Source organism: Panthera tigris, chromosome F2, assembly GCF_018350195.1.
Source record: "Panthera tigris isolate Pti1 chromosome F2, P.tigris_Pti1_mat1.1, whole genome shotgun sequence".
NCBI classification, from domain to species: domain Eukaryota; kingdom Metazoa; phylum Chordata; class Mammalia; order Carnivora; family Felidae; genus Panthera; species Panthera tigris.
Window position 1 is genome coordinate 39,694,723 of NC_056676.1, and position 72,089 is coordinate 39,766,811.

Genomic DNA, 72,089 nt, shown 5'->3' on the forward strand with positions numbered 1-72,089 from the left:
ATTTCTTGATTTCCCAACACAAATATGTTTAATATTTGGCCAAGAAGCATAGGCAACAGAGAAAGAATGTATGTTTTTCCCTGGAAACCTACATTTTGAAGCAGATGATACTTCTATGCATGTAACTGATAGAGTATTAACTACAACAAGGAGAAGATTTGAGTAAAGAATTCAGGTAAGTCTTCCTGGAAGAGATTGCATAAGAGTAAATTTTGGAAAGATAGATACAATTCAGATGGAAAAAAAAAAAAAAGGAAATTAGCCAGAGTTTTGGGACAGAGCTGGAAATAAAGTACTTGTGGGTAAAAGAGAAGCCTCCCCCCGTTCTGGACTCATTCTTGAAAATAAATATAATTTTTCATTTTAGAGTAGTGACTCTGGAAGTATGTTTTTAAAGATGTATACTGAGATCAGATGCACTGAGTCTGTTCTCCACCTTCCACATTTCTTTTCTTTGCTGCCCACACTCACATGGGTCCCATTCCATCCTAGCTGTTTTTGGCAGGCTAGACATGCATATTGGTGCCTAGATTAGCTCTAGTTCCAGATTATTGACACGGGTTCCTTTGCTTGTGATATTTGGTTTTGTTGTTGTTGTTGACTTCCAGTTATGGTCCCTGCTTGATTTCTAGATATTTAACGAAGAAGATGCTGAATTCTGTAGCCATGCACATCATAGAAATTCTACAAAATCTATTTCAAAAGAAAGATGTTGAGGATTTATTAATGAAAGGGGAGAAAGAAACATAAAGGTGAGAAAGGAATATTGAGTTAGTATTAACTAAGAGCAGTAATCATTTTGTTCACATTTTATTTTGTTCACACTAATTCATTTTTAATTTTCTTTGAAATGATAAATAGGCATTTTCCCCTCACTTATTCTTTTGTATGTGAATCTGTCTTAATGTGATTAATATTTTGCCTAAAAAGAAGCTGAAGACATAAGTAATTATAAAAAACCATACACAGTAAGAGTGCTTGTCCTCACCATATCCCACTATTCTTTAGATTTTCACTTATGAAAATGTTCACGTCATATAAAATGGAGACATTTTCTTTAAAAAATATTTACTATCTATAGCTTCCCGAAAATGTTGAAGCTTCCCAGAATGGTCAGCTGGAAGCCTTAATTTCTTATTCCGTATGTATTTTATAGTAGCCCATTAATTCTTTTTTTTATCCCATTAATTTTTTGAAACGCTTCCTGATGAATAAATGTGTACTAGACATTGTCCTCCTCAGGTGTCCAAGCCTATAGCAAATAGTATTCACTGTGTTCAATGCACATACCTGATACTGGGCATGTGTAGATGTTAGTTACTCTAGTAGCTTTCTGTAAGTTCCTAGACCATTTCAAAGCTACTAGAGTAACTAACATCTACACATGCCCAGTATCAGGTATGTGCATTGAACACAGTGAATACTTTTTTTAAAAAAAAGTTTTTGGTGTTTATTTATTTTTGAGAGAGAGAGAGCGTGAGCAGGGGAGGAGCAGAGAGAGAGGGAGGCACAGAATCCGAAGCAGGCTCCAGTCTCTGAGCTGTCAACACAGAGTCCGACGCGGGGCTTGAACTCACAAACCGTGAGATCATGACCTGAGCCATCCAGGCGCCCCCCCCCCCTTTATTTTTCAAAGCCCATTTTCTCTTCAAAAGCTTTTTCTGAGTTTCCCTTAACTGCCTATTCAAAGAATCATCTTTGCAAATATTAAATGCATGGTAAATATTTCAGTAATTTATTGAATAATCTGAATACAAGTAGGCATCATTTTTCTCCGGTTTGGTCATACTAATGAAAATATTTTTCTCTATGGCTGGTTATTTTGGATACTCTGTCTCATTATAATAATACAACTTTTTTTTTTTAAATCAAAGCATTAGTACAAGTCATAAAAGGACTTTTTCTTCAAAATTGCTTCTAAGTTTATGCATGAAGTTTTAAGGAGCCACTTAAAACCTGAAGATTACATCATGATAATCACCAAGGAGACCAGTGCCTGGGTGTCATTTGACGAAGGAAATAGAAAGGCTTATTTAGTTTGGAATATCATGATATAAAAGAAAAATAATATTAATATGTGATTATTCACATTATCTTTTTCCTCTCTTAAACTCTAAGAAGAACTCTATCTTTGCCAGGTTAATTTCTAAGGCTTTACTGTGTAGAATTGGGGTAATGCATGAGAGGGAGAATAAAGAAACCTGATCTGATTGATTCATACTGGAAAGGACAGGGAGTTATTTATAGATAAGACCGTGGGCCGGGAGGTGGGGGGAATGGTAACAAGACAAGCAATATCCAGCATATGCTATGCTTGAGGGAGAGTTTAGGGGAGTTTCAGGAATAAGAGGGAAAGTTATCTGGCTAGCTGCCATGATATGATTTCAAAAGATTCAGAAGATAATGTTGAAGAAGGGATTAATTTTTTTTTTCTGTTTGTTATTAAGGAAACTCTCTCTCTTTTTTTTTTAGAGTGACGGCTATTTTACCTTTAAAATTCTTTTAGATGTCAAAATTATTTTTGAATGTGACAGTAGATGTGGCAGTTTGTAGGAGTTCCATTTAGGCTGTTGTGTTGGGGTTAATGGAGATATATCAAAGTGGAAATGTCTTAAAGACATTGAGAGATATATGACTTGAGTTTAGATCAGGGAAGGCTTGGAGAGATTTATAAATCATTAGCATGGCTGTGGCAGCTGACACGGGGGAAGGAAAGAACTCTTTGAGGAATGTAGCATTGAGGTGAAAGGCACCGGGGCCACAGCCTAAAGAAACATAGTTATCTAAACCAAGACCTGGAGCATACAGATGTCGATATTAGATATTCAGGAATGAAATGGTAAGAAGCACTGTCATTGGGTGGGTAGAAATTTAAACAAAATAGGGTTAATAGGAGCAACCAACAAATGGAATCTTACCACAACAGTCTGATCATTTGGAGTCTGATGTCAAAGACACAAAGGATATTAGCAGGGAAGCAGAAAAAAAAACGTAGGTGAGAACTGTTGTCTCCAAAGCAGTGCGTGGTGCTGACAGAAAGTGGCTACCAGCTATTTATTTTAATGGGGTCTCTCTGGCAGAACTTGTGTCAGATTTTGTATGGGAGGTCTGTAAGTGGCAAGTTATCAGGATGGGGGTAAGGGAAAAGGCAGCCATGTCAGGATTGGGCATATCAGAAGGGCATCATAGGAATGGCAGATTAAGGGCCTCTGAAAATCCACTTCTCCATAAAAGCAGTGGGAACATGGATAAAAATTGCCAGAGTCAATTTTTTAACAACTCTGGAAATTAGTCAAAGACTTGCAACAATTCAAGGATCTGAGGAGAGCAGGTAGTGTTGTGCCCTGTTCAGTTCAGGAATTCCCTCAGTTTCTTTCTGGAAGCACCACCGTTTCTCAGGGTACAGAATAAATAAGATATTTATAAGTTGGAAGCAATCAACTTTTTACAAATAATTTCATTTTAGTGTTTCCTCCTAACTCAATCTTATTCTGAGGTTTCAGATGGCTATACCAAATTATCCTTGAAGATCTATTTAAACCTGACTATTGCTATGACTATTACAATTCCAGAATGGCATTAGATATTAATATAACACTATTATTTTCCTCAAAATGTATAAAGCGCTTTATATCTTTATCAATTGTTGTTACATGCAGTATCTCATAATCATCATGAAAGTTCTGTGAGGAAGGTAACATGGTTCCCATTTTATGGATGAACAAAATAAGGTTCAAAGGGATATTGTAATTACCTAAGGCCACCAAAAGAGTGAACGAGGAGGATCACTCACTTTCTTCTCCGTCTCCTCCTTTTCGTTCTTCTTTTAATTTTTTTTTTTAACATTTATTTATTTTTGAGACAGAGAGAGACAGAGCATGAACAGGGGAGGGGCAGAGAGAGAGGGAGAAACAGAATCCGAAACAGGCTCCAGGCTCTGAGCTGTCAGCACAGAGCCCGACTCAGGGCTGGAACTCATGGACCGTGAGATCGTGACCTGAGCCGAAGTCGGACGCCTAACCGACCGAGCCACCCAGGCGCCCCATTGTCCTTCTTTTAAAATATTTTTAGGGTAAAGTTTAAGAAGGGTACAGTATAACCACCACTCAAGTCAAGAAATACAACATTACCAGAGTCCCAGAGCCCCTTGGTGTCACCTCTCAATTGTTATCCCTTCACTCTCCCCAAAAAGTAACTACTATCTTTACAGCTATGACAGTGCCTCCTTCACTTTCCATTTTACCACCCAAGCATTCATCTCTGAAAACTATGAATGTTTGTACTTTATATAAATAGAATCTGCATCGTGTGTGTATAAACACACATATACACCATGTATATAAACACATACATATATATATAGTGAGAGTCTGACATTTTTCACTCAAACTATGCTTTATCCAAGTTTAGGTGCAGCTAAACTTTGTACATTTTCCTTGTTGTATGCTATATGGTGGTAGGTATAGTATATGAAGATATCACAATTTATGTATGCATTTCATTACTGATGGATACTTGGATTGTTTCTAGTTTTCATCTATTTCCAATAATGCTGCTATGAACACACTTGAATGTGTGTCACATTTCTACTGAACATATACCTAGAAATGGCACATCTTGATTTGGTAGAAAATGCCAATCCATATGTATACCTCTTCTGTGAAGTGCTTGTCCATTTTTCTATTTGGTTGTCTTTTTCTTATTGATTTATAAGAGTTTTTTAAAAAAAGTTTCGGTTATAAGCTCTTGGTTATGTATGATAAGTATCTTATTCCATAATTCCCTTTTTACTCTTCTAATGGTGACAAACAGAAATTCTTAGTTTTATTAATCTTTTCCTTTGTGCTAAGTGTGTTCTATATACTATTTAAGAAATACTTCTCCATCCTTAGATAGAGGCCACTTAGATATTATTTTAATTATCTCCTAGAAGTATTACTTTTTAGTCTTTCACAGTTAGATCTAAAATCCATCTAGAAATTTTATTTTGTTGCCTACATGTGAAGTATGGATTCCAACAAATTCCCAAATGTCTCAGGACATATTAAAATACTGCAGTGCTACCTTTAAAAAACAAACAAACAAACAAACAAACAAAAACTCAGGTGTTTTAGTTCTGTGACTAAATCAGACTTTTAAAATATTTTTGCCCAGCATTTCAAGTAATCTTATTGGAAAGGTTGCTCTGAATTACCCAGCCATCTCTTACTAGAATCAGAAATCAGCCATCCTTGGACTTTTCATCTTTTTACATCTGTCTCCTTTTAGACATAATGCCTGCCATTCTGGACCTTTCATATGACCAAAGAGATATGGCACATGCCTCTTAAGCAGTTACAGAACAATGTAAGACAATTACTTATTAAATACAAACTTGAGTGGTATAGACATTAAGTGCTTTGGAAACCAAGAAAAGGTAAAGTACTCTGTGATAGATTTACATTACAGAGAGGACTACAGAAAAATGCACAAGAGGGAAAAAGCCTCTAAGTGATGATGGCCAGATGAAAGTGAATATAAAACTAAGGCCAATAAGAGAAATGAACATGGCTGGCTACTGGACTCAGGAAGATCCTGACAATCTAGGAGGGTCATCCAGAGATTTTGCCATGTCCAGGGGAAACAGATAAATATTTTTTGGAGTTGAAATCCCATAGTAATGAAAATCTTAAAGTTTGGGGCTCTATCTTGAGAACAATGGCAGGCAATAAGAGGTTTGAACCACTGATTAACATAGTAAAGTAATTATAGAGGTCTTCCTGATGGAGTTGAGATGGAAGAAATGAGGGGAAAAAAATGGGCAGGAAAGACTTTCCTTATCACAGGTTAGAGCCCCAGGCCTAGGGGAAGACCATGTCTAATAGTGGCACCAAGCGACAGCAAAAAACAATGTCAGATAAATGAAAACACATGTCCACACAAAAACTTGTACATGAATATTTGTAGAAGAGAGCCAAAAAGTAGAAACAGACCAAATGTCTATCACCTGATAAATGGGTAAACAAAATGTGGTATACCCATATAATGAAATGTTATTCCTAATCTTCTCTAGATCTCTTACTGTTCAAGGAAGGATAAGAAAAGTCTCAAAGGTGTGATATTTCCCAAGAATTTGAGAAGAGGTTTTGATCCAGAACTAATTTCGTAAATAAAGAAATGTCATTAACAGTGCCCAAATTGTCATAATTTGTCTCATTTTCAACTCATGGAATGGGAACAAGAATGCACAAATTAAAAGCAGAGTATAAGAATGAAGACTTCAAAAAGGCTACAAAATTCAAATGGGCTTAAATAAAAAAGGAAATTATTGGTTCAAGTAAGGTTTTGGGCTTCAGGCACAGCCTCATCAAGGAGCTCAAATCATGTCAAGATTCAGTCTCTTTCTACGTCTCTTGACTCTGTGTCCTTTGTTCTCTTTATTAACTTCATTCTTACTCAGGCTCTTCGTACATATTGTTCTGTGGCAATTCTACGTTTGCTTCCTGAATAATCTCAATGGAAAAGAAGGCTTCTCTCCTCCAAAAGTTCCAGTAAAAAGGCCAAGAAGTATTCTTATTAGCCTGGCATGATGACAGACTCTCTGATTGGCAGGTCTGGGTCACATGCCTGCCTCTGAAGCTGAGTGGTGGAGTCAACCACATGTGAACCAAACTCACTGAGAGTAGAAGCGGGGTAGAGTTGCCAGATTTAACAAATGAAAATACAAGATGCCAGGTTAAATTTGAATTTCAGGCAAATGATGAATATTGTGTCGGTGTAAGTATATCCTATGCAATATTTTGTACATAATTTACTTTAACATGTTATTTGTTGTTTCTTAGAAATTTGTTGATTCTCAGATTTCACTGGAAGTCCTGTATTATAACTGGCAATCCTAAAGTGGGTACTTCTATAAAGGAAAATTAGAATGCTATTACAGAAAGGGGAATTGGTGCTCAGTAGGGAAAATTGAAATATCTGTGAAGAGTAGGCTAGAGAAGAGGCCAGTATATCTCTTTGTCCTTCTGAAGCTACCACCCAAAGTATTAAGAAACCTCTTCAGTACAGTCAAGGGATAAACTAATGTCATGCTGAAAATATGCCAAATTTGCAATCCTAATTAAAGCATTTGGAGAGAGACCATGACTCATTCCAAAATAAGCCAAAGAAATTCATTCACCTACAAAGTCACTTTCTTCTTTCACGAACGCGAAAATAAAGGACTTTGTTTTCATAAACCTGAATGTCTGAGGAAGTTTCAGTGAAAATAAGTGCATCAGTCCCTACATACCCATTTAACTAAAGAAATCAGTGACATACAAAGAATCATGAGTAAATGTAAATGTCACCACCCAAAGCTCCCTCAAGCAGAAGTCGGAGGAGAATTTGATCATTATGATCTCTTGAATCCAGATCTCATCCCTGATCTACAAACCTTAAAATTTCATTGAGGCCATTTACATAATACACTCTACAAAATTAAATTCCAAGTCCACATCATGACTGGAAAAATACAGGTTTCCGAGTTTTACGACTATAGCACACTTGCATAAGGTGTTCCATAACAAAGGCTCTTTGCAGAGGGACAAAATATGCCAAGTGAAATAAACTAAAATAAGTGCCCATATGTGCGCATATATAAAAAATTCATATAGAGAAATATTTATTCTTACTTATTTCCTATAGGAATATAAATGTGATTTTAAGGGGAGGTAATTTTACAAATTATAAATCTTCCATTTTGCTAATTCAAAAAAAAAAAAAAAAAAGGCATTTTTAACCAGGCTTCAGACCCGTCACCTGAGCCACCCCTGGACCCTCCCTCAGCATCCACTTACACCTACTCAAACTTCCGTGTGCCTTCCAGGAATGAACGGGAATGGCTAAGAGGAGCGAGGCGGATGGATGCCCCACGTGATACCAAGGCATCTATTTTCCATCCCTAAAAGAACAACGACGCTATTTGTGGTTGCCAGTTGCCCATATATCATCCTCTCCCTCTTCTCTTTCTTTTCCTTCTCACACCTGTGTTTGTGAACCAACCTTAAAATCTTTTGCAAAAGCAAAGCAGAGCAGCTGGGGGTTGTTTGTTTCACATACCTTCTGGCTAGTGCCACTCCACAAATGTCCAATTCGCACTTCCATCTTGCCAGTCTACAGGGAATTTTCTGCTTTTCGTTGCTTTATTCGGGGACATTTTTTTTGCTGTGTGTGGGTGTATGTGGTGGGAAGAGGGGTAAGCTGGGTGGGGAGCAATGTGCTCTTTGGTTGCTGGGTTTAGCTATCGCCATTTGTGATAGGGCAACAACTTTTCGGAGTTCACGGAACCACGCCAGCCTTTCTAACAAGAGAATAGACCGGTAGGTATTGGAAACAGTCGTTTGCTACAAGGGAAACAGCCAACATCTTATTTGCATCCATGCATAGCAACAATGCAATTAAGGCAAACTTCTTAGAGAATTAGATTGAGATGGTAATTAAAGAATTGTGCAGTGCATTTTAATGTGATCATAGAGAAGTAAATTATTTGGTATTGCTATATTCTCCCACTTTAGAATAAAATGCCCTGGGACCTTTAAATGAAAATTCCCTCAAATTTCACTGGTACTGGGGAACTGATTAAAGCAGAAACTACTTGCTTAAGATTTCAGTAGCTCTAAAGTTCACTACATTAAATTCCCCACAATGGAGAGCCTTCTTACAGCTCCGGAATGCAAGATACACACTGAGGCTTTTGCCGATGCGTTGGAATTGTAGCGTAGGCCCCCAAAACTGAGGAAATCAGGCAGAAGTGCTTCTGTATTCGAAATAGAAGTAGCAGGGAGCCCCATCATATATTTACTAACTCACGTTAAATTATCAGTGCCGGTCATTCCCATTACCCACCTCCATTTTAAAAAAAAGAATGAAAAGAGCCCCTGTGCTTGAGCATTATGGACCTCACAGCCAAGGCATTTCCCTTTTATCTTGGCCAGAGGAGAAAGGGTTAAGGAGAACTGCCTCAGGAAGAGCTACATGAGGCAACACGGGGAACCGCGCCTGGCTAGACCCTGTAGTTGCCACCATGAGCCAGGAATAAGTATTGTGAGTGACACGTGTCCCTAGAGGACAGAGACTGGTGTTTGCGTTCTACCTGGTGAGCTCACACACAAGGCCTGAGATTGCCTGAAGCTACGCATGGAAGCAAGGGCTGCTCTGGGGAGAATCCTGTGCTTGTGCCAGTTGGCTTGATGGAGTGTGTCTGTCACATTGGCTCAAGCCCTCATGATTGGACCCTGCCCAAAAGGGAGGCCAGTAGAGATTAGCAGATGCCAACAGTAAGAGGCTGAGAAGTGGGGGACTCCAAAGGTCAGCCAGAGTGTGTGCCATTCACATCAGGGAATTATATGAGGAGGTCCCTGTGTGTTTTAAGGGTATCAGGATCTGTTTTAAATAGGTATGGTAAGGCACACAGACACAGACAGGACTGTTATGAAGAAAGATGTTTATTAGACTCACAGATCCCTGGAAACAGGAAGCATGCCATATAGGGAGACACATAGGTTAGCACCAGGGTCGGTCAGAAGGCAGAGTGAGCGAGGGGCAAATGTGAGCAAGAGCCTTTATTGGTTTATTGGTTACCGTGGGAAAGAACGTGTCAAGCAGGGTGAGCAGCTTTATGATTGACTAGTTTGAATAATTTCAGCAGTTTGTGGGGCATAGGAGTTGTCCTTAGTTGATTGGTACCTGGTCCTGGAGCAATAAAAGAGGGGGCAGGATTGTGGGCTCTAGACTGGTTAGTTTGTACTTAAAGGTGTGCTTCTGAGTAAGTCGTTTTCTGTTTCAAGAAACTGGCTGATCGTTCCAGGGTCAACAAAGGCCCAAGTGTCAAAGTCTCCAGATAACAGAAAATAAAAGATAGAGCACCACCGCAGATGCCCGTGTCTGAGCTTCAAGAAGAAGCTACTATTATGATGCCACCCTGTTGGGAAGCTTGATGGTGAGCCCGTGTTAATCAGAAAGAACTGCGGCAGTACCAGGAGCATAAACCTTTGTCCTTCTCCCCAGATGGAAGAAAAACAACTGGAGTGAGATACGTGGCCAACCACTCTTAAGGGCTATGGGGAAATCTGCTCTAGAAGCTGCATTTGGAACAGTAATTTTCAAAATCACTGAGGTTGTTTTTTGTTTGTTTGTTTTAATTTTTTTTTAAGATTTGTTTATTTTTGACAGACAGAGCATGAGCAGGGGAGGGGCAGAGAGAGAGGGAGACACAGAATCGGAAGCAGGCTCCAGGCTCTGAGCTGTCAGCAGAGCGGATGCGGGGCTCCAACTCATGGACCGTGAGATCATGACCTGAGCCAAAGTCGGAAGCTTAACTGACTGAGCCACCCAGGCGCCCCTGTTTGTTTGTTTTTTAAATCAGAGGTGTTCTCACAACTTTCCAGCCTTTACATATTTGTTTATTTGAAGTTATCCCAGTTTCCCAATATTGTTTTCTTTTCATTTTAGTTTTCTTCATCTCTTATATAACATATGTCTTGCAATAATTTTTCCCTTTCAATAATGATAAAGGATGGCTCTTTTTTCATAGGCCCTTATGTATTTGACTATCTTTCTGTAGTCTTCACACACAAAATTTTGCTTCAGTTTTGAATTTGAATTAGAACTCTTAATATGTCTCCTTTTTCTTTTCTTTTCTTTTCTTTCTTTTTTTTTTTTTTTTTTTTTGGTGGAATTTGGTTCTGGAGAGATGAAAAGCTGGAGGTTGGTCCTAATGTTTATTATCTCTTAGATAATGTGCTTTTCTTATTTGATTCATGTAGAGCTTTTTAAAAATATCCTTTTAATTAAAAAGAAATTCCTCATCTATGTCTTAAAGTGAGTCAACCTTTATTGATTTTGGACTGAAACATGATGACACGTTTAGACCAGCTGGCTTGGATTTCTTTTGTCAGGAAAATGTCTTTTGTTTGTCACTCTTATTTCATTTTCTCTGGTTTTTAATCAGGAAACTTCTGGTGTTTTTAAGTTGACCCTTTTTCTGTTTTCCATATTCACCTTTCCATGTTGTAATTTTTAGTCTTCATTGGTTAGCAGTATGTTCAGATGCAAACAACAAAACAGCAAACTGTGGATTAAACAAGCAGGATGGTTTGTTTTATATCACAAGAGGGTCAGAGTTAGGCAGGACACGGCTAGTGCAGTGGTTTAAACAATGATTAAAACAATATCAGTATATTAGGCTCATTCTGTCCCTGTGTTCCTCCAGCCTTAGCATGTGGGCTTATTGCCTCTTAGTTTTAAAATGGTTGCTGCAATGGCAGTCATCATAACTGTGTTCCAAAAAGGAAACGGAGGCAAGAACAAAAAGGCAAAGAAGGCTTTCTCCCAGTGACATTCTGTCTTTTTATTTGGATGGAGATAGTCCAGGACTAACTCTTTGCCTATTGGCCAGACCTGGTCACATGCCTCCCTTGCTGGTAAGTGGCTGGGAAAGGGGTGTGGATGGGGTTGGCTAGCCCCCAGGAGTACCTGCTTCAAGTGTCTTCATGCTCTCTCTCTTTGTCATGGCAGAGGCGTTCAAATTGGTCCTTTATGTAGTTAAGCCATTTTTCCAGAACTAATTCTATTATTTTATGTTTCCGATGCAGATTTTAATTCTGTGATTTTTGTTTTTGGTTTCCATGATTTTTAATTCTCATTTTATTACTATCACTTTTTTGGCATTTTAAGCATCTGCTTTATTTCCCTCTGTATGTCAACCTAACTTTTACAACCTTATTCTGCCCTCTCTTTATGATTTTTGTTGTTATTTTTCTATGCAGACCATCATTTTGCCTCTCTTACTGAAAACAATAAGTTTATTTTTTTTTAATTTCCTGTAATAAGCATTTATAGTGGTGTAATTTCCTTTGAGTCTTTCATACAATACTCTATTTTTCTTATGCCAAGGACTTTTTCCCCCAAAGGCCCCATTTGTATATTTTTTTAATTTACTCTTGCTTAAGAATGAACTAAATATATAAAACCCACATATACCTCTTATTTTCCTTTGCCCCTGCTCCTAATGTCCACTTCAATGCTTGCAGATTCCTAGTCTTGTTCTCAGATTTCATGTTATGGATGAATTGGTGAATTAATGATTGATGAATTCATGATTGATTTCCCCATCCCCCAATCCAATTTCCACTATCCAATAGCATTTATCTATTGGTCTGAGGAAAACTGCCCCACAGTTTTCAAATGTGAGAATTTATGTTCAGCACAATTATAGCAAAGTGTGACACACGGTTAGATCTCATTATATATAATATCACCACCACCATCATCACCATCATCACTATTAGAGGAAAGACTCATGTTAATCATCATCACATTTTACAAATGTAAAATCCAACACTGAGATAAACCATCTCACAAGAGCATAGAACAAAGGAACTAGAATCCATAACCAGCAAAGAAATTGAATCAATAATCAAAAACCTCCCAACAAGCAAGAGTCCAAGGCCAGATGGCTTCCCGGAGGAATTTACCAAACATTTAGATAAGGGTTAACATCTATTCTTTTGAAGCTGTTTCAAAAAATAGAAATGGAAGAAAAACTTCCAAACTCATTCTACGAGGCCAGCATTATCTTGATTCTAAAACCTGACAGAGACTTCACTAAAAAGGAGAACAACAGACCAATTTCCCTGATGAACATGGATGCAAAAATTCACAACAAGATACTAGCAAACCAGATCCAACAATACATTAAAGAATTATTCCCCATGATCAAGTGCGATTTATTCCTGGGATGCAGGGCTGGTTCAATGTCTGCAAATCAATGTGACACATCACATCAATAAAAGAAAGGATAAGAACCACATGATCCTCTCAATAGAGGCAGAGAAAGCATTTGGCAAAATACAGCATGTTTTCTTGATAAAAACTCTCAAGAAAGTAGGGATAGAAGGATCATACTTCAAAATCATAGGCCATATGTGAAAGATCCACCACTAATATTATCCTCAATGGGGAAAAACTGAGTTTTCCCCCTAAGGTCAGGAATACAATAAGGACGTCCACTCTCACCACTGTTATTCAACATAGTATTGGACATCTTAGCCTCAACAATCAGACAACACAAAGAAATAAAAGGCATCCAAGTCAGTAAGGAAGAAGTTAAACTTACACTCTTTGCAGATGACATGATACACGTACGTGGAAAACCCAAAAGACTCTGCCAAAAAACTTCTAGAACTTATACATGAATTTAGCAAAGTCACAGGATATAAAGTCAATGTACAGAAATGGGTTCCATTTCTATATATCAATAATGAGGCAGCAGAAAGAGAAATCAAGGAATCGATCCCATTTACAGTTGCACCAAAAACCATAAAATACCTAGGAATAAACCTAACCAAAGAGGTAAACAATCTATACACTGAAAACTATACAAAAAAAAAAAAAAAAAAAAAAAAAAAAAAAAAAAAAAACTTATGAAGGAAATTGAAGAAGACACAAAGAAATGGAAAACATTCCATGTTCATGGATTGGAAGAACAAATATTGTTAAAATGTCAATAGTACCCAAAACAATCTACATATTCAATGCAATCCCAATCAAAATAACACCAGTATTCTTCACAGAACTAGAACAAACAATCCTAAAATCTGTATGGAACCAGAAAAGACTCCAAAAAGCCAAAGCAATCCTGAAAAAGAAATCCAAAGCTGGAGGCATCACAATCCCAGACTTCAAGCTGTATTACAAAGCTGTAATCATCAAGACAGTATGGTACTGGCACAAAAACAGACACATAGATCCATGGAGCAGAATAGAGAACCCAGAAACGGACCCACAAATGTATGGCCAACTAATCTCTGACAAAGCAAGAAAGAATACCTAGTGGAAAAAATACAGTCTCTTCAGCAAATGGTGTTGGAAAAACTGGACAGCAACATGCAGAAGAATGAACCTGAACCACTTTCTTACACCATACACAAAAGTAAACTCAAAATGGATGAAAGAACCTAAATGTAAGACAGGGAGCCATCAAAACCCTACAGGAGAAAACAGGCAACAGCCTCTTCGACCTCGGTGGCAGCAACTTCTTACCTGACATGTCTCCAGAGGCAAGGGAAACAAAAGCAAAAATGAACTATTGGGACTTCATCAAGATAAAAAACTTCTGAACAGCGAAGGAAACAATCAGCAAAACTAAAAGGCAACCGATGGAATGGGAGAAGATTTTTTGCAAATGACTTATCAGATAATGGGTTAGTATCCAAAATCTACAAAAAGCTTACCAAACTCAACACCCAAAAAACAAATAATTCAGTGAAAAAATGGGCAAAAGACATGAACAGACACTTTTCCAAAGAAGGCCTCCAGATGGCCATCAGACACATGAAAAAATGCTCAACATCACTCATCATCAGGGAAATAAAAATCAAAACCACAACAAGATATCACCTCACACCTGTAAGAATGGCTAAAATTAACAACTCAGGCAATAGCAGATGTTGGCGAGGATACAGAGAAAGAGGATCTCTTTTGCACTGCTGGTGGGAATGCAAACTGGTGTAACCATTCTGGAACATAGTACGGAGGTTCCTCAAAAAGTTAAAAATAGAACTACCCTATAACCCAGAAATTGCACTACTAGGTATTTATCCAAAGGATACAGGAGTGCAGATTTGAAGGGGCACATGCACCCCAATGTTTATAGCAGCTCTATCAACAATAGCCAAAGTATAGAAAGAGCCCAAATATCCATTGGCTGATGAATGGATAAAGAAGATATGGTGTGTGTGTGTGTGCTTAAGCTGAGCTGACAGAGATGACGTATCAATCAGGACTATTTTATTTGTCATCGGGTTTCTAGCGAACAGACCTCAATAAAAGGGCGGTGATTGATTGAAGGCATTGAGAAGTCCAGGCCAGATCAGGCTTCTGGCAGATAATCCACCTCTCCATTATCTGACTCTGCTATCCTCTGTGTTCATTAATTCTCCAAAGGTCTCCAGAATTCACAGAAAGACAAAGAGCAGCTCCATATTAACTTTCTACCATGTTTGCTACCTAACACTTCATGCAGAGGGAACAGCCCATGGAGAACAACTAAGAACAGTGTCCGTCTTCATTTTCCTCCTTCCTATTTTGAAGTCTCTCTTGCCTTCAGTACCCCCAGTGTATATTCTGTAAGAGTTGTGATCTTTGAATGGTTGTAGAAATGGAAGTTCCAGTCTGACTATGTCTGAACACCCCTAGGCCAACACAGTGTTTTGCAATTTGTGTAAATTATGTGTCCAAGAGAGGATCAAAGAGTGAGGAGAAATTTTCCTTTCATGGTACCTATTCAGCTACATGGTTTTATTTTTAGAGAGTAAAATGTCCATGGGACATGGATTTTATTCAGCAAATCAGCTGCAACCAGCTTTTTAAAAAAGTGAAAGAACTAATTAATTCTGTAACTAAAGAAAATTCCTCTCAGAGTCTAATGAATTGCTGACTTCAGCTTCTAGTGTTATGAGGTTTCATCTTTTTTGAGCCATCATGAATTTTTAACTTGAGAGCTGTGGGAGACTTTTTTAGGGGATGAATGAAATTGCCTGATATTAATTTATCTCTGATGATCATATGAGATATATTCGAGAATTAGTCAACTCTTTGTGTTCAACTGGAGTGGGGGGGTGTTGGAGGGGAGTCAAGTGTTGCTTTCTTCTGGAATAGCATAATGCTGGCCAGACTACTATTTGGCATGGGTTGATGGAAGGAGAGTTAATCATTGGATCAACAGAGTAGATTTAGGCTTTCAATGCCCCTCTTACCCTAAAATTCTGTATCTCCATTACTCTATATTTAAGAGAATTAGTAAAACAATAGCCACTGAATTCCACCTGTGGATAAATTGCTTGACCCGCATTGTACATGACATGCTCTCTCCAGTTTGCCACTTACTTGGTGAGAAGAGAGAAAGAATGGATTATTTACAAAACAAAATAATATGCTAAAGTAAGTAAACAAGGAGGCCATTACACTGAAGTGGCTCTAATGACTTGGCAGCCCACATAAGCAAAACCTAAGCCGGGGTTAATTTCTGTAAATGTACTGATATCCAAAAAAGAACAAATTTAAGAACAACCAGCCTCAAAAGGCCAATTAGGCTTTTCCAAATAAGGCAACCGATTAAACTGTAGCCAATCACATAATTTCCTTGCTTCACTTCCTCCTCCTCTGCATATAGCCTCTCCCTTAACCTTTCTTAGTTTGGCACTGGCCAATTCCAACCCATCTTTGGTCAAATAAACTCTTGAAAATTTCAGTGTGTCTCAGTTTATCTCTTAACGGTTACAAGTGAAATTATTGTGCAAAGAATAAAAAGCAGACTCTATAAACTTTCTGCAGGTCAAAGCAATGACCAATTTTTTGTGAAGGATTCCACGCAAGCAGGTCCATTTATTAAAACAGAGACAACTCATCCAAAGGTAGATGGTGTGAAGTCGAATTTCAAGTCTATGCAACTGCTTAACAGGAGGCACCAAAGACCCAATGTCTGTGATATGCTTTGTGGAATACAGAATCTTGCCATTTGACAATAATAGAGGGACTCAGGATATGCAGCAATGGTGAATGAGGCTGGAGACACTGGATTCAAATGTCAGATCTGGATGAGGAGCGATGTGGAATCACCTTGCAAACCCTAAGTCTCTCTCTATAATCTGATATTATTGTACACAACTGTTCCACCTGATTAATGAAGAAAACCGGGCTCTTTTAATTCTCTTGAGGTGGAAGAAAGAAACAGAGCCGGAGATATCTTTTTTGTTTATAAGTTACACAAAAGTACATTTATAATGCAAACTGTGGAGGCATAATAACACTTACAGACTATGAATGCCTACCACGTGTCAGGCACCGGCCAAAAGAATACACATAAATGCTCATTTTGCAGTCATCAGAAAAATTGAGGGCAGAATCATTTTACCTATTTTGTAAGGGAAAGACTTAAAACCTCCGACTACATCATTAATTTGCCATAAATAGCATGGTAAATAGCAAGAATGATGGGAAGAGGTATTGTATGTCTGACAAGTGGAAAATGAAATATGAGAATTAGAAGAAAACAGAAAAGAAACCCAGAACAAGCATGGCTTAGAGTATGATTAGGATAGATTTAACTTAGAAACTCAGCGATCTGGAACCTGGAGAGTATACACAGATTTATTTCTAGTTTTTAGTTTATTGATATTTTTGGTATTGACTGTATATCATTCGACCCTGAAGATGGATAGGTAAAACAAAAGGAACGTCCCAAGGCACCGTGGTCATTGTTGCCCAGAGTGAATAGCACTGCTCCAGTCCATAGCTGCGGAGTCAGGACCATGTTCCCTTAAGTAATCCTATCAGACCTCATTTTGTTTATCAATAGCAATATCCATGCTTCTTAAATATCAAATATCCACTATATCCAAGAAGCAAATATCTAATCCAAAACTTAATGCAGATAATTACTGAATCATATATCCCTGGGAAGCAATTATTTTTAAACAGCCATAGCTGTTTTGATTACATGGACATTTAGGTTCCCTCTTTGCCATGTTTGGCCTCAAAAGAAAGATGGCAGGATCAAAAGAAAAATGCAGTACTGGTTTCGTGACAGTAGAAGAGAGATTTTTAACAATTCAGGATATAAAGTGAAACCAGAATCATTTTAGGATCTTAGTCTTACCTGTAAGATACGTAAAGATGCCACTGCTGTTTTTCATAATTGAAGGGAGACCCTGGTGTTTTTGTGTTATTCTTTCATTTTTCTTTTTTCCTTTGCCATGAGAAAATGCTATTAAAAGTTGCAAATGGTATCCATACCTGAAGTGTACTTAAACACTGCGGGGTCTTGTACTCGTCAGAAAACTTCGCTCTCTCCCAGTTTTTTCAGTTCCACGGTGTTCTGTGATCAGCAATCCTAGTGCCTTTCTTGCACTATTCCAATCAGTAGGGCATGATGAATGGTTGAGAAAACTATACAGATTAGATCACACAGCTAATTTTTATGACAGCACTCTGAAACAGGTTTTGCCTCCCATGAGCTCCCCACATCATCCCCCCCACCCCCATATCATTTATTGGACCACTCTTTCTCTACATTTCTCCTTTCCTTTCCTTCTTTCCCCTGGAATACACATTGTTCCTCACACTTACTTTCTATCTCAATTTATCTTATATATTTCCATTCTTCTCCTTTTTGCCTTTTCCCCCTTCCTTTTATTTTCCTGCCATTCACCCTTCCCTGTAATGAGCAGACCATTACACATAATTTATCTATATTTAAAATACTGACATTATTTATGAAAGAAGCTTTCTGGTGAGAGAAGGAACCTAATGACTTTTTCCCCTTGAATTATTTCTCCCCAAGGAGAGAGGAGGGTAAGCAGGTGGAGAAGTAAGAGAGAGAGAGAGAGAGAGAGAAATATTCGAACTCAGCAGAGTATCATTCGCATCATACAGAGGTATTTAAAAAATATATGCTATTTAAAATAAAATAATAAAAATACATGCTAGATTTTGGCATATTTTGGGGTGTTTAGCTTTCTAGTTACTGTTTTGTGACTGATGGTGGCGTAACCTTTATATTCTCACCCATTTTCTCTCCATTTGAAATTTTCCACATTTTCTTTTGATTATTAAGAAATCAAAGAATTATTTGAGATTATTAAGAAATCAAAGAATAATTAAGAAATTATTAAGTTATTAAGAGTAGTTCAGTTTACACCAAGATTCAAATTATATTATAAGCCACTATGTACCAAAACCTCTGGGAACATAAATTAACAGTCATTATTTAACACAAGTATTGAGATTTAACAATATTGTATGCATTAAGGTTATTTTTCAAAATATGGTAAATTTTGAATTTATGTTTTAATACAAAAGCAATCGTGACACAACTAATGAGATTATAAATGTGTTTGTGTGCTATTAAATAATTATTAAAATTTGTGGTTTGCTTTTTAATAGAAATATTTTCTACACTGAAATCCTCTATATAACAGAAATGTCATTTCACATTAAGTGAAAACTCATCTCTAATATTTTACGATAGTCCTTCTTTTGGTAAAAATGTAAACATACATATACCACATGGATATAAGACATGTATATTGTAATTTTTATTCCTAACACATCATTGAAATAATGTATCTTAAACATTTTGACAACTATCTTAATCCTATCTCATGCAAGACACAATTTGAGAGGCACAATGGAAAGAATTACTACTTTTTTGCTTCTGGTATTTCATACCAACTCATGAAGTAAATCAACCCAGTAAATTTCGGCAGTAAATTCCCAAGGGTGACCTACACTTTGGAAAGTTTGGTTCATTTTTGATACTTCCTCCTCACAATGTGTAGACTGCGTGGTCAAGTTTCTTCATGTTCCAGCCTTGTTTCTGACTCCTTCGACCCATTCTATGGCGTGCTCCTTTCCTGCTGTTCTCATTCCAAGTGAAGTCTTGTGAAAATGACAGGGTCGGTCCTTCTGCAGCTGGTTCCTTCCTGCCCATGGACGAGCTGTTTCAGCACTCAGCCTTATCACCCTCTCTTGCTCAGTTCTCTGCTCCCTGCCCCCTTCCCCCTGCCCCATATTTCTGTCTTCTTGTCCCTTCCCTGGTACTAACAAAATGTTACCTAAATGCCGCTTCTTTCAATGGCTCCAAACCTGCTCTAGCTTCGTTCATCCCCTGCACGATTGTCTATTATTATTGTAGCAGTTAGCACAAATGGGGAGCTTGTGCTGTGCCAATGACTGAGTGCAGTGCTTCCTAAATCTAGGAGGTAGGTGCATTTGTTACTCCTCTTTTATAAATGATAACATTAAGCCTTAGAAGGGCATATGGTTAGTGAGCACTAGAGATGGGTTTTAAGCCCGGAAGCAAGATTTTCTCTGTTCTGCTAAATTATTTTCTTAACTATTCACGGCGGTCAACTAAATACATTTTCTTATTAAAAGTGTTGTGGATGATAATAATAATTAGAGTAGGGAAAAGGTCATGAAAGTTCTTTGAATACTGTAAAAATGTTCCACCAGTGCAGGGTTGTGAAAATAATAATTTATGGTTCTCAAGCCCTTTCATATCACCTCATTTAACTTACTGTTAGAAAATTATGTTGATTATTCTAACAATCTGATTAATTGGGAACATTCCATACAATCCATACACGGACTCCCAATTTCAAGGAGTTAGAAAAAAACAAAACATTTCATAGGATTTCCTCTTTCTTTGATGGGTAAGGAAGATGTTACAGGAACTTAGGGTCATGGGCTTGGAATCTACTTAACTGTATTATTGTACAATAAGCGTGCATTAATCAGGCAGCACCCATAATCAACATGAAAGAATAAAAACAAGCTTTTACTATTAAAGCATTACTATTGATTTTTATAAACACCAAAATAAATACCCCTTCCAGGCCCATTACACAGGTAATAATAACCATTCATTTAATTAATACTGACTCAGAGTGAAAAATTCAATCTGAGTACTTATAACACCCACATTAATATCAAGAAGGTTCATTAGAATTAATACCACAATAAATATAAAATGAATTAGTAATGATTACACCATCATTTTAAAGCATTCCTATTTGTACTCCTGTATTTACTTTAATCACCATCACTCTAAATAGCAATTAACAAAAGCTGGGCTGGGCATATTTATGTAGGAATAACAAGGCATATAAATGCGACCCATTGCAAACCACACACGTTTTATCTACACTCATGCATCAACATGCCCAACAGTATGGGAGGTTACTAAAAATGACGTATTCTTTATAGCATTGGTGAGAAAAATAAAACCATTCGACAGTTTGGCTTCCTCCCTGGTTTTAACTTGTTCATCCCTTCTCAATAGCTACATTTTGATTCAAGATGCTAGCGCAATGCCCAGCGCGCATAGTAGGAAGACGATTAACCTTTGTTGAATAATTTCTGAGTTTCCATAATACAGATTCGTCTGGCAGGACTACTGGTTACACTTGGGTGCTTAATTTCAATGATGATTACAGAGAATCTGTCATTGATTAGCTATGTATGCAACCAATACTGGACAGAAGTTATTTGCTAGGGGGAGAGGAGATCGTGTCCTCTGTCACTGCCAGCTGCCCATACTGAACTGGGATAACAAATATAACACATTATTTTTGCAGAATGAGTTATTTGGGAAGGAATTTCAGGAAAGAAATGATGGCTCTTTGTTTCACATTCTTTCTATTCCCATTCTTTTGTGGCTGAATCTTGATCTTTTTGGACATTAGGAAACTACCTCAATAAAAGCAACTCAGATAAAAGAAGGAAACAGGAAGAGAAACTACACCAGCAACGCTCTCCCCCTTTCCTTTCATCCTGTTGCTATGGCTCTTGCAGAATCTTAAGTCCTGATCATATTTGAATTGGGGAAACCTGAATAGAATAGAAAGTAGTTAAGTTGCTATTAACTCGAAACATTATTTGTATTCACTCGTAAGTACTGGTTAGTCAGAAACATTTCATAAATTATTGACAGTGTGATAAAGAGAAAAATGTCTCCAAAAGAATGTCACAAAGGCCTTAGCACATTAGAGGGAAGCACGCAGTGTGTTTTTGATGGGGGGAAGAAGGCGCTCCTATTTGAAAATCTGGTTCTATTTGGGATTCACGTGCTGCCTGATGAGTAGATTATCAAAGCTCTGCTCTGTACTTACCCCCTACATCATCTGTTTTCGCTTTTAGTTGCTTTAATCTTCTGTCCTGTTCACTTGTGTGACTGTCTACCCAGAAGAGAAGCGAGGGATTTGCTGACTGTGGAGACAGTGACTGTAAGTGTTTCAAGAGACTATGAGCCTTGAAAACCAGAGAAGCAATGAGCAAGCTAGCGTTTATTTGAAAGGTAAACATTAAATCCAGGTACAGAAACAACACACAATTTATTACCCTATTGATCACCAAGAGACTAATGCCTTCCCCTTTCCTAAAGACATTTATCCAATAAGCTTTGTACACACCACAGCAACAATCTGTAACCCACTTACGGAAGTGTCACGACTACAGCATTAATTACTAGCGGTATGTGGCTTGGAAATGGTTTCCTGGTGAAGTGGCTTGTATAGCTCACAGCCTGGCATAAAACCACATTCCAGTCTTTTCCACCTCCAACCTGAGGCCATTCTCCAGCTCTGAAAGAGAAAGAAGATAGAATATTCTCAGCGTTCCTTCCTTTCTTTTCTCAGCACACAGTACGCACCTCCAGGTAAACACTCTAATCTGCCCTGACAGAAATCCACCATTTCTGAGCAACTACTTCGTACCAGGAAATTTATATAATTTTTTGAATCTTTGAATGACTTAATGACATGTTAGTCTACGCATTGATAGGTGAGATTCTATGTAAAATGACTCAATAAATTGGTTATATTCAATTAACAGATAAACATCACTTACAAAGAGAAAGCAGCTTTTTAATGGGTATCCCCACCACGCACACACGAAAAAAGGTCGTTCTATTTAATCACGAAGCTTCATAACTAAAGGAGGTTCGCAAACTAAAGACTAAAGAGTAAACAACACAGGTGATAAATAACACGCACCACACCACCAGTGAGCCGTCTCTGTGGGCACCTGTGGGGGAACATTTGTAAACACATTGTATCCCAGCCCCCCCACCCCCAGGCACACATGTGAAGTGGGTGGACTCTTCTCTCCATCTTTGTCAAAAACATTTTATTAAACACCTGGTCTAATTACAGAATGCTGTGCTAGGTACTATGGAAGTTTTAAGGCTTAGCGCAATTGTGTGAGAACACAAGACGGTCTCATTTTGGATCAAGCTATTGCCTCTATTCAATGTGCGTGATAGCTTTTGAGAACACTCTTGGAGATCATAAAAGTATCTAGGCACTCTGCCACCATCTACTTTGGTCTATAGCATGGTGGAAGGAGTGTGAAAACAAGGAAAGTGGATAGAGGAGAATCTAGATAGATGATGTTCCAGTCCAGGGAGAAAGAGAATGTAAGAAGACATCAAGGGAAGTGGAAGATTCATCACCATCATCATCATCATCATCTCTAATCTTTATCAGAGTTTACTGTGCATAGGCACAGTGCTAAGTGCTTGATGCACATTATCTAATTCATTCTCACAATAATTATTTCATTAAGAAACTATTTCTCAAATTACCGATGAGAGAGCTGAGGGTTAAAGAAGGTTAATCTAGCTCCAACACGCTGGCAAGTGGCAAAGTCTGGGCTCAGGCTTAGGATGTCCGACTCCAACGCTTGCAGATGTAGTCATCACGTGTCAGGAAGCAGAAGGAGAAAAAGAGCACCTGCAATTCATGAAAAGATCAGACATGAACCTGTGCTCCTGATGCTACTGGTGTGATAGGGTGGCAGGAGCCACTAGTCAGGATGAGCCTGGTTCCGCTCAGAGGTGGCTCCCCAGCTAGCCGTTCCTCAGTTGTTATTTGCAGCCAGCCATGCTGGTTGACTCTCCCTCTCTCGAGTTGGCAATACATAGTAAATGGGGAAATGATGGGCTATGCAATATATAATTTTGGAACAAAAACATTTTTTAGCAAACTTTTTACTCCAGTATAACATACATACAGAAAAGCAACCAAATCATGGGTATTTAGTTCAATGAGTTTTTCACAAAGTGAATACACACCTGTGTAACCACACCTACGTAACATATAACCTTTGTCACAGAGAAACAAAGTATTACTGGCCTCTAGTAGCCCCCCTCATCTCCAGTCACTAATTCTCTTAAAGTGTGACCACTTACCTAACTCCCAAAACTATAAATTAGTTTTGCCCATTTTTGAACTTCATAAAAATGGAATCAAAATTTTTTTTGGTTTTTTTTTAACGTTTATTTATTTTTGAGACAGAGAGAGACAGAGCATGAACGGGGGAGGGTCAGAGAGAGGGAGACACAGAATCGGAAGCAGGCTCCAGGCTCTGAGCTGTCAGCACAGAGCCCGACGCAGGGCTTGAACTCACTGACCGCAAGATCATGACCTGAGCCGAAGTCGGCTGCTTAACCGACTGAGCCACCCAGGTGCCCCAGAATCACATTTTGTATACACACACACACACACACACACACACACACACATACATATATACATGTAGTGACTGGCTTCTTTATTTCAATATTTTGTTTGAAAGATTTATTTGTGCTATAGCAACTAATAATAGCTTATTCTACGTGATGTATAAGACCCATTGTACAAGTAGACCATAATTGTTTTATTCAATACACTGTTGATGAATATGTGTGTTATTTACAATGTTGGGTGCAGACTAGAGAGAAGTCTTAGAGCTGTCCAAGGTGGGCAGTTGACTCCTGTCCATGCGGATACTGTTGCTCCTGGTTCTCAGCCCATGGATGGCCCAATTTTGTACCCATAGAGCAACAAAAAAGAAATGAAAATAAGAATTATGAGAGAATGAACTCCATATAAATATGAGAAACAGTGTGAATGTAAGAATTACCAATTATTAGACTTATCTTTGGCAGAGAAAAATTTCAACAGACTTCTCTATCCATGAACATTATGCCAGGAGTAAAAAAAAAAATGAAGAAATAAGAGAAGTAGAAAAATATACTCTGATCTCCTAAAAATGAAAGTAGACCAACTAATAAATTACTGAGACATTTTACTTGATTTTTTTATTATTCTAGATTAATAACTTGATTGCAATTAAAAAAAAATACATGTTTACTATTAATAATTCAAATCAGTACTCTAAATCACAAATTTGTTAACCACGAATTGTAGACAATTACACAAAACAATATCACTACCCCGAAATAATGATTGTTAACATTGGATGATCATATGGACCAAAGGAAGAATGGAAAATTAGAAAAAAATATTTTTGTTACATGCAATGAAATTATATATGCTACTTTTAAATTAAAAAATTATTAAAATTAGGGATGCCTGGGGCACCTGGGTGGCTCAGTCAGTTAAGTGTCTGACTTCAGCTCAGGTCATGATCTCACAGTTTGTGAGTCCCAGCCCCGCGTCGGGCTCTGTGCCGACAGCTCAGAGTCTGGAGCCTGCCTCAGACTCTGGGTCTCCCTCTCTCTGCCCCTCCACTATTCATGCTCTCTCTCTTTCTCTCTCTCTTTCCTTCTCCCTCTTTCTCTCTCTCTTTCAAAAATAAACATTAAAATTTTTTTGTTAATTATTAAAATTAGGGGAGTCTGGGTGGCTCAGTCTGTTGAGCATCCGACTCTTGATTTCAGCTCAGGTCGTGATTCCAGGGTCACGAGATGGACCCCCACGTTGTCCACACTGAGCGTGGAGCCTGCTTAAGATTCTCTCTCTGTCGCTCTGTCCCTCCCCTACTTGCACATGTGCTCTGTCTCTCAAATTTAAAAAAATTATTAAAATTAATTTTACATGATTAAATTGAAAAAGTGAAGCTAAAGTGACTATTAAAGTAATGCTTAAATTTAAATAAAAATGTTAATCACAAGGAAAACTACTTTTCAGAAGTCCTTATATGCTTTCAAAAAAGAAGATTATGAAAATCATCAAGCTATGAGGATAATTCTTTTTACTTGCACATCACATTTTAGCTGCTTCCTATGACATATGTGAAGCTAACAGTCTTAGACTTTCTCCCCCCTTCACCACTTCCTGATTTGGGATAGTTGGAGTATTATTTTGATACTAATAATTTTACACTTTTAATAACTTTAATAATTATAAATTATATATTGTTATAGATAATTATTAGGAATTATTTTAATAATTTATACTTTAGTCTCTAATAATTATGAAGTTACAGCTCTTTTTTTTTTAATGTTTACTTTTTGGGAGAGAGAGACAGAGCATGAGCAGGAGAGAGGCAGAGAGAGAGGGAGACACAGAATCTGAAGCAGGCTCCAGGCTCTGAGTTGTCAGCACAGAGCCCGACGCAAGGGCTTGAACCCACAAACTGTGGGACCATGATCTGACCCTAAGTCAGATGCTTAACCGAATGAGCCACCCAGGTGCCCCTAAAGTTACAGTTCTTTAGCCAGTTTTGACATTTATGGATTCTTTTTAAAATTTTTTTCTTTTGTGTGATTTAAATATATGTAGGTTTCTTCCTATTTTTTTTTCAAGAGGAGATCGCTGTTTCTCTTTTGCTGAGGCCATGTTCATTACAGAATCTCTACCTATTGCCTTTATACTTAGATTATGTCTTGGCTAGTATTCTTTGGTCATACTTTATTTTTCCTCAAACTGTTTAAACATTGCTCCCTCACAGTCTAACACTGACTGTTGTGGGGAAATTCAAAATCAGTCTGATGTCCCCACCCACCCCCCGACTTAGTTCATGATTTTTTATGGATATTTACAACATTATTTCCCTATATTTGTCATTCATTTTAATTAACCAGGATGTAGTTCTGTGTGATTTTTCAGAGCTCCTGAGATGCAGAGGAGTTCTCACTGTGTAGATTCAATACATCTCTTCATCTCAGGGAATTGTCTTTCATTCTAACTTTGTATAATTCTTATGTTCTGCTAGGCTATTTATTCTGAGGTTATCAATGATAGGTTATACTGAAGTCTCTTTTCTCATCATATCTTTCGAATCTACTGTTATTTCTTTGTTCCCTATGCCTTTTTCCTTTGTAGTCACTGTCATGATCCTAAAAGTTAGCTAGTAAATTGAATTTTTTTGTAAAATGAATCAATTTGTCTTTCTTTCTTTCTTTCTTTCTTTCTTTTTCCTTTCTTTCTTTCTTTCTCTTTCTCTCTTTCTTTCATGTCTTTGCTTTTCTCTTTCATTTCATAAGTCGGCTTTCAATTTGCTTTCTTGCCTCTTCCATGTCCTTCTCATTTCATTGCAATGTTTTATTGATTTTGTTTTTGAACTCTCATTGTATTTCATAAGATGGAGCATATTATGTTCCTTTTCCTTTTCTTCATAACCAATATCCTAATATTGCAGGGTCTTCATGCTATATATATTATGTTCTTTCCATACTTAACATGAGAAAACATACTGACCATAAAATTAAAGACTCTCTGTAGGGCTTTGATAGGGATCTCAAAAGTCTAAAAGATACAAATTATATTTTCTCAATAAAACTTCCCTGTTTCCAGACATTTTTGATAGCTGCTATTTGCTATGACAAAGTATGATAGAACCTTCATGTTTTCTTTCCTATCAATCTCTACCTAGCTAATTATCTTTTCCTCTGAGTTACAAGGGAGGACAAGACTTAAAGTTAATGCGATAGACCCGGCAGTGTGTGTTAGTGTGTGTGTGCATATGCACACTGTAAGATGAAGGAAGGGGGTGATAAAATGTTTATCTGGTCTCTCATTCTCTCTCTCTCTCTCTCTCTCTTTCTCTCCCTCCTTCTCTCTCTCTCTTATACTCTTATACTAAGATTGACTCCACATAGTTTGAGTGTAACCAATTCCAAGAGGGAACAGTTTAGGCATTATAATCATTAAACTATTAACGAGCTGTTTCTGTGTCAATTGAAGATTTTCTTGAAATTCTCTTTTGTAAGATCTTGCGCTGAAAACTATTAGTTGGCTGCTATTTGATGCTAAGTTTCACATTACACTTACCCATTCTTCCTTACAGAGAAAACAAAACTTTAAACTAAGAGATTCTTGAAATCTTAAGAAGGAATGGAAGCGGTATTCTAAATTTGACTGTGAAATTACTAATGTAGAGTAACCTTTCCTGGAGAGTGAGACTAATTCTTTATCACAGCCCTCAATAGGTTTTATTTTTAAGGTGCTTAGGATGGCCCCTAAGTCCCATGTCAAATCCCATAATATTCCTTTAACATATTAAGAAATGATGCTTAAAATTCTGAAGTTTCTGTAACTGAAGTTAAAATTCTCCCTACAAATATATATAACTGATAATTTTCAGAGAGTAAGTTTTAGTAAGTGTTGGGGAGGGGGGCATCTAGAGAATTTGGCACTTGAACTGGAGGAATTGTCTGAGGGTACAAGAACAGCCGGCGCTTGTGTGACAACTGTCGGTTACCTTACAGGTTGGTGGAGGCCCGGCCTTGCTTCCCGGAGAATACTTTTCCCAGCGGCAACTCTGCCGGTGTTGGACATACCCAATCAATGAATTTCAGCTGTCACCGCGATCGACACGGATCACTGAACAATTGACTAGACTGTGATGATCAGTATTGATTGTGAATGTGTCTGAAATTAAAATATTGGATACACTATAGACTATTCATTTTGTGAACGTGGAATACAGGCATTGAACCATGAGTCTTTAATTCCCATGCTGGTCACCTCATCTTATACGACCAAGACATTCATTCTCCTCCATTTTTGCTTCTAAGAGAAGGAGAAATTTAAGTGGTTTCATCAGAGATACAGGTAAGCACCTGAGATTTCTTCAGCATTTTTTAGAAGGGAAAGAAAAATATACTCTAAAAAAATCACAACATGTAATGATCATTCCTATTGACGTACTATAGAGATATACCTTCGATCCCCTGTGTAAATTCTGTGAATGTAAGGACAGTATTAATTCATTTACTCAACTCATAATTAAGCAGGCATCATGATGTGTCAGGCATTTTCTGCATACAGAGATTCAGGCACTTTTCTAGATGCAGCAATACAATAACGCCATGCCTTCTGTTGCTCCTATAGTCTGGTGGGGTGGGGGTAGGGGGGCAAACTTGATAAAACAACCGCATCAGTAAATGTAAACTTTAGAGGAGCGTAAGTACATTTTCAGTGAGGTGTCTGGCACCGTGAGTGCGGAATGGAGGAAGGAGATAAATGAAGCAGGCAGGGTGAGGTTTGCTGAGGCAACGATCATTAGCTGACACATGATATTAGAGTAGGGTTTCACTTGAGAAAAGTAATTAACTATGCAAAGAGAAGGGCACGGCTGAAGATGCAAGAATAATCCAAGCAGAGAGAAAAGTGTTTTTGCAGCTGAAATGGCACAGTATTTTAAATTTGGACAAGGTGAGGGTGGCTAAGGGTAAAGAGCAAGAGCAAGTAAGATGAGACATGAAGCTGGAGGGAGAGGCGGGCACAAACAAATGCAGAGGCTTAGAGTAGAATGACATATGCTCCCGTGAGTCTAAGACAGTCCCTCTGACGCCTGCTGTCCAGTGTAATTAATAATAACATACCCTTTCAATCCTAAATGCAGTCCAGTGTGCCAAGGAAGGGACACGATCATCCTGCTCAAAGGCCTTATTAGGGATTTTGGTCTTTATCTTAACTCCTAACAATGGGGAAATAATTAAAATGTTTAAGCAAGTAAGAGACGTGATTACATTTCAGGCCTGAAAAGATCATTGCATAAGGTGTACAAGAAGTTGATGTGGGCAAGAAGGGATACAGGGAGTCCAGGTTAAGAGGCTGTTGCAGGAGTTGGGGAAAGGATGGCAGTAATATGAAGAAGGTAATGCGAGAGAAAGAGAATGACTTGATAGCTTTTTTTGCTTTCATTGTCCCAGATTTGGTCCCAAATAGAATTCCCGTACAAATACAGGCATTGATTATTTGGTGCTTTAGAGGTCCCAGGATGCATTATGCAATTCACTAACAAATTCAGAATGTTCGGGTGCTTGGGGGTTGGTGACGCTCAATGATTAGTTCACTTCTGGCAAACGGTGCACACATAAGGGAAATAATTCAGGGGGCACCCATCTTCCTTCTCTCATTGTAGACATAGACCATGAAGAATGCTGGGAATATTAAGACTGAAGCTTCTGGATTTGCTCCCCAAAACATTTTATAATTCCTTGGCTTCAAGATGCTATAGAAGAAACTTTGATAAACACAATGCAGTTGAGACCACATTGTGCCTAAACGTATCCAAATATCTCTCTCATTGCAGCAGGAGATAGGGAAGAAAGGTTTTCTAGAGGAAACCCTGGGTATCCTTAGAGGCCCTGTAACAATTCACTGTGGAAGTGAGTGACAATAATAAAAAAAAAATTAGGGGTACCTGGGCGGCTCAGTTGTTTAAGCATCTGCGTTTTGATCTCAGCTCAGGTCTTGACTCAGGGTCACGAGTTCAAGCCCTGTGTTGGGCTTCACACTGGGCATGAAGTCTACTTAAAAAAAAAAAAAAAAAAAAAAAGAAAGAAAAACTAAAGTCTTTCATCCAGTCAATCACTCAACTATCAACTATTAAATGTCAATTTTGCCACAAAGTGTTCTCGGCTGTGGAATTATAGCTATAGATATGAAAAATACGGTCCCTGTCCTCCTGGCATTTACCCTCAAATAAGACATATGCAAGACTAAACGAAGATATATATATATATATATATATAGTCATGTATATATGTATACATATATATATATATATTTGAATATATTTGAATTCCTGAGATTTATGACTAATGTTAATAAATCAGGGTAATCTGACTTGAAGGAAGGTACTGCAGATAATGTGGTAAGAGAGAGCTCTTATTGGAAGTGCTATTTGAGCTTAACCCTGGATGAAAGAAGAAGACGGTCATTTGGACCTAGTAAGAAGAGTCCAGAACAAAAGGAAAGCTAAAATGTCTGAGGGGTAGTGACAGGTGGAGGATTGCTATGCAATGAGGTTGGAAGGGTAGGAGGTAGGAACCAGGTGTTGTAAGGCTTTATGGGCTGCAGGAATTTGGGGTTTGCTCCAAATTGCAATGGAAACCATTGGAGAGTTTCAGGCAGAAGAACTTCATGATGTAAATTTAAAAAAAAAAAATCTCTGACTTCTGTTTTAAAAGGCCACGGTCGAGTGCCAATAATCATGAGTTCAGTTTGTGGTTTGTTACAGTAGACCATTTGAGAGGTGATTATGTCTGGATTAGGATGTTGGAAGTGAGTACATTTGTGACATGTTTTGAGTTAAAAATGAAAGACTTTGCTGAGAGACTCAATGTATGGGTTAAGAGAAAGGAAAAGTCAACTTTTCCCTTCAAGAAAGTGGATGGATGATGATGCAATTTGTTGATACAGGGGAAAATGGAGGAGAAAAAACATTTGGGATGACAGGAATCAAGGGTTACATTTTTGGCATGTTATTTGGAGAGACCACCTAAGTTGGTAGTTGGATATGAGTCTGTAGTGATTACCAGATGCTGTAGATGCTTGTTGAATATGGTCATTTGGTGGTCATTAGCCTATATATATGTTATATACGATTATATATGTTATTATTACATTATTGGAGGAGATCACTTGGAAAAGACTAGTCAATTGGAGCTCAGTTGGAGGAGACCAAGATCAGATTGCTTTATATAATAAGTGGACCACAGCAGGTGTGGGGAAAAAGAGAAAAGAACCAAGGTGAAGGAAAGAAAGAGTAGTTTAAAGAAGGGTGTTTAAGGAGAATTATGAAAGATTAGGGCAGCTGCCCTATGGGGTTTTTGACATTGGGAAGAAAAAGAAAGATGATTTTTTTTTTCTGTCTAAACTCCTCCAAAGTGCTTTCAAGAGATTCTCAGAGAATATATTCATGATTTTTCAGAGATTTTGTGTGGATTCATATTTATTTTCCTCTTAAACATATGACAAAATAGAGACTGGTCTCAAGGTAACTAAGTTATATCTTAGTTGCTCATCTATTATTTCATTTAATTCATGCAACAACCCCATGCAGGAGATCCACTTCACACATCAACATAAAATTAAATCATTTGTTGGATTTTAATTTGCTATACTCAAGAGATTATTATTTTTTTTTTAACCTCAAAACTATCCAGGAGCTAAAAAAAAAATCACAGGTTTAGTTTTAAAAGATTATTTGTCCCATTTTTATTTATCCAGAGAAAACAAAAAGAGAACTGGAGGGAAGAGGTGCCTGGCTTTTCTGCTGATCTTTGACTTGAAGGACAGGGACCCTCATAGATCACACATTCAATGAAAACAATCTGAGCAGCTATCCAGGATTCCTAGGCAGAACTGTGAAGTCAGAATGCTTCCCGTAACATCTCCAGGAGCAGAGCCTCTTAGAAGCTGCTATCTCTTTAGGTGGCTGTTCAGGGTTTCCATTTGCTAAAATGAGTGTAATATATGTTGGACTCTTGTATCAATAGGATCTTGGGTTGAATGGGCTGTCTGTCCGTCAACTATTAACAGAGCCTCCAAATCCCTCACTCAGTGCTTAAGATTTCCTGCCTTGAAAAGTGGTTTTTACTTAGTACTTCAAACATCTTTTCTTTCTAAGGACCATCTTAGTCCACAGTGTATACTCATCACACTGGCTAATGCCCTTTTCTGCCATCGTCGTATATAATTTATAAGATAAGCTTAATATACATTCTGACTATTATAAATGACATTTTACTTAATAATTTTCATTATACTCCAGATTCATAAATATTTTATAGCACAGTGGCACCAGAAATGGGATCACTGAAAGTGTTTAAGTAGATATGTTTCACCTTCAGAAAATTGAGGCTTTCCTCACAAACTTCTCTCTGCCACCCAAATGTCGTAAAAGTTGTCCAAAGTCACAGCTAAGAAATTGCAGTCAGGATTAAAACTCAGACATTTCTGATTCCAGAATCCTTGCTTTCAAACTTCCTATCATAGTAAATACTCACTACATATTAGTCCATTTCTAGTATGCACTAAGTAAATATTTGTAAGTAAAATAAATATTCAGAGAGTCTGGATTATAGTTATATATGTATAGTATACATACTGTTCTTTGAGGAAAAATTAAAGTTTATGAATATTATTGGTTTAATCACCTCTACTATGGAATTAAATATATTCTGTTACCCAGAACATGCCATCAATAAATAAAAAACAACTCCATAATATTGCAGAAATTTTGGAATGCTAAATCATGCTACGTTATTTTAAACACACGTTACTTTTGTGCTAAGCTTGTTTCCAGAAGAAGCAAAAATAATCATTAGGACTTAGTCATCTAGTCTAATACTCCCACGCACCTATACTTTTTGTCAAATAACATTGCTGAAAGTGACTTGCCCATAGTCTCATAGTTAACGCCAAAATGAGAACCGAAGCTCAAATGTTCTGACTTTAGTTTGTGCCCTCTATTACACAACACATTTTAATCATTGTCATTGCCCACGTTTACTTTCTCGTTGTGATATCTGAGATATTTGAAAACAGAAGTGAAGTATATGAGTTTATTTATCATCCATATGCTGTCTTTGTATATCTCCACTGCGCCCACCCCTGCATGATTTATAAGCCATTTTCTACACTTTAGAAAACCTATTTTTGTCAAGAACATATGCAAATTGGGTGCCGGAGAGTTTCTACCTTCGAGGCTGTTAGGTTAACTGGTTCCACAAACGTGCTAAACAAGAAGAAAAAATGGACAAAACAATTTCCATCGGCAATGCAGAACGTTCTCAATATTATTGTTTAATCAACCGGCAACTTAAATCTGGCATTATGTAAAGCATCACAATCCTGGTACACATTTGGGTGGGTCAGGGGGAATCACATCAAAAATTGTCCTGACTTATGCTGATGTGTTTTCTGCAGTCCGCAGGACAATGCTCATTGGGAAATTTTCTTTTGCCTTTTCATATTGAACAGTACATTGATATATCATGTGTTTACATATAGTGTTGTTATGACTGTGACAGATTTCTGAACAATTTTCATTACCGATTACTCTGAACCTCAAGTGATCTGAGGAAATCATTTTATTGTAGGCTAAGACATTTTTTTTCAACGTGAAAGTAAAAAGGAATTACTTTGACACAGTGGAATGCAATAAAGCAATTTGTGATCAGTTCGAATAAGATGAGTGAGAAAGAAAACAAAGTCTTTGGCACTGGGAGTGTCTGCCTCTTGCTTTGATATCTTTTCTAATGCTGCAGAAGCAAGTTGGGTCATTTCTCCTCCTCCCAGGCTGTTCACTTACCATCTGTCAATGTTGAAAAAATACAAAGAACACTGTATAATTATTTTCCTTATGAAAAACATGAATGCAAACTTTCTCAGAGCTAAAACTTTTTTAGAGCAGGATAATCAGTTGCAAACTCTGCTTCTCAAATATCTAATACTCTCTGAATATCTTAGTACTCATTTATCCCAATAGCACCTTATCAAGAACAAAACAGCATACATCCATAAAGTGAAGTATCAAACAGGTGTTGAAAAAATGAGAATGTCCACTCTACTTTGTTAAATAAGAAAAACGAGTCAGAGAAGAAAATGTTATACCATTCAGTAAATATTTACAATACCATTTCTGTAAACACACACACACACACACACACACACGCTAAATCATTTAGGGAATAGGAATGCATTTATTTCACAACAACAGAGGCAGAAAGAAACATCCTGTATCTTTATTTTTCTGTCTCTCCTGCCCGGTAGAAAGTTTAATCTCAAAAATGCTTTTGAGTGTTTCTCTTCTTTCCTAAGATTATACAAGAGTCCTGGATGCTTAAAAGTCATGAAATTTTAGGAATAACCTGTTTTTGCTTCTATCATGACCACGAATGAAATGAACCTTGCCCAAACCTGGATGGCATTTTGGAAAGTGAGGATGGCTTTGTTGCACATAGAATCCACTTCTTCCAAGTCTACTCAGCCATCAGGAAATCCAGTAGGCCCTCAACACCTGGGCCCTTCCAGCTCCTTTCCATTTCCTCAACAAGTCTATCCTACATGATTTCTGCCATCTCTGAAGCACTGTGTGGAACTGGGTACAGGACTCTAGCAACTACTTATTCTAACACCTTTTCCCTTCTTCAGTTTTGTGGGATCAACCCTTCTTTTTAGGGCCTTACCATTCACTTCTTATCCAATCCCACTGAGCCCTTCCTCTCCCTTCACCCCCGTAAGAGAGCTTTATTATCTCCTAGGAAACAATGAAATCTAGGTCTTGAAGATAAGAATATCCCTCTTAAATACAAGGCAACACATACACTCAGACATACACATGATTATTCACTGCACAAATATGTATAATGGAAAAATATTGCAAATACCCTAAATTCTTAATGGAAGATGGATTAAATAAACTGGAAAAACTCACACAATGGAATAAGCTATACAAAACTAAAAGCTGATCTTGTGAAGTGATAAGAAGTGATTTCAAGGACATACTATTAAGTGAAGAAAGAAAGATGAATATGAGCACACATAGAAACATGAAGAAATAGAAATATGTATTGCGAATGGGTAGATGCTGCTAATTTTTACCAAGGAAACACCCCCTAAAACTAGACAGTTTAAACCATACAACAATGATAATTATTACAATAGAAGTAGTTAAGAAGATGGTAGATGGTATGAAATAGGAATAAGATGTTTCTGTTATATTTTTAAATATAGTTATAAGACTTGAGCCATACATGTTTAAATTAAATGATTAAGTCAAAAAGGCTGTAAAATTCTAATCCTAAGATTAAATACAAGTGGAAATAAAACCAAAATTTAATCAAATTGGTAGTTTAACCACACAGAAAAAATAATCAAATTACTTGTAAACATAGCACCTTCACTGTAAAATTTTAGCAGATATAGTCTAAACACTAAATAACTGCAAAGAAATTTAAACTTTACATAGTGGGTTTGCTGCTGGTATTATTGTTAAAGTAATAACCTAAGCTTTTTTCATTACTATAGAACACATGCGTAAATAGAACGTCGTATTTTGGGATCAAGGTTCTTACTAAGGGAAAAAAGATGTGAATATGGAGTGGGGAGAAGATAAAGAACTCTGTGGTGATAAATTTAAATTGGTGGCACCCATGTGAACCACATGATGTTTTTAAAGATATATATGCCAGCTGTCCTTCAAACAATCTAGAAGAAATGGCATCCCAGTAGCATTGAGGACACCTAGTACCAAAATCTTGATTTCTAAATACTATCTCTAGAAGAAAACAAAACTCCTTGGAGAGAAGATTGATGCTAAGTATAGGAAGAGAAAATACAAGGTAAGCCTGGAAAATTCTGCCCTGAACTGTCCAAACAATAATGGAGACATGTCTAAAAGACAAAAGCCAGCTTGATGGGCTTGGCTGGCCAAACTACATACAATTTGAGCATCAAAAAAGAATAATGATGTGTTAGGCTGTAATACACTGAGGAAAAAAAAAATCCATGAGACCATAATAATACTTGAAGAAAAAGGATGAGAGAGAAGGTAAAGCTTTTATTTATGTAAGAATGACAAGTAATAAACTTAGAAGGAATTTAAAAATTAGAAAATAGTGCTTTTGCTCACACTCCAAGATTGGGACATTATTGAGAGACAGGCTATTCACATAATTTCAAAGTCGTATACTACAGCGTACTTCTTGGTTGCAAAAAGAGAGCTGGGAGATATGCCTTTAACCTAATAATCCCAGTTAACATTATCAACAACGAGACAGACAGACTTTACGCCTCTGAGGTGATAGAATGTAAAGTCCAAGAAAGCACCTCTATAATATTCTTGCCCAAATATCTAACTTGAATCTAGGAATGAGGAAGCTATTTTGCTTATCTAGATTTGAAGACATTAGACATATCAATTAATTCCTCAAAAATAGTATGTCATAAAAGACAAAAGGCAAGGGGGCCGTGTTATATTAAAAAGAGTAAAAACACATGACAAACAAATGCCACATATGATCCTTAATTGGATTCTGATTTCAGGCTGGGGAGTGGAGAAAGGTCAGCGGAAAGATGTTTGCAGATAGTTGTGTACTAAATAATATTACTCTATCACTGCTAGTTTGGAAGTGTGACGGTGGTTTTGTGTTTATGTAAAAGAATGTCCTTGCTTCGGGGGGTTTATGTTGAGGTATAAAGAGGTTAAGAGCCATAATGTCTGCCGGTCTGCAACTTACTTTCAAATATTTCAGCAAAGTAATTGTGTTTGAAAGAGATAAAGCAAATGTGGCAAAAAGTTAACAGTTGGTGAATTCAGGTGAGTGTTATACGGGTATGCATTGTACTTTTCTTCGGGCTTAAAATTTTTGAAGAGGTGCCTGGGTGGCTCAGTCAGTTAAGCGTCCTTCTTCTGCTCAGGTCATGATCTCATGGTTGGTGGGTTCAAGCCCCACCTGGGTTCTGGGCTGACAGCTCAGAGCCTGGAGTCTGCTTTGGATTTGTGTCTGCCCCCCTCTCTCTGCCCCTCCCCTGCTGTGCTCTCTCTCTTTCTCTCAAAACCAAATAAATAAACATTGAAAGTTGTTGAAAATAAAAATTTTGAAAAAATAGTTTTAAAGAGATGGTAAATGTAAGACAAAAACTAAAGCTAAAATTCTAAATTTTGGAAATAAAGATAGGAAGACTCCATTGTTTTGGGGTTGGAGGCAATAGTGAGTTAGAGGGGTCAGATGGAGAAAATTGCCTCTCATACTATTATTATCATCCTACAGCTGAATGTTATATATAGCTAATTTCTCTATGAGGTTATTCTGGTTATTAATTAATAAGTATAGGAAAAAATCTACTGAAGCATATAAACCAAACCACAAATACATAATGGATGAGAGAGAGTTTGTATTTGGGGTGGAGTGAATATGGAATTCTTCCACTAGCTAAATCACAGGTTGGCAACCACAGTGAAGCCAAATCTGGCCACTGACCTAAGTCATACATTTGTACATTTGAAGGTTTTTTTTAATCCAATATATTTTAGTTTTTCAGTCAGAAGAATAAAAATCAGAAAGAACTAATTAGTATGGTATGCTCAATGACTAGCTTTTCCCGACTTTGCTACCAAATGAAGGATACAGGTTGACTTTCTAAAAAGAGGGAATGCATAAATAAAATAAACATAAATAAGGAAAAACTAGAATATTCATTTAAATTAATACATTAGGAGAGATGGGCGAAGTGTGTGATAAGACTTATTTTACATTACGCAGTACTTATAAAAAGATATGAGCTTCCTTTTCCAGGAATCATAAAACACATTTGCTGAATCATTCGCCAATTCCACTGGCGCCTCTGGAGAAATGTGTCAGGTATTTTGGAGTTTTCTAAATTCAGGTTCAGAAAGGTTAAGTAGCTTGCCAAGCAGCACAGCACAGCTCAGCAAATTACTGGAAAGAAAAAGAGGGAACTCAGTGCTTGAATCTTTGTTGAACCCACCCAGAAAAGAGTCAAGAATTTTCTCTGGGACCTTTCCATGAACTATAACTCTTTGTATTTTAGAAGGAAAGGGAAAAACACCAGCTACCACCTAGAAAATGTGTGTTATTGACTAGCTTTACAGGATTAGCTCTACCTACTTGAAGGTTACTCAACCCCCCTGTTGGTAATGTTGTATTTAAAAAGCTTTTAGGACTCAAATCAAGGAAATAAAAGCTATCCTGTTCTTATAATTCAGTGTGTCATCATTTTGATAAGAAGCAGCCAACAGATTCTCTCCTTTTACTATCGGCAATTTCTGTCTTAAAGAAACAAAGACCAAAGTGAGAAGACTTGAGTCTGTTTCTGTACTTCTCTTGGGTGAACTGAACTGGAAGTATTGGCAATGGCCACTGCCTCACTGCCTCCCTCCACGCACACAGCTCCCATCCTCCCATCCCTGGCAGGCATGGGAAAGAGGAAAAGCCAAACACTGTGCTTTTTTTTTAATCTAACCTCAGCCTGATTTTATAAAGAGCTCTGGAACATGAATTGTACTGCACAGCTTGTCCTGCTCAAACACAAGATAGCTGACTCTCACATCAGCTGGTCACCAGCTATGGGCCACCGCTGGTAGGGCGGCATATCCTTCTAGAAATGCCAAGCAAGGTGGCTTCTACTGGGTGGGGTGGCTCCCATAAGCCAATGGCAATCCTCTAAGAGGCAACCGTAAGCTGTTATTAGCAGCTGAAACATAGTTGCACTGTCCTAGTGAAGAAGGTCTATTCAGGACGTCAATAGCACCTATACCAAGAGTCAAATAGCCAGTAATCATAAAGTATGTTTATGTTCATTACTCACAAAAATGAAAATTAAAGCCCAGTGAGGTCACATGTTCCATGTATAAGCGAAACCAATGCATATTCTGCAATCAATAGGTGTAAGGTTCTATAAATCAGATCTATAGATCTGATTTTCTATAGATCCCGTCGATAATTGTTCATATCTATCTATCTTTTCTGCTTTGGTTTTTCCTTGTTCTATCAATTACCAAGAGAGGATCATTAACATCATCAGTTATGATTGGATGCTTTTTCTATTTGGCTTGTTGACTCTGTCATTTTGGCTTCCTGTACCTTGAAGTTGTGAGACACACACATTCAGGCCTGTATGTTCTCAGTGAATAGACCTTTTGATCATTGTGACATATTTTTCTTTATCTCCAGCATAAAGTTTACTTTGTGTGATATTAATTGGTTCATCATTTAATCATGTTTCCACAATTTTATTAAAAGAGAGAAAGGCCAAAAAGAAAAGAAATTCTTTGGCTTTTTCTCCATGTGTGTTGGCTACCTACAGAGGATTATCTATACCATGCTGACCTTGTACAAATCACTGATCTCAACATTTCACCTGAAGAAACTCACAGAGGCATTAAATAAGAACCCATCAGTCCACTTTCTAGAAACCACGGTACATGTGCTCACTTAGAATTTGAGTCTGTTCTAAGTTCTTTTTATGTATACAGTATCCCAGACTTTATTTATTCTTCATGGTTTAGACTGGATCCTGAAACATCTTCATCTGAATACACAGTCTCAAAACTCATAATTCAAAATAAGATAGTCATAAGATTAGCATTTCTTGCTTTTAGAAAACTAGGCTTTTGGGGGAAGAAAGTGAGGGTGGGAAGGCACGCCCTCCGAGTCTCAGCCATGTCCTATACAATATAAACAAATGTAAGCCTCGATGGATTATTTCCATTTTCTGTAAAATAGTTTTTTATAAAAAGCTTCATCATATTCAAACTTGTTACACTGGCCAGGCACACATCCAGGTTTCCTAATGATGACAGGGCTTGTGTCCTCCTTTTAAGTACTTTCGAGTTGTTATAAAACTGTAAAAAGAATAGAGAGATTTCTAAAAGCAAATTTATGTGGCACAATAATTCTGGGGTGTGTTGTTTTTGAAAAATAATGTTGCTTTGACAGCATTTTAATGCTGTTTTTGCTCTGACAACTTTATTTACAATAGATTTGACTTTGTACACTTTTATATTTGTCAAAATCAAACCCTGAATCAGAACCTGGGTTTATCCAGGTTCCTTCAAAACTGCACTAGACGCATTCCTCATTAGGCATCTGTTTATTCCAAAACACACACAGACACAGGGGATAGAATTAGATAACACTTTTTTGGCTTACTAAATGGGTTAGACTTAGTAAATATGGTACTCGCTTTTCAACTGATTCTGCCATCTGTCAGCAAACTTATTGTTTTTAGCAGGGGTTTTTCTTGTGATAATTTACAAGTTGTTTTTCTTCTTTTGTTCTTTTCATGAAGATACATGTCCTTAAAATTTAAGGGGAAATAACGCATAAAAGAAAGGCATCCACAAAACAGAAACAGCAGAGACCAAGTGGTTGCTGGGGAGTTAAAAGGTGCATGAAATTTTACCACCAAAATTTTCTTTCTTCTTTTTTTTTTTTTTCCTTGCAATGAAGACGGAAAGAGAGTGAGACTCTGTATCCTGCAGGTGACTTCTCAGTCCCAGCTCTGGGGAGGGAATGCATCCGTACAAGAGAAACAGCACACACTGGAAGGAATTCATTTCTCAGGAAAAGGTACAGAACACGGACTCCGGGAGCTGAGGAGTGTCCAATAAAGCCATCTAGTTCTGAATTCTGCCCTCTGCCAGGATCATAGTAGCTACCTTTTGCACCATGCTTGTTCCATAGATCCTAGTAGGGTTTATTGTATTTTGTATCTGGCACTAACTGCATACCCTCGGGAAGCTACTTAGCCTCCCTAAGCCTCAGTCGCCCTGAGAAACAAGCAAAGAGCATAGCGTGTCTAGTAAGGTGCCTGATTTTCATTATTATTGGTCAGAGCTAATTTTACACATTTTCTTTTGAAGAGAGTGAGCTCCTTGAGAGAAGGACTATGTCCGCTTCGCACTTAGATGTCCAGGGCCCTTTCCAATGCACTAGAACATAATGGGCAGTTAGTAAATGTCTGTGGAATGAATTGGTGGCTGCACAGGAGATTGAATCCATAACGACGCTCTCACCTTATTGGTGTTTGACTCTCAAATCAACCTTGTGAATTATTCTTTCCTACGTGTTACAGATGAGAACATTGAAGCTCCCAAAAGTTCTGTGACTTGGCCAAGCGTACAAAATTAGTAAGTGAACTGAGACTCAAAGCCAAGTCCAGTCATTACTCTTTGTTACTAAAGAGAAGTTCCAGAAATGATACCAAAGGCGAACATTTAATCCATTTGTCTGGCTTGTATACACCGCTTCAACATTTGCTTATGTGTTAATACCTTGAGCATTCACAAAATAATTTAGCTTTCATCTATATGGTGTGAGAAATAGGGGGTTTTGTTTCAGATACCAGAGAAAAAAAATGGGAATATTTTCAGAAGTAGGTATTTTCTTTCTTCAATGACTTTAAACTTAAAATGTAGTCAGACTACATTCCTTAAAGTCCCCTAAACTAAAATACCCTCCCTGTTCTATGGAAATCTACAACTTTAGCTGTTACTATTTATTGCTACTATTTATTGCTACAAAAACCGTACACTATTTCTATTCCTTACAACAGCTTTAAAAGTTAGTTATTATTACTCACAGCTCACGAGTGAGTAAACCGAAATCCAAAGAGGTCAAGTCACTGACTCAAAATTTGCCTAGGGAGTTTATTGATCTGAATTTTAAGGATGTTTTACTTTATGCCTGTGCTTTCAAACTGTAATGTGCACGTAACTGTTAAAAAAATGCAGATTGGAGGGGCACCTGGGTAGCTCAGCTGAGTAAGCGGCTGACTCCGGCTCAGGTCATAATCTCCCAGTTGGTGGGGTTCAGCCCCTCGTGGGGCTCTGTGCTGACAGCTCAGAGCCTAGATCCTGTTTCACTTTCTGTGTCTCCCTCTCTCTCTCTCTACCCTTCCCCTACTTATGCTCGTGCGCGCTCTCTCTCTCTCTCAAAAACAAATAAATAAATAATAAATAAATAAATGAAATGCAGATTTGATTGTGTAGATCTGAAATGGAACCAAAGTTCCCACATTTCTTTTTTTTTTTTTTTTAATGTTTATTTATTTTTGAGACAGAGAGAGACAGAGCATGAACGGGGGAGGGTCAGAGAGAGAGGGAGACACAGAATCCGAAGCAGGCTCCAGGCTCTGAGCTGTCAGCACAGAGCCCGATGCGGGGCTCGAACTCATGGACCGTGAGATCGTGACCTGAGCCCAAGTCGGATGCTTAACCGACTGAGCCACCCAGGCGCCCCAACTCCCACATTTCTAACAAGCCTCTAGCTGATGTCAAGGCTACCATTCTACAAACCACACCTTGAGTATCAGAGCTCGTTGCTACATTACCTTCCCAAATTCAGACACCCCTGCACTCACCTTAATTCCTCAATCTCATGGCCAGAGTTCTGCTTATAAGACTAACATTTTGCTTTCTTCTAGCTTGTGTGTATAACTTACCGTATTGGTCCTTCATACATTACTTAACTAACATTTTCTCCTTTCTGCTCAATCCTATCGCAGTGTAGCAGAAATTTGAGAGTAGCTGCAGTTGAAAACCTCTTTGTCCCCCATTTCATCAGCTTCCCTAAATCAGAAGATTGTATTAAGAATCAGCAACCGTGCTCATTAGTGAGCAAAAGGAGGGGGAGAAAATGAGAGAATAGTTAACATAGCAGAGGCAGAAAAAAAAAAATTAAGCAGTGAAATGGAAAGCCTACAGCCTAAGAAGAAAAAAATAGAGGCCGATCTCAGAAAGTCACTCCAGGGAAATTTGTGAGGAAATTCTATGCAGGAGCAAAGAAGCATGACAAGGAAAAGAGAGGAATGAAAAAGCTATAAAGGATATTTGACATCACAGTCTTAACTAAACGGTGATGTGCAAGTGAAAATCAATGGAGGCTAAATATTTAAGCATAATGACTGCCTAAAAGTGATTAGAGCAAATGGAAGAAGCCATACATTTTATTGGAGCCATTGGAGGAAATGGGACAGGAGATCGCAGAGAAATCACAAGTGGGGACAAGGTGTCATGGAATGAAATCAGAGGGGATAAAGAAGAAAAGACTCATGAATCAAATTTCAGCATAGACCATGAACTGTAGATCAAATCGAACAAACAGTCAAGGAACTGTTAATAAATCTAAATGGCTCTGGGCAAAGTGAGGAGTCGGGTGGAGAAGGAATGGAAAGAAAAGAGATCAGCAGCCGAAGCACAATTATAAGGGGAGAAGAGTGGCTAAATCAAACACAGTCAATAAGGAGTCCTATGTCTGTTCATTCTACCGATATGTATATGAAACTGAGTGGTCAGAAAGATCTTAAATACTTAGTTTTGTTTAGAAGAGAAGCACAAATATAGTCATGGGTGAGATTAAAATTATTAAGAAAGTAAAGCAGCCATGTCTGAGCCACGTGCCTAAGGTCCAGAGGAAATTTCACTGTGAGTCTGTCGTCCTGCCACCCTCCCCGTCCCACCCCTCCCCCAGCCGCTCCTTCCCCTTTCCCTATAGCTTTGTTTCCATGGAAATCTATGAAGGAAAGTAATGTTTTGATTACAGGTGAGAAGGGCTTGAGGGTCATTTGTTCACTGATATCAGAAACCATGAAAAGAGATTCAGTTTAGTGGGTGAGAGGGGAAGGCAGAGATCACAACAGGGACAAAAACAAATTTTACCAAATTATCTTCATCGGCTATAAGAAAGTATGCAAAATTTGAGTTCTATGTCCTATACTTGATCTGAATTGTTCATATGTTTTTCAGACGCAGTTTAATATTCGAGAGTAATAAACTAGTTTTTTGAGCCATCTTACTCTTTTTTTTTTCATTACTGAGGTATAGGTGACACACAATGTTACATTAGTTTCACAGGTACAACGCAGTGACTTGACACGTTTATACGTTATGCTACACTCCTTCAAGTGCAGCAACCACCTATCACCATACAATGTTACTACAATACCATTGATTGTAGTATACATAATGTATATACATATATACATACGTATGTGTGGTGTATATGTATATACACACTACAGCTTTCTCCTTTCATCTATCAATGGACGCTTGGGTTGTTTTCATACCTTGGCTATTGTGAATAATGCTGCAGTGAGCGTGGGGATGCACATATCTTTTCAAGTTGAAGTTTTCATTTCCTTTAGGTAAATACCCACTAGTGGAATCACCAGATCACGTGGTATTTTTCTTTTTCATTTTTTTGAGGAAGCTCCATACTATTTTTTTTTTAAGTTTATTTATTTATTTTGAGAGAGAGAGAGGGAGAGAGCGCCCATGCACGTGAGCAGGGGGAGGGGCAGAGGGAGAGAGAATCCCAAGCAGGCTCCTCACAGTCAGCGCAAAGCCCGATGTGGGGCTTGAACTCCTGAACTGTGAGATTATGACCTAAGAGGAAATCAAGAGTCAGACGCTTAAGGGACTGAGCCACCCAGGCGCCCCCATACTGTTTTCCACAATGGCTGTATCAATGTACATTCTCACTAACAGTGCACAAGAGTTTCTTTTTCTCCGCATGCCCATCAACACTTCATATTTCTTGTCCTTTTTTTTACTCTAGCCATTCTGACAGGGGTAAGGTGATACCTTGTGGTTTTGACTTGCATTTCCCTGATTATCAGTGATGTTGAACAACTTTTCATGTGTCTGTCGGGCATCTGTATGCCTTCTTTGGAAATATGTCTCTTTAGGTCCTCAGCCCATTTTTTTAAATTGAATTACTGATTTTTTTGGTGCTGAGTTGTGTAAGTTCTTTTTTTTTTTAATTTTTTTAACGTTTATTTATTTTTGAGACAGAGAAAGAGCATGAATGGGGGAGGGTGAGAGAGAGGGAGACATGGGATCTGAAACAGGCTCCAGGCTCTGAGCTGTCAGCACAGAGTCCGACGCGGGGCTTGAACTCACGAGCTGTGAGATCATGACCTGAGTCGAAGTCGGACACTTAACCGACCGAGCCACCCAGGCGCCCCTATAAGTTCTTTATATATTTTGGATATTAACCCTTACCGGATATATCATTTGCCAATGATCTCCTTCTCACTAGTTTGCCTTTTTGTTTTGTTAATGGTTTCCTTTGCTGTGCAAAAATTTTTATTTTGGTGTAGTCCTATAAACTAATATCTTATTGAGTACTTGCTAGGTACCACTCAACACTGATTACATTTTCCACACAACATCTCATGCATTATAGATGAGGAATAGGAAGTTTAAGAATGAAAAATGCAGTCCAGAGTACATGTGTTTTGTCTCTTAAGAAAGAGTGTATAATTCCCTTATTCTTATAAAGGAGTTATCGGCCACAAAGAGCCTTGGGTACTCAGGACAAATCATGACCAATGACCTCTTAGGGCAGGATTTACCTTTGGAACTCTAGACAGCCTTCCTTCCTACCTCAGTGGCATTCTTTCCAGCCCTTTTAAGTACCAGTGCCTAAACTTTTGTTCTTCTATCTAAACAGAGACAGATGTGATATTATCACGAATGGTCAGGGAAACTGATTGTCCACTGACACTCAGTTTCACAGTGAAAATTCAGCTTTCCTAATTTCCAGGTAAGTTTCCTTTCTATCATACTGCAGAAAGTTAATTACTATAAGCCAGGTTTGCCTAAACCCAACCCAATTATGCAATTCTGTGGAGATTTTCTAAGTGCCTACTATGTACTATTCCATCTGCTAGTTGCTGGGGATGAGTAAATATAAGTAAGTCTCTAAGGAATGCAGCCTGCCCTACCAGAGAAAAATGCAGACGATAATTACAATATTGAGTGATGAGTTTAATGATGAGATAGCCCAAGGGAAACCTAAGTTCTTGAAACTTAGAAAAAGCAAATACTTCAAGTTAGGAAATCAAGAAAGGTTTTAAGCAGCATTTGAGAATAGGTGGAGAATGGAACATTTGAGGTAGCATTCTAAGTAGAGCAAAAGTATAAGCAAGATATGGGAAGTTCCAGAAATGTGTATGAAGGTAGAGTGGTTCAATTTCACTTCAGGATGGGGTGTATGCTGAAGGATAACAGCAATGCTCAAGAAAAGAATTAAGATCTACTTTTGGCCCACACACCAGGCTAAGGGATTTATGTTTCATTCTATATGCTTGTGTTTCCTGAAGTGTGAGGTCAGGACGACTAGTGGTTAAAATATATTTTAAAGAGTACACAGATTTGATTTTGTGTAATATTTAACTATAGGGAGAGAACACTATTCCATCCTTAGGATCACATTAAGGAGAAACCTTCCACTAGGCACTAAGAGTTGAAACACCTCTTTGAGAATCATTAGCATCCCTATGTAACAAAAAAAGAGTGAGCATTTCAGGATCAAAGTTTTTAGCAGAGAATGTGTCCAGAATTGAAGAATCTGTTTTGTTCAAATCCTGTTTATCTTAATATCCATCCTCTGTTTATGGCAATTGATGGTAGTTTTCTGCTGTAGTATCAGCATTGTTTTTTTCATAATTATTACATAGATCTAGGTCAGTTTATAGAAAGTGAGCATGTAAAGAAAATTATTGATTAAATCACAGTGTAGGCAGAGTGCAGAAATGGAAAAAATATATATAGTGTTATATGAATAGCCAAACTTTAGGAAAAAGTCTATAGGCCAATTGTACCGCATCAAGGAAGCCCACATCAGAGACCATTTCAGAGAAATGGACAATTATGTCAAGTGCTGTACAAGGTCAAAAGGGACTTGGTTTTTCAAAGGGCACTGGTGACCTCTGAGAGCCGTCCATAGTAGATGTGGACGGAAATGAGACTAAGCAAGGATTAAAATGGCAGTGAAGAGGTGGACGTGATCTAGATATCCATGAACCACATTTGGAAAGTAGAAGTATGGTACTATAGGAGCCTTCTTCATATTTTTTCTGGGTTGGCTGAATGAACACTCAGTATGCACATCTGTGAAGGCGTTTACTTACCTGAGACTCAATTTATGTTGATGATAATTTTAAAAATGTAATCCACTTCTTCTCTTCTTCTTCCACTTTTTCTCTTAAGTAGAGCTCCTAAATATAAAGAAAACTTTTGTATTGATCTGATCATAACTTCTACTCAAGCCTATGTCCAAATATGCCATCAATACACTCATCAGTTAAAAAAAAATCCATGAAGCAAGTACTATTATTACTCTCATTTTTAAAGTTAGAAAAAATGAGAGTCAGGAAAGTTCATGTAACGTACCTAGGTGACACTGACACAGTAGAGCACATATTTAATTCTCAAGCAGTTTTCTGGAACCAACACTCCTGATGCCAATGTGTGTTGTCCCTGTAAAACCTAGAAAGTAAATAATAAGCATATAATATGATTTGCCCAAGATGAAAGAATCAGTCCCAGAATTATGTTATAGCTTCAAAAATGTTCTATCATATGATGGGCTTTATAAAGGAAAGTGATTTATTTTGGTTAGGTACCCTATACTTATCAAGTACTAGAATATCTCTTTGTCAATTTATTTTTTCTTAGACTTCTTCCCAGGCCCAGTTGAAGAACCATATCCTTTATGAAGCTGCCCCTGACTCTCTTCCTTTTCTAAATGGCTACAGTATTCATGGCCCTTGCCCCACCATAGCCCACTTGGTACATACATTGCATTTTTGTGTATGCTATGACTCCTGGAAATCATGTAAAGTTGTATATGTCTTCATATAATGAGAACTTAATAAATTATTTCATGGAATACATCAAAGACCCAAGACCAAATTAAAAGGTCTACACCCGAAGTAAAAACTTTTAAAGATCCTTTATCCAAGACTTCATTTTATACTCGGCTTGCTCCTCATGGTCTCAGCTCTCCTAGCGTTTCCACATCCCAAGCCAGGCTGCACTGAATTCTTTAAAGCTGAAGCAAGCTTATTCAATCAGCTATAAATATAAATGTTTACTGGAACACAAACCAGGAGGAGCCTATGAGAAAAGTAAAGGAAATAAAGCTTTTGTAGTTATTTTTCTTCTCCAAGGTTCCTATCTCAGAACCAAATATTTAAATACTATTTTAACTGACATTTAAGCTAGCCAGGTTTAACAGTTCTAAAGATAGAAGAATACCAAACTCGGCCTTAAAGAGAGAGAGAGAAAGAGAGAGAGAGAGATCATCATGGAATACACATTAAAACCCAAGTTCACCAGCATGAATTTTCTGTTATCCAATTATGACATTGTAATGTATCTATATGCTTGTATGTCTATCTCCTCTGCAAGCCTGGGAACACCTCACAAACAAGGACTGTGTCTTTGCATGTCAAAAGATTAGTCTTTGGTGGTTGTGTCCAACACTAACATCTGCACCCCATCAGACCCCTCCTGGACAGTAACAGGGGCTGGCGTTCATTTAGTGTTTACCGTAAGTCGATCTCTATTCTAAGTCCTTCATATGTACTAATTCACTTGCCTTTTCAAAATCCAATAAAAGAAGGGCTCTAATTAATCATTCCCATTTTACAGATGAGGCTGTGAGGCACAGAGAAGTAAAGAAACTTGTCAAGGCAGAGCCAGAATTTGAAAACAGGCTGTCCTGCCCCAGCCTGCACACTCTTCATCACCACACTGCAATGCGTCAGTCAGGACAATACTGGGGATTAGAAAAAGTGGGCAGAAATTTAGAATTCCGAACTAAGACCTCTGTGCTTTTAATAAGGGCCTCAGGTGATTCTGATGCAGATGGCATGAGAACCATACATTGAAAAACACACTTTTAGTTAACAGGCATAGAAACATTTTTAAGAACTGGTTTTTTGTCTACTGTTACAGTTTGCCAAGCATTTCCATATATATCATCTTATTTCATCTTCAAAGCACCCCTGAAAAGTAAGTATTACTGTTTCCCATGTGTGAATGAGAAAAGTACGTCTCAGGAAGCTTACTCACGGCGACACTGCTATCAAACATAGACGTTCCAGTTGTAAACCCTGTGCTCTTCCCATGACACTGACGCCCTAACTGACCTTCCTGGTTCTTTCTGAAGTTCATAATCCACCCAATAAACCAAGGATCTCCTTAAAGCATAAATCTCCTGATGTCATTTCCAGGGGATTCTCACTACATTTAGGGAGAATCTAATTCCCTTATGTGGCCTGCAGGGCCCCGCACGATGTGTCCCCTACTTGCCTCCCTCACCTAATCTCCCATCACCACCCCTCCTGCCTGGACTCCAGTAACTATGCACTTTCATTTCTAATCCTCTCATGTCAAGTTCTTTTCTCTAACTAGGCTTTTTCCCCTTTCCTGTTTCTTATTTATTTCGCACAGCACCTGAAATTAACCCATTAATTGGTTGATCATGGAGACCACGAAGAAAGTGCTCTTGTCTGACTTGTTTCATACCTGACATTTACAAAGGTGCAGGTCCAAAGACTTCACGCGTAGATCTGTATAATTTTCACAACTGAGAGTCTAGGACCTTGCCTTATGTCACCTGCTAATCAGTGACAGGTGAATTTTACACAGAGGCTGTGCCTTTCACCAGTTACCTGGACTTTCCCTGAAGAAAGTGACCCCAGCACCCCACGTGTTGACATAAGCCCTCATCTCTGTGCCATCACTCTCACGCAGCCCCTTGACCAAGCCACCCATGCTCGTGGTTAAAAGCACCCTAAACAGAGAGTGCTTTGATGAAAGCGTGCACTTTCCCCCTCTTTTCCAGTCCCATCTCCAAAGGAACAAATTTAAGTCAAGGCAACAAAACTGATTAGCAACTACAAAATGAGCATCCAGCATGCCCTTAAGATCAAAGTAATGTCAGAGAATGTAAAATCTAGAATTACTCTTTATTTGGTAGTAATAGTGGAGTGGGGAGGAAGGTGGAGAGAGTGGAGGGAAGGGACCTTCAGAGGTGACTCCACATGATCTCAGAGGAAATACTTCATAATGAGCATCCCAAACCAACAGAAGTAGAAGCCAGTTAATCAAAATGAAGCAGCAAGTGGCCAAGCAACCATTATTTCCCTTCCAGACATCTTACTGGTTTGGAGGTCAAATATCTATTCTTCATCTAGCATAAAAAGCTGCCATTTGGGGGAGGTTGAGTATTTTATTATTATTTTGCTTTGTTTTGCTTTAAGACATCTGCCATTTCTGCGAACAAAGATTTCTGTTCTGTGGTTCCTAATAAGCTTTGCAAGGTGGTTTTCCTGGCATATGAAGAAGTCATTTGAATAATAAAGGCTCATATTTATAATTACATTGAGTTAAATAGATTTGCTTAGCTTAGGGTTTGGGGTTATTCATAAACAGATGTGAGAGTCCAGAAAGCCTCTGTAATTTCAACAGTCTCGCTGCTCTGGGGGTGCTGAAGGGCTTAGAAGCCTGAATGTGAGTGAAAGAAGCTTTCCCCAACTCCCCGAATAATCACCACTGCACCTCAACCCAAGTCTGCTTCTCTCAACCCAATAGGATTCATGCTTACTAGCCAGGTGCCAGCGTGAGGGCAATGAATGAGCCTGGCTCTAAGCTGGGAGCATTCACACCCTAAGCATTCAGGGAGGAGCCTTTTATGCAATGCTTTGCTCTGTTCTCAGAATATAGTCTACAGTCCTATTTGAAGCCTCTGGTTTCAAAAGTGCTAAAAAGAGGTCCCTCATCCAAGGAGCACATTAGGGTCTAGACCTTCCCTGACAGCCACCTCTTTCCTTGAAATGTACTAGCCCTGCGAGCCATCACTCAGATACTTGGGAGGCGATACAGTCAGTTTTGTGCCACATTTTGAAACCTGTAATGTGCTTTCCTCCTTGGAACCACTTTTGAAAAAAATATGTGTGTGAACATGGAATTCTTGGCCACTAATTTTCAATCATCGATGAAGTGGATTCTCTTTGACAAATAAATTTTTACATGAAACCACCATATATGGAACAGGAAAAGGCCAATTTGCTCTAGTTAAAATATCATTTATATAGAGGTTCCCAGACTGTCCTACCTCTATCCCTAGATGCCTCTTCCAAAACCTGGAATTCCCCTGGACCCAGTTTGAAGACCTTGCTCTGAGGATTTGGCCAAACGTCTTGAGCCTCAATCAGGACTTCCCTCATGTGCTAGCTAACATGATAGACATCTGTGGGACATTAAATAAGCTCTGAATTGTGATCTCTAAAGCTCTGATAACTTCTGAAGCCAAATCCAATTTAATCTGTGTAGTGGGTTGGATAGTGTTTCCTAAAATTTCATGTTCATTCAAAACCTCAGAAAATGACCTTACTTGGAGTAAGGGTCCTTTCAGATATAATTAAGACAAGCTTCAAGATGAGATAAACCTGGATTACAGTGGGCCCTAAAGCCAGTGAGACTATCCTTTCAAGGCACGGAAAAAGGAGAAGACCCAAAGATGTAAAGAAGAAAGCACTGTAAAGACAGAGATAGAGTTGTCCGTGAGCCAAGGAGTATCAACGATTGCCATCAACTACCAGCAGCTAAAAGAAAGCAATGAGACAGTCTCTTCCTCACATCTTTCAAAGGGAACCAACCTGTTAACACCTTGATTTTGGATTTCTGGCCACCAAAAACTGTGAGACAATAAATTTCTTTGTCTTCAGCTACCAAATTTGTGATAATTTGTTACGGTGGCCCTAAGAAAGTAAAACATTGTCTCTCACTTAGAAGGCAAGTATTTGTGGAAGGAATATTTGTCGAGTGAGTATAATCTATCAGTTCACTTTGATACAGTGGCTGACTAAAGAAAATGTTTAGCAATAAGTGTTTGAGGAGGAGAGGGAATGCTCATGATAGGGGCCAGAAGAAACCCATTTTTCCTTCGCCTTTAGTCCAAGGCAAGACTCAGGCAGAGCCTCCAAAGGACCAAATGATCGTGTGGTTCATGGACAAAGAACTATCCAGGGAAGATGAACCGATGGCTATTGCTTCTGGCTACCTGAGGAATAACAGTAGCTCCCAGATGCTTTCTCAAAGATGCCCTGACATCTTTGCCCTTTGAGATCTTTGACACAATGAGAAGCCATTCTTTTTGTCTTTGGCAGTCAAAAAAGTACAAACAGCGTACAAGACACAGATGGGAATTGGTAAAATATTTATATAATGTAGACAAAGACGATTTTAAGGAAATTATTTTTCAATAGATTTCAACAACAGCTACAAAGTTCTTACGGCTTCTTATAAGGTGCACCATATTGCCACCTTGGCTTTCACTTTGTTTAATCCATGATCATCCAGTTTTCTTGGCTGTGCTTTGTGTGCACACTTTTCACCTGTTTTGTGCCTCCATGCTCCTCGCCTGACCACAGTTTTATTCTAAGGCAGTATACCTAATGGCTAAATTTCTACTTATTTAATGTCCCTGAAGAGTTCTTGGAATGTAATGAAGTAACTGCTTTCCCTGTAATTTATGCATACATTTATATACTGAACTGTAGTTTAATCAAACTCCTTTGCCTTGTGTAGTATAATAGCAATATCTAATGAAAACATATGAAGTATGTGTTTCATAATTACCCCAGACAGCTCATTTCGGTTTGCTTCCTACTTAATCCCGAAATTCCTATCTTCCTGCACTGTAAACACTTTCCTTCCCTTCTCATCAATCTCAGTTATGTAAATGAAGCAGGGGCGGTGGCACAATTACTTTTTTTCTGGATGTTATCAAAGGCCCTATTCTTAGAGAAACAGCTGACAAGGGCACCCGCTAAAAATGATCCTTTTGTTTTCTGGAAAGGCGAAGCAGACCTAAAGTAGGGAGAACTTTGCACAAACCCTGGAGAACCAGTGCCAGGGGCCATAATGCCCATGTGCTTGAGCGTGGTAATCCCCATAAGGCTGGCTAGCCCTGCAATGGCTGCGAACCTCACTCTGTGCTATACTTTCTACAGAGCACAACTGGAGAAAAGCCATCCCAGTAAAATTACTTTCATGGACTGAAAGTAAATCTCTGAGTTCAGAGCGTCAGCATCGTGAATGGTCCTCTGCCGAAATAAGCACACCAGCCATCAGAGAACCTTGAACTTCCTGCTGCATACATGTGTATCCTCTGTGGAGATCTAGATTCACTGCTGGTTTCCAATCCACTGGGGTGGGGGGTGGGGGGGTGGGGAGGCAGCAGGTTGGCAGAAAAAGTGACAGCTGTCTTTAGGTTTCAGTACTTGTCTGAGTGTCTTTTTCCTTATTCCTTTTTATGAGAATGATTCCTTTTCTGTCTATTCCTTCTAATATTCCTTCTAATACTTCTCGTTCTTCACTTTCACTGTTCTGGAGGCCTGCGGATGGAACACACAAATCATGGGACCATGGAAAAACATACTAAGAGTTGAAGCCAGATATTCCCAGCACCCACTGACTGCGATCTCAAGCAGGTTAAATGATCTCTGAAGCTTCGGTTTTCTCACCTGCAAAATGGCGATCATGCATCTATCATTTCAAGTCACAGTGAGAACAAAAAGCCTGGCATGGTGCTAGGCACTCCAAAAAGCTTTTCTCCCTTTTGTCTTTCTAAGCAGTTTTCTTCCTACCACGTAAGACATTCATTTGCTTGATAAACACTAATGTAACACTTCTTTTATAACAGGCGCCGTGCCAGAATCTGAGATAGAACGTAGTCATTGGTCACATGAGTCTGACTGTCTGGCAGGGAAGGTAGACTGATGACAAATGATACAAATTGTATTTGCATATTCTATGTGCTCTAAAGCAAAAGCACAGAAGGTGCTGGGATCATTAACTAGGTAAAGACAGGAGAGGGAACGTGGGGAAACGCTCTTCACAGAGCATTTGGTCAGCACAGATAAAGGCCTGTGGGCTGAGAGAAGCAGAAAGCTTAAAAACACCTCCAAAACTCTCCAGGATAGGAAGTTTTCAGGCTTCTCATAAAGATCTCCAGGGAAGAATTTTGCACATGTTTCCCTGACAATCTACTCTAGTGTTTTCTGGTGTTATTTTGTTGGGGGGAGGGGGACAATATAAAATTACAGGAAACTTGAAACTAGCAAACTGTTCATAGAATGTATCACCAGGTAATATGTGGCAAGATGATTTGAATTATTAATTTGTGTTTTATCCTCATTGAATTTCCTCTTTTCCTTTTGAATATCTTATTTTATATCTAAGAAATATATCTTATTAAATATATCTTGAATATCTTATTAATATCTAAGAAAAAGACGCTGCTTTTTTCCATTCTCTGTCATCACTGAAGAAATGGAATTTAGTTTGGTTTAAAGAAAATAGAGGAATGTGATTGTTCTTGTGTTTTAGATTTGTAGAGTAAGATTCACACACTCCACTTACTACAATGGGGAAATCATTGTTTAAGCTGAAAATCTTTTGACGTCTTCAATATCTAGAACTTTCTATGTGATGTACAAAGGGGATGCTGGGCTGTGTTAAAGTCAGCACTGTTGTAGGTCTATGTTAGAAGGCCCCACCAAGCCTGCTGTCCTCAGTCCCTCCTGGATACTTCATACCCATAGACTAGTCTTCATTACAGGGATGCCATGACCAGCCATTACACAATTTGTAGATAACTGGGTAAAATGTCATTCTCATACAATCCATTTACCTGAATGTCTATTCTTTTTGAGATATAAAACCAGTCTACTCATTCGCTATTCTGTGTTTTCTTACGTGATGGTCAGTCAAGTGCAACCACAGGAGGAGACACAGGAGAGTCTTAGGAAAACAAAGTTAATTATAGTCATAGAACCTAGGGAGAGGTCCCTCCATGCCAGGCAGGCTCTGAAGGGAAGCACCATGTTTTGGTCGGGTGACAGAAGCAAGGGGAAAGCGGAAGCAAGAGCCTTTATTGGGGTTTCTTCAGGAGAGACAAGGCAGGGCAGAGAAACAGTTTAAGGTCCAGTTTGAATAATTTCAACAAACTCTAAACTGTAAGAGTGGTCCCTATGTGCCTGGTACCTGACCCCAGGATGATTTTTTTTTTAATGTGTATTCATTTTTTGAGAGACACAGAGAGACAGGGCATGAGCGGGGGAGGGGCAGAAAGAGAGGGAGACACAATGCCAAGCAGGCTCCAGGCTCTGAGCTGTCAGCACCTGAGCCGAAGTTGGACGCTCAACCAACTGAGCCACCCAGGCTCTCCAGACCCTAGAATGATGAAGGCAGAGAACTATTGCCTCCTAGAGAGTATGGGCCAGACAGATGAGGTGTGGCTCTAGATTGGTTAATCTGCTAATCAAAGGCATGCTTTTGCCATTTCTAAGAACTGGCTAATCTAGAGAGGGACAGTCTCTCCCTAGTCAGAAGTGTTATTTAAGACCTCAAAAAACGCCATAATACACAAAACACACACACACACACACACACACACACACATATTCACTGTGCATATATTAAACTCATCTTATGTAAAGATTTATTTTACATATGTAAAACCCATATGACTAGAATTTAAAAAAAATTTTTTTAATGTTTATTTATTCTTGAGAGAGAGAGAGACAGAGTGAGTGCCAGTAGGGGAGGGGCGCAGAGAGAGAGAGAGAGAGAGAGAATCCAAAGCAGGCTTCAGGCCCTGAGCTATCAGCACAGAGCCCCAAGCAGGGCTCAAACCCAAGAGCTGTGAGATGGGGACCTGATCCGAATTCAGACGCTCAACCTACTGAGCCACCCAGGTGCCCCTGTTAGAATTTTTTAGTGTTACAGAACTAATGTTTACTGTATCATTATTCATTTTGTGAGGGCCTTTTTAAGAATTGTGCAACTCATCCTACTTTCAGCTCTGAGGTGAGTATGTTCTACCTTGAACCTGGCAGAGTCTATTCACCCTTTTGCTTGGGTTTTTCATAATTCAGGCATTGGTATCTCACCCTTACAGCGCATGCACCGACTCCTTCCCCACTCTGTGTGGGAGTCCTGATTGGCTCAGCCAATCACCACTCAGGTTCCATCCTCCTGGCCACGGTGATTGGTTCAGAGAATGTGACCAATTGGACCAATCAGACGCTTGGATACATCTACCAAGGGCTTATGTTAAGTTTACTTCTGAGAACTTAGGCTAGACGCTGCTTTCTCCTATTAGACATGAATAAGGAGCAAATAGTTCCCACCAGCTATGGGCAGCCAGTTTATGGTTAGGGAAGGCAGAGAGGACAAAAGGGAAGAAATGTGTTCTTTGGAGGTCATTGTTGATCCATGAGATTAATCTTCACCCAGTGCAAGATTTATTTTACTTACATAAGACACCCGCACCCCACCCTTGCCCAGCCTTTTTAAAAGTCAACCGGACTCAAATTTTCTGTTACTTGCAATTAAAAGCTGCCTGGCACAAGGTCCTTGTTTTCTTTCCAACATCACTCTATTTTGATTCTGGTGCTAACGGAGTGAAGGCTTACTCAATTTCTTCTCTTTTGTGTTATAGTAAACCAAACAGGTGAATTAGAAAGGTGAATTGCAGCTTTACCAAGCAATGAATTTTGAGTAACGTAATAGCAGCCTTTAAGAGGAAAAATGGGCAGAAATGTATAATTATTATATGCGTGGCAAAAACATCCAATTACACAATTTTATACACACTCACACGCTCTAACTTTGCTCTCCTCCGTCTGTCCTTACGCAAAGGCTCCCCTGGATCTCTGGGATGGCCGTGCCAATGACCGTTTCCTTGGTGGAGCCTAGCATTCTGATCCCACAGCTCAGGACCTGGAGGCCTCTCAGGTATGCCAGCCCTCAGGCCACGGGTTTTTTAATTCTTTCCTCATAAAGGAAGAAAGTAGGGGAAGCCAACCCCCAGAGAATGAGAAAGAAAATAAAGAAGCCCAATAACTAAGTAAAAGAAGAAGAGAAAAGGTCAAATAAAAGGTCAGAGAAAAATATTTTCTAACTGTCATGCTTCACTCTATTCTTTTGTCCTTTCACATTCTCAGTCTTTCATAAACTAAGGAGGGAAAATGAAAATTAGTTTCATTAGATACACCACTTTTGTTGGACTCAGGCTTGAGTTGATCAAATGAGGCAGCTGAACGGAGAATGAATCTTCCCTGTGATTAGCTCGCACTCTTGAAGTAGCCAGGCACCTGTGAGGATAGGGGGTGGAGAGAAGATAATAATTGGGCTCTCATCTTTTCTAATTATGTATGTTTCAAGTGCATGTGAACGGTGGGGTTTGAGAAGGCTACATAAAAAAGAAAATTCAGTCGTGAACACTTCAGTCATTAAGTCTGGTATTCAAAAGGAGGGAGGGATAAAATTTTGAACAATGGAAGACTTGAGAAACAGATACCCCAAAATAATACTGTTTACTGAAAATTAGCACAATTGTTTATTTATTTCGTATCTTACAGCATCTTTATCTTACCAAATAATTACCGTAGCTATTGACGAGACACCCTGCAAACTGTTTTCTGTCCTTTGTTTACAGTGCTTCTGAAGTTTCCAAAAAAGTTAACAATTCTTTCCTTTTTATATTCAATTTTTCAAATGAATATGAACAGTAAATGCGAAGACTCCAGTGTGCTATTTATGTGTGTGTGTGTGTGTGTGTGTGTGTGTGTGTATTATGAGGGAACGTTAACAAAATATCAGGTGTTATAGAAATTTCATTTAATTTTAATTTAATTTAATTTTTTTAATGTTTATTTATTTTTGAGAGAGGGAGCACAAGTCGGGGAGGGGAAGAGAGGGAGACACAGAATCCAAAGCAGGCTCCAGGCTCTGAGCTGCCAGCACAGAGCCCAATGCGGGGGCTCGAACTCACAAGCAGTGAGATCATGACCTGAGCCGAAGTCAGATACTTAACCAACTGAGCCACCCAGGCTCCCCTTTATTCTTTTTTTTAATGTAGAAATGTGCCTAAGAGTCTGTTCCTCTGGTCTTACATCTTAGATTTGGGTTCCTAAGCAGAATATAAGTGAATTTATTCATTTTCTCCTTGATATGTTGTCTACAATTAGAATATAGGGGCACCTGGGTGGTTCAGTCATTTGAGCATCTGACTTTTGATTTGGGCTCAGGACATGATCCCAGGGTCATGGAATCAAGGTGTTGGGCTCCTCACTGAGCATGGAGGCTGCTTGAGAGTCTCTCTTTCTTTCTCTCTCTCTCTCTTTCTCTCTCTCTCTGCCCCTCTCCCCTACTCACACATTTTCTGTCTCTCTCTCTAAAAAAAAAAAAAAGCTACACTTCTAACAAATCCATATGGAGAGGTGCACTTTTAATAAGGGCTTTGGGGTCCAGACACCTTTTCTACCCCTTATTAAATGGGAAAAATTATTTTTTCCCAATATAACTACTAATAATTTTGATTTGAAAGATACATTGATAAAGCAAGATTTTTTTTTAAAGCAAACAAGTAGTTACCATGCCAACAGCCTGTATCCCCATGAGGATGGATAATTTGGTTCATCAATGCTTTCCCATCACTTAGGATAGGGTCGGCCATATGTCACTAATACTTAACATGTCATCAAGTATTTATTGAATAAATATATAAATACATTTTTTTTTCAACATGTCACTGTCACTAAATGTCAACTATGGCCAATTACTGTTTAATCTTTCTCTACCCATGGCTTTCTACCAGGCTTGGGTAGGATAGTTTTATCATCTCACCCTGAATACCTGTGTCTAGACAAGAGCCCTTTTGAAGTGTAAATACTGCTAGAACTAAAGCTACATTTGGCACAGAAGAAAAAACAAAAAACATTTGGTCTTTTTTCTCTTACAGATTGCTACTTCCTAGAGAAAAAAGCTCTCTCTGCCTGCTTGCAGCCAGCCAGTTGGAGGAAAGGCCCTAATTATCTTTCTAAGTTCTGGCACTCAGACTCTATTTCCTCTTTTGGCTTAATACCAAACAAAATGTGAAAGGAATAAAAAAAAAATCAACAAGGCAATAATACTCTTGTGTGTGGAACATAATCAGAAAATTACTTTCTTGCTACCAAATACTGATATAAATTCTATTCCATTTGATCAGAAGTTTGAGATTTCATACAATGCTTAGATTTACAATTAAAACCCAATTAGCATACCACATTTCCCTATTATAGCAAAGGTCTTTTGAAGGGAACATATCACCTTCAATTGCAAAATGATCTCTATTACCAGAGTTTAATTCTAAGCATATTTGAATAGATATAAAACAGTGACTCTGTATTTCTTCATGTTGTTTATCACAGACTACTTTTCTGTTTTGAAATCAGAATTTTGTTGTCCTTTTTCTCTCTTTGTAGCCTGCTTTATTTCTCCCTCTACTATCCATGTCCCAACACCCTCAATTCTTTGAGCTTACTATTTGTCTACAGTTCTCACCTCCCTCCCCAAACTGACCTCACCATTTTTACATCATTCACCTTTTGAAGAAGGGAGAAGTTGGAGAGGGTGGTATGCAGCTTTCTATTTTTCTGTTTCTCCTGAGCAGTAGTCTCACTAAAGAAACCTCTATTAGTAAGACAGATCTCTGCTATTAGAGAAGAATGCTGGAAACTTTATATACTTAACTTAAAGAAAACTACGAACATTTACATCTTCTCTATTGAATTAAACACATAAAGCAACTCAAAACCAAAGTTCACAGCTAACAGCATATTTTCTTACATTTTATTATGTTTTATGAACATGATTAGCAATTAGCAGGTGAAGAGGTATGTAACTTGTGTATCGAATCCATTCAAATTTATTAAAGGAAGAAGCCATGTAAAATATATCCAGCACTGAGCTTGTGACATGAAAAGTTCCCCCCCAAAATACATAAATCAGTGAACTGAGGAGACAGTGAATCACTCTGGCTGCAGTGTGGAAGATGAGTTGGAGACTGGGCCAGCTGGACCTGGTAAGAATAGGTAGGGGATTTTTAAAGATCTTGAGGATATTGGGGAGGTAAGTGAGGAAGATCTAAAAAGGTAGTAGAGGCGCACCTTGGTGGCTCAGTCAGTTAAGCATCCGACTTCAGCTCAGGTCATGATCTTGCAGTCTGTGAGTTCAAGCCCACATCAGGCTGTCTGCTATCTATGCATAGCCCACTTCAGATCCTCTGCCTCCCTCTCTCTGTCCTTCCCCCGTGGGCCCTCTCTTTCTCTCTCAAAAATAAATAAACATTTAAAAAGGTAGCAGAGATGGAAAACAGGGGCTAGACATATGTTAAAGACAGAGGAGGTAAAATCTCTAAGACTTGCATCCAGAGGATGAAAAAGGCAAGTAATCCTGGGTGCCAGCTGGTTTTTCACCTGAAACTTGGAACATTTCAAAAAATTCCATCAACATGGATGTTGATGAGTTTACAAAATTTAGAGAGCACAAGTACTGACCATCACTAACTACTCTCTCCCCCAAATGCTCTTTCCCATGGTGACTTTCTGTCTTTCTACTTCTTGATCCTACTAAGTTAATTTAACAAGGGGGCCGGTAGACACAAGCAAACTAAAACCTAAGCTTCTAACTGAACCCTAAAGATAACCAGTCACAAGCAGCCAACAGGAGTTCCCAAATAATGCATCTAATTAAGCCACAGCCAATCAAATAATTTCTGCGCTTTTCTTCCTCCTCTTCTCTATAAGAGCCTCACCCTCCGCTGCCGCAGGGGGGCGCTCCTAACCACTTAAGGTTTGGCACTGCTTTATTCCTGTGGATTTTTGCTCAAATATATACTTAAATTTTAATATTCCTCAATTTGTCTCGTAACGCTCCCATTTGATCGCCTCCAATTTCCAGAAAAGATTTCTTTTGTTAATTAAATTTAATGTGTTCTTCATTTTAGTTCTTTTACCATTATGGACATCTACTCTGATCACGTCTTGTAGCTGGCCCCAGTATTTTCAGTCACATCCTCTTTCTAGCACAGCCCTCTTCTTCCTCCTCCTTCAGGGATAGCACACACCAGTGTAATCAAGTAAGAGGTCAAGAGACTATTTCTCATTCACTTGCATAGGTTTTCATGGAATCCATTTAGTCTCATGTATTTTCAATTAAAGATATACCATTTCCAAGCTTCCTTTTCATTTTCTTTCCTTTTGTTTTTCTTCTTCGCTTTCACTGACCTAGATTCCACACACCAGATGTGTTCACCTGGAACTCAGATTAAACGGAAGGATGTTCACTCCCTGCTCCTTTTGTACCTCAGGTCACAATCTGGAGAATTCCTCTACAGAGAAAAAGGTTGGAAAACATATTTCTAATTCTTAGGAGGAGGTAATTAAATAATTTCCTTTTATGATACTGTCTTTGTTCTCTTCTTGAAAGGAAAGAGCAGCCCCTTTATCACTTTAAACAGGGCAAACTAGTATTTCTAACCCTCCTCCCAAAGTTAATTAACATGTAAATACTTGTCAGTAAAAGGTAACACTTCAGTAATTAGCATATAAATGGGCCAGGGACAATATTCTGCCATAAAGGAGACAGCTTGGAAGATTTTGCCAAATGTATTTGGAAAGAAAAAAATAAAATAAAATAAAATAAAATAAAATAAAATAAAATAAAATAAAGCCTTCATCATTTCCATGCAAACAGTTATGAAATAGAATGTCAGCGGGTGCCTGGGGTAAAGGGAGGAGAACTACCCTGCTTGGATAGAGCAGGGTGACGTTTGCATACACAACTTGGTTTTATGTACGTGTTTACTCAAGAAGCCATGACGGAAAGTGACTAATTGTTTATGTCCAGAAAACACATCATGTTTGTCTGATTTTAATGAATATCATCAGCGAAGGAAACAGAAAGCCATAGGTGGGAAAAGAATTTAAGGGCTAATTTTTCCATATTGGCTGTAATGATGAGTACACTCACAAAATTGCACATACAGGGATTGCTTCCACTCAGCCCTGAATTTGTGTTTCAAATGAGGTAATTGTGCACCTAATGATCCGTTTGCACAAGCAATTACCTGATTGGCATATGCCAGGTGAGCTTTTGAGAGATAATAGGACAAACACACTTTTGCGTGGCACCTATCGCATCTTGGTTTGAAAAAATAAAATAATAGCTACATTATATTTGTGACATTCTTATTAGAATTGTGTCTCCACGTGTGGATGAGATGTTCGTGCTAATAAAAGATAAGTCATTAGTCCAGGAGGAAAATAAACTTTGAGCACACTGGCAAGGACACTAGTTACTGTATATTAAAGCTACAACATATCCTGGTTTATGGGGAGGAAACTGAGCATTTATCATCAGAAAACCAGGATTGCAATTTCTATATCAATTCCAGATATCCACATTTAGGCAAGTCACTTACAAAACATGGAATCACAGTTCTTTGAAATGGAGATAATCTTCTTCACGTGGAAACTGAATTTGATCATTATTACTCATTGTGTCTTGTATTACTAGGACTAATATTAAGCAAATTGTGCTGATATTAAATAAATCATGTTGATACTCGTGCCCGGTCAAGGTGAACCCTGGCAGGATCACGTTTGGTGGGGCCGGCAACCTGGGTCCCTCCTCTTTCACCACCTGGTAACAAGTGACCCAGCTCAGTTGACGTTATTCCGGATAGACTCACCCTTGAAGACAGTTTTCCCTGACTTTTTCCAAATCTGATCTTTCTAATCTTCCAAATAAGTCCAAGTTCCAATGGTTGGCTCAAAAGCAGATTGGTTTTCTAAATTTGAGGAGTGGGTACATTTTTAAGGCACTTTGCCTAGGTAGTGTGATTACCATAGGACAGAGGAGAAGATCTGTACGTTAGCCTCCACCTACCCAGAAGCGGGCCTTCTGTTCCCCATACTCTAGAAAGTCACTGTCCAATAGAATTTTCTGTGGAGGATGGAAATGTTCCATAATTCTCACTGTTCAACATGGTAACCACTAGCTACATGTAACTATTAAACACTGGAAGTGTAGCTAGTGGGAACTCAAAAACTAAATATTTTATTTTATTTTAATTAATAGAAGTTTAAAGAGCCACATAAGACTAATGGTATATTAGAGACTGCTATAGACTGCTATATTTGACAGTGTAGCAAGGGAAAAACAAAACATTTTATCAAGTAATAATTGGACGGTATAGGCTATGAATGTCACTTACTGTCCAGAGTTATTTACTCCTACCTTTCACAAATAGTGAATGCCAATCCTTTTCCATGGCAATCTTTGACATTTTTAAAGCCATCTTCTGTTTACTCCTTGTCATCAAAATAAGCTAAGAAAGAAGTGCACAGATCTAAAGACTGCAGTTAATGTACTCTTATTAGAATCCAGCCTAAAAGCAAAGCAAAACCAAAGAAGCAACCAACAAGGAAATAGGCAGAGTTTTTTAGGAGTCTTAAATACCTGTGATCTGATTGTTGGTGGGCATTAGTTATGAGAATATCATCTAATTGAGATGGACTATTAAGGAATCAGAGTCTGTGACATAACCAAGTATTGAAACCCTTATAACCTAAGAAATATTCCTAATTTGACTGGGCTTTGAAGACATAAACATAGTTTACTACTAAAACATAGTAATAATAATACAGGACCTACAACCTAATAATTTATTATGTCTCAGGCAATCACCTAAGAATTTTGCATACTTTATCTAATTTATTGTTCATGACAGTCTTATGAGATGGTTGTCTTATTTTCCCCACCTTACTGATTGTGGAACTGAGACATCAAAAGACAAATCATAATTTGTCCAAGGTCATAGCAAGTACATGTGGCAGAGTTGAAGGTCAAAGCCAGAACAGCCAGACTTCAGAGCCTATCCCCATAACCACCACATGCTGTGGTTTTGTACCACCTCAGGGAAGGATATTCTGGGAAAATGATGGACTTTCTTAGGTTTCATAGAAGAGCAAAGGTTTTCATGCTAGACAACCATTCTGCCAATGGCTTAATAGCAATGAGTCTGCAAATAGGTAAACTGTTTCTTGGGCAACTTAAGGGGACAAATGAGTATCTATTGGGCCTGACCTTTCTCTAAGGCAAACCATGATATCACTTCTTCCAAAAGCACTGGAATGGAATGAATCACTTGAATCTAGTTTCGTGGGAAAGTTAATTCGCTGGCGTGAACAGCTCAGGAATAGCTCATTGACAGGAAGACAGTCATGCTTTCGTCAGTTGAGGGTGAGGACCCAAGTCCCATCATGCTCCCTGACAGCCTCCTGACTTTTTTTTCCTCCTAGGAGGCTTGTAATGCCGCTCATATCAATCTGGGCTTTTGCGAACAATTTATAGTACCATCTGAGATTGCCATTCTTGCTGAAGTGTAAATGAGATGGTGAGGCCATCTCAGAATTAAAAAATGGTGACCTAGTCCAAACTAAAAATATTCATAATTCTGGTTTCCAGAAACCAGGGATGTGAAATAGAGGTCACGGGTGGGAGGTGGGGAAGCAGAAGGTGGCACTTACCTTTGATGATACAAAAAGCTTCAGCATGTGCGTGCATACACACATGTGCACATTTGCACACACACATGCACCTACATTTAACTCCTGTCGGTGTTCACTGTGCTCCCCTGTTCCTCCCTCTCTGTCCCTAAAACTTGTGATAAAGAGATCCTTGGGGGTACCTGGGTGGCTCAGTCCGGTTAAGCCTCTGACCTCAGCTCAGGTCATGATCTCGAGGTCGGTAGGTTCGAGCCCGGCGTCGGGCTCTGCGCTGACAGCTCGGAGCCTGGAGCCTGCTTCCGATTCTGTGTCTCCCTCTCTCCCTGCCCCTCCCCCACTCATGCTCTGTCTCTATCTCTCAAAAATGAATAAACGTTAAAAAAAATTTTTTTTTAAAGAGATCCTTGAATATCTTCTCCCCTAAATCTGATCATACTATTGCTATTAAAATATTAAGACTTTTTAGAGCCATTTACAAAAATGTTAATGAAACCTTCTGTAGTTTTGGGGGGATAAAGTGTAAAATATAGCAGAAATAAGGATATTGGTAATAACTAAAAATACTAACTTTCCTGGATGATAATTCCACATACCAGGACATGATCGGATCCAATTACACTGAGCTCTATTCAGTAATCACTGTGTAATGGGATAGAATCACAGAGTAATAGGATTTGTTTAAGGCAAGGATAGAGGAGCTTAATCCACATTAGATATCTTAAATGCATTAAGAGTAAAAAAGACTGATACAAAACCGTTCTGAGAAAATGAAAATATTTTTAAGGGTTAGATGTATGGTCTCTGAAGACTCTTGAGGGACATTTACAAACTTTGTTGCCTAGCGATTTTCATCAGCAACTTCTCTGAAAATAGAATTTAAACGAGAAAGGGTTCTATATAAAGACACCCATCCTTACACTTTTTTTTTTTTTTATAAGATCACTGACCCCGGCTGATCAAAGTTTGGTTTGGAAAAGCCAGGACAAGATCTCAGAAGGGTCACGATGGCCCTGGACACATTGTTCGGCTTCTCAGATGGAGAACTTTGAAAAGGAACTGCGAATGCCTTGTCACGCTTGAACTGGATATTAGTTGGCTAAGCTGAGAATCAAATATGGGAAATTAGTTGCCATTAAAAGATCGCTTCAGGCAGTTCATTTCTCATCAGCCAAGCTGTGCGGGCCTCCTGCTGTGGACAGTGAGCATTAGCTTACTAAATACTTGAGCTCATCAGACACTGCATTACTCATGGAGGGGCCTGAATTTTGGCGATGGGGGAGGGGGAAGAGGAAACACCAGATAGAAAAACGTAAGTAGTGGCATCTATTTGGATAGCTATGAATGCTCTATGCTATTAGGAAGAAACAATACAAATTATTATTCATTGCCAGGTACAGATATTCACAATTGGCAGTTAAGAGAGAAATGAACTGGTTATGAAACCAGTTTTATGTGATTTTATTTTTGGTTCCAAAGTGTGTGTGTGTGTGTGTGTGTGTGTGTGTGTGTGTGTTTAGCCTGGAAGAATAAATGGTAAAATCTTCCCAGAAATGAGTTTTTACCATTTCTCTTACTCATCTGTATTTTTAATAATTTTACAATTCAATTATTATAATTTTATAATAAACACCCATTACTTATGAAATAAAAAATAATAGACATTAAGCAAAAGATTATGCCTATTTCTTTTTCTCCCTGGTTTTGAAATTTTTTATTTCCTTTTGAGGAACATTCATTCTGAAAGTCTTCTAAATACATGAAGTGGAAAATTCCAGGGTGAGTACAAATGCACTGTGAATAGAAAGTAACGTGCATCTTGGGGCCTCTCCTATCTAGCAGCTCTAGAACAGTCTGAAGGCTAGGCATCCACAGTTGCTTGACATTCTCACCGGCCTTTCTCCATACGGGAAGTTTGCAACGACTCTCTCCTTTGTTCTCCTCCTATGAAAAAATTGCATGCTCCAAAACAGGGTACCTTATGTACCTAAAAGTTGCATTATGTGTGGGGAAAAAAGAAGGGGCGTTGGAGTCAGAAGCTTTGGATTTGAATCATGGTTTCCCTGGATAATAGCTGTGCGACCTTGTACAAGCCATGTGACAAACCCTGAGTTTCAGATGTCTTATCTGTGAAGAGAAATAGTAAAACCTATCTTACCCAACTATCTTGACGATTAAGTTAGATAACCTGTGGAGAGCCCTAAAGAGAGGTAACCTGTGAGTTTTGGTTATTCCTACTTTCGTGCTTTTTCATGCGGTGAAGCCAGGGAGAGGAAATGGGGTGAGAATGGTAGAGTTGACCACCATGTAGGGTGCAGGAGCATACACAACCTCTGAACAAAGTAGAGGTGGGTGGCAGTGTCTTTAAAAGCGCGGGTGGTGACTGATGGATGGCCCACGCCTTGCAGGATCCATGTCTGCAAGATGCTAAAACCCCTGTGCCCTACGAAGGAGACCTCCTAGAAATACAAACCTTTCTTGATACAAGACAGAGGACACAGCCTTGCTCCCTGACCCATTAGCCATGGGATCATAATAAATGTTCCCACAATTCCAAGCCCATTCTCTCCACTCCAAGATGGGGATGTCATCTCCTTTTTTCAAAATTCTTTATAAAGTGGGAAATACAACCTACTTACTTCTCAGTAGTAGGATTCTAGGATTCTAGTTCGCAAGCAAGTTTGCAAGTTACTAACTAACTCATGATTCTCATAGAATCAAGTGCAGGAACAAAGCTGGGTTCCAGGAACTCCTGGTAAAATGGCCCACTCGTCCCAGCTTGCCCGGAACATTCCTGATGTTAGCACTTGAAGTCCAGTGCCCTGACAAGCCCCTCAGTACAGACACACCTGGGTAGCTGGTCACCATCCTTCCTGGCTGCGCCCCTCTGAGTGTCTGCTTCTTTCTGCTCCCTGTGGTGACCAGCCTCTCCACTTGCTCTCTCTGCACAGTTAGAACCCCAGTGGCAGGTCTCAGTCTCTAATTTTGTTATCAGATGTGCAATTTCATTTATTATTGCCCATGATGTAACTGTAGTTTACAATAACCCCATTTTAAAAAGTTTCATAATCAAAATTATGTGCCCCGCATCTGCAATTTATAACGAAAGACTGCCTCAGGGGCCACTGTACTGATGAGCTCAGTGCATTCCTGAGATTACTTATCTTCAGATGAAACCATTTAAATACACTCCATGATCTTTAAGAAATCTTGCAGGGAAGATGCTTGTTTTTAAGAAACCTTGGATTAAAAATCTGCCCAATGGTAAATTCTACAAAATCAGCCTCTTGGCTATTTTGCCCACCATGGTTACCCCTAGTGTTAAGACCCAGCTGGCCAAGTGGATGAACGAATGAGGTAAATGACAATGAAAATATGAGAAAGCTCCGTGTTGAGGTGTGTGCATGCTACCTGCTCGTGGGATAGAAAGTCAGAGAAGGAAGCACACTGAAACGTACTGGACTTGGCAAAGATTTGGAATAGAGTAGATATATGATGAGAAGGGAAGCCAGGTTCTTCACTTCCTCATTCAGCTCCTGACCCAGTCGCAGATCACGAAGCCTAGGACTAGCCGACAAAGTGCAAAGCCAACTTGACGGATAAGGGGAACGGCTTTCCCCTGCTGGTAGGGGTATTCCCTCCTCCTCGTTGGAACTCATACTCTCCAAGGATGCAGATGCAGAACAATGGGAAAGAGTCAGTCAGACCTATGGCCACCAGTTCCCTTCTACTTAGGTGTCTTCCATTTGAATGGATCCTTTGTAAAAGCATGCAGACTTTGTGAATGTTTCCTTGTCCTATGGTTCATTTTTTCATTCACGTTTTTCACCTTTTTCATTCACTTTTTCACCCTTTTGTCCGTTTCCACACAGCCTCATACAGGGTAGCTGTCCACCTCTAGCTCATTCTTGTGCATAGATTTCTACTGACGCTTCCACTCTCGCAATCGGCAACAGGACTTAATTGACACGTCATTAAAATATACTCAGACACCATCTCAACTGCAATCAGAATAACTTGCAGGCAAAGGGCTCAAGCCAGCCTTCCGGATTTGTGCGCGGAAGAGGCAAAGTCATTTTCTTCCGTAGCCTTTCTCCAGCATTGCACTGATTCTAAACCAGCCAGATTGGACTCGCATCTCCGTGAGGCTACTTCACCACTTGTGTTTTCGTAGTGGCAGCAGCCTAATAGTTTACACTGAACTGTCTTAACACTTGCCCACGTGTTCTGGCTGCCCTTTTATTACGGATGAGCAGCCCTGGTCTTGAGAGGTTCACTTGATGCAACATGGGTTTCATCTGGGTATGATCGTTGTGATCAGCGCTGTCGAGGGGACAGGCTGCTACCAAACCACCCCCTGCGTTGATTGCCTAAGGAGAGAAGTGGGCCAGCTCTGTCCCCTTGGCTCTGAGACACAGAATTCAGCACCCAAACTCCCTCCACTTCACCTAAATAAACACTTGTCTGTCGTATGTGCCCAGGAAAGAGATGCTTTACTGTTGGTATTGCTGTTTTCTGGAGCTGAGAGGACAATTGCTTCCTTGCAAACATGGGCAGATTAAATACACTACATTCTGTCCTTTTACCATCTGCTTCTCGCTTTTTTTATTTTAAGCTGCATGACTAAACTTTATTATCTGATGGGTGAAGGTGGGCTCGCCGCCGTAGCTGTGCTCAACTCCTTGAGGCTCGGAATGAATGCAAAGTTGCAGGGCTGATCTGCAAGGGGCGAGTCAGAAATCAATTGGCCACTGTGCAATTATCACTGGCTGTGTCAAATACCGAGACATTAGCATTCTAAGATTCCTCCCGGCAACATTCACAGCGGGAGGGAGGGAGGGATGGAAGGGGAGCTACAACAACAAAAACCTTGTTTTGTTTCATTCCTCTAAATATCTATGTTTGCATAATTTCCCTTTCTCTTTGTGCCCGCCTGGAAGTGCTGTGAGAAAGATTCTGTTCCTGAGCTCTGTCTTTAGACTTGTCCTTCACCATCCGCGGTTTCTGGTCTTCTCCGCTATCTCCCTGCCTTGCCTTGTTTCCCTTAAAATTTTGAAGCATTCTGTCACCGTAGGTGAGCATAGGATCCCTTAGGAATGTCTGACTATCCCTTCCAGCTCACATTCATCCTGCTTTCACCCTGGGGTCCTCTGACTTCTAGAGCTGGGACTGGCCCCAGGCAAGAAAGTCACTCCTCTCCGATGTAAAGGTTGAGGGGACACCAAGATAAATAACCAACCTCAAGATAAATAATATTTCAATACCATATATGTTTAAAGATTGTTTTAAAAATTTTTTTTTTTCGATTTGGGGATCATTGTAGTTTTACATGCAGTTGTAAGGAATAATGTAAAGAAATTTCCCCCTTACCCTTTTACCCAGCTTCTTCCAATGGTTAGCATCCTGCAAAACTACAGTACAAGGTAACAGCCAGGATGTTGCCACTGATCCAGTCAAGATACAGAACATTTTCATCAGGACGAGGTTTCCTCGTGTTGCCCCGTTATAGCCCCCCTTCGTTTCTTCCCCCTCCCCCACCCCATCCTTAGTCCTAGGCAATTACTAATCTTTTCTCCATTGCAACAATGTTATCATTTTGAATTTTTTTTTCAATAGAATCACACTTTTATATAACCATAGAGGCCGCTTTTATTTTTTTATTTTTTTTAAATGTTTATTTATTTTTGAGACAGAGCATGAATGGGGGAGGGTCAGAGAAACAGACACAGAATCTGAAACAGGCTACAGGCTCCAGGCTCTGAGCTGTCAGCTCAGAGCCCGACGTGGGGCTCGAACTCACGGACCGCGAGATCATGACCTGAGCCGAAGTCAGATGCTTAACCAACTGAGCCACCCAGGCGCCCTTAGAGGCCGCTTTTAACAACAGCTTGAGCCATGGAAACTTGACCAAGGCAGAAGAGCCCACAGTGACCCCAATCCCCTGGCTGAGTACAGACAGGACCATCAGGTGACCCACTTCAAAATAAGCGTAAGCTTTAGCTCACCAATGGGGTTACCCTCATCTAGGCAATTAATAAAAAATGGGAAAATTCCTTATATCCCTATATCTCCTCGCCTTCCTCCTTTATTTTTTAAAAATTTTTTAATCTTTATTTATTTTTGACAGAAGGAGAGTGAGAGAGAGAAAGACAGAGTGCCAGCAGGGGAGGAACAGAATCCGAAGCAGGCTCCAGGCTCTGAGCTCCAGCTCAGGCTCCAGCACAGAGCCCAACGCGGGTCTCAAACCCACAAACTGTGAACTCATGACCTGAGCTGATGTCAGACGCTTAACCACTGAGCCACCCAGGTGCTCCCCCCACCTTTCTCCTTTCAAAACAGCCCCCACCCACTGCCTCATTGTAGATGGTCTCTCCTTTGCTGTCCTGCGGTGTGTTCAATAAACTATCTGCTTTGTTCTCCTCCGGGTGAATTCTTTCACCACCAGTGCTACTGACTTCCACATTTGGAGGTCCCTGTCTGGTTGGGAGAGGCACCGCAACAACCTTTTAGGGTTTTTTTTTTTCCACCGAGCATAATTCTCTGGAGATTCATCCAGGTTGCTACATGCCTCAATAATTTGCTCCTTGATTGCTGAGTAGTATTGCATGGTACGTGTGTGCCTCAGTTTGTCCATTCATTCATTGAAGGACATCTGGCTCATTTCCAGTTTGGGGCCATTACAAATAAATCTCCTATACAACATTCGTGTGCAGATTTTTGTGTGAACATAGTTTTCATGTTAGAGGGATAAATGTCCAACAGTGCAATGCGTGGGTCATATGGTGGTTGCACATTTAGGTCTTTGAGATACTGCCAAACTGTTTTCCAGAATGACTGTACCATTATACGTTTCCACCAGCATTTGGCGTTGTCACTCTTTCTCACTCTAGCCATTCTGATAGGTGCGCGGTAATATTTCTTTATGCTTTTAATTTGCACATTCCTAATGGTTAATGATATTTAACATCTTTTCATTGCTTATTTGTCATCTGTATATCCTCTTCAGAAAAAAATGTCTTTTTATGTCTTTTTCCCATTTCCTAATTGGATTGGGTTCTTTTTTTAACTGTTGAGTTTGAGAGTTCTTAATATATTCTAGATACTCATACTTTGTTGAGTATGGGTTTTAAACATATTTTCCCCCAGTCTGTAACTTATCTTTTAATTCTCTCCACAGGGTCTTAAAAGAGCAAAAGTTGCAAATTTTGATGAAGTCCCATTTATCTTTTTCTTTTCATTTTTAGATTATGCTTTTCACGTCAAGTCTAAGAACTCTTTGTCTAGCCCCAGATACCAAAGACTTCTGATTTTTTCTCAAAAGTTTTGTAGTTTTATATGTAATTCCATTTTGAATTAATTTCTGCATTAGGTGTAAGGCTTAGGTTGAGGTTCATTTATTTTTGCCTGTGATGTTTAATTGCTCTAGCATTACTTATTGAAAAGACCGTCCTTACTCCCTTGAATTGTTTTTTCCCTTTTGTCAAAAATCAATTGAAGGGGGCTCCTGGGTGGCTCAGTCTGTTAAGTGGCGGCAGACTCTTGATCTCGGCTCAGGTCATGATCTCACAGTTCATGAGTTCAAGCCCTGCATCAGGCTCTGATGGTATAGAGCCTGCTTGGGATTCTGTCTCCCTTTCTCTCTGCCTCTCCCCTGCTCGTGCTCTCTCTCTCTCAAAATAAATAATAAACATAGAAACATTTTCAACTGATTGAAGGTGTTTATGTTTGTCAATTTCTGGGTTCTGTACTCTGTTTCGTTGACCTATTGTCTACCCCTCTATCACTGCCACACAGTCAAAATAAATTTTAAAATAATCTATG

At 38.9% G+C, this 72,089-nt stretch overlaps 1 long non-coding RNA gene across 1 annotated transcript; it reads right to left on the minus strand.

Moving 5' to 3' along the window:
- Positions 1-21,870: 21,870 nt before the first annotated feature.
- Positions 21,871-47,330, minus strand: LOC122234922. Its single transcript, XR_006212911.1, has 4 exons — positions 47,248-47,330; positions 46,986-47,072; positions 23,165-23,312; positions 21,871-22,163 (listed from the first exon to the last, which is right to left on the minus strand). It is a non-coding gene; the product is annotated as an uncharacterized LOC122234922 (long non-coding RNA).
- Positions 47,331-72,089: the final 24,759 nt, after the last annotated feature.